This window comes from Ahaetulla prasina, chromosome 4 (assembly GCF_028640845.1).
Source record: "Ahaetulla prasina isolate Xishuangbanna chromosome 4, ASM2864084v1, whole genome shotgun sequence".
In the NCBI taxonomy this organism is placed as follows: domain Eukaryota; kingdom Metazoa; phylum Chordata; class Lepidosauria; order Squamata; family Colubridae; genus Ahaetulla; species Ahaetulla prasina.
Genome location: NC_080542.1, coordinates 103502507 through 103574595, shown reverse-complemented (window position 1 = coordinate 103574595; position 72089 = coordinate 103502507). Strand labels below are relative to the sequence as shown.

Genomic DNA, 72089 nt, shown 5'->3' with positions numbered 1-72089 from the left:
GTGAGTCGTTGGCCCCCACGGAGAGGGATCGCAATCTGGGCGTCCTCCTGGATGCATGGCTGTCCTTAGAAGAACATATGACGGCCGTCACCAGGAGAGCTTTTTATCAGGTTCGCCTGATACGCCAGTTGCGTCCCTTTCTAGACCAGGTTTCCCTCTGCACGGTCACTCATGCCCTTGTCACATCCCGCCTGGACTACTGCAATGCTCTCTACATGGGGCTCCCCCTGAAGGGCACCTGGAAGCTCCAACTGGTCCAAATGCGGCTGCGCGGGTGATAGAGGAAGCACCTCATGGCTCCCATGTGACACCTTTCCTGCGCAGTCTGCACTGGCTCCCAGTGGTCTTCCGGGTCCATTTCAAGGTGTTGGTCATCACCTTTAAAGTGCTCCATGGCATAGGACCGAGTTACTTATGGGACCGCCTACTGCCACCAGTAGCCTCCCATCGACCTGTGCGCTCCACAGGGAGGGCCTCCTCCGGGTGCCATCGGCCAAACAATGTTTGCTGGCGACCCCCAGGGGGAGGGCTTCTTTGTGGGGGCTCCTGCCCTCTGGAATGAGCTGCCTCCGGGGCTTCGGCAACTCCCCGACCTCCAGACCTTTCGCTGCGAGCTGAAGACGCTTTTGTTCCATCGCGCACGGTTAGCTTAAATGTAGTTTTTAAATGGGGTTTTTAAATGGGTTTTTTAATCTTATTTCAATTTTTAGGCCATATATTGAATTAGTTTTTTATATTGTTTTTAACTTGTATTATGTGTATTTTTATTGGCTGTGAACCGCCGAGTCCTTTGGGAGAAGGGCAGTATACAAATCAAATCAAATCAATCAATCAATCAATCAATCAATAAATAAATATCCTCATAGCTCATGGTTGAATTATTGGATTCTGTATTCTCTGCCCTTGTTTTTATGCAGATGCTTCTTATCAGGCTTCATAAGGTCATTACTGCATGAGAAAGTACAATTTGTTGTTTTTAGTAGCTTGCTTTTCAATCTTGGATGAGTGTGATATATATATATATATATATATATATATTAGATTTTATCAATGCCTTTTTTAAAAAAAAAATTTATTACTTTTTTCCAACAAACAAAAAAGAAAATACATTATTACACCCTTGTGCTATACATAAAAAAAAGGAAAATTTGGGTCTTCGGATATGTCCTCATAATTGCCAAAATCCACGTTCTCGAGGTACAGGTACCGAAGCGTCCAATTTTCCAAGCGCATAGTCCACGAATGGTTTCCAAGTCTTCCAGAAAATATCTTCTTTATACACACCACTTCTAATTTTAATATCACATGTCATTTTATCATTTAAGGCTAATTTCCATATTTCAGAATTCCACTCTTCTATTCTAAAAATCACATCTAATTTCCAATATCTAGCTATTATAATTCTACCTATTATAATCATAATTCTAATCAATTCTTTTTCATATTTTGTTAATTCTATTTCCTTAATTACCAACAATAATATAGTTTCCACTCTCAATATTATTACTTTCCCCATCATTTCAAATATCATTTTCTCCAATTGTTGCCAAAACTTTTAACCTTATCACATTTATACCACATATGTTCATAAGTCCCCAATTCCATCTCACATCTCCAACATTTTTACTAATTTTTTATCCATTTGTGACAATCTTACTGGAGTCAAATACCATTTCAAACAACTTTATAATTATGCTCTTTAATCCTTATAGATAAAGTTCTCATAATTCTACTATTCCAATTCACATTCCAATCTGACTCTGGTATTTCAATATTAAGATCTTTTTCCCAATTTGTCCTCATCACTCTTTGTAATTTTTCATCAGAATTTATAATCTTATAAACCCTACTAACGAGTCCCTTTAGCCCAATTTCATCTTTCATAATCCGAGATACTAAATATTCAAATTCAGTTTCACATCTATTTATCGAATAATTTTCCTTAATTTTTTGTCCATTTTCTATCTGTATTTTTCAAACCAACTTAACCCTAATTTTTCAATAATTTCTTTATTCCTCCTTTCATTTTCCATAACTTTTATCCAATCTCTAATAATTTCTATATTTTCCTCTTTAATCACTTCATTCGTTTTATATTATTTTTAATCGCCAATTTCAATTGTCTCCCCCAAAAAGATTATATCCGGAATTAAAATTTTAACAAATTTATTCCACATTTTACTTAATCCCTTTAACCAATAACTTCTAATTACACATTTTGAGTTTGCTTTATCTAAAAACCACCTTGATCCAAATTTCTCTATATCTCTTAACTCTAAGTCTCTCCAATAGTTATCTTCACCTTTAAATATTTTTACCACTATCCGGATACCATACGCACAGTAATAATTAAATAATTTGGGGATTCCTAATCCACCTTCCTTTTGATTTTGATACCACATTTTCTTCACTAATCTAGGTCTTTTGCCACCATTACAAAATTTGTCCAATTTTTTCTGGTATCCTTCAATATCTTTCTCTGTCAAATTTAGCGGTAGCATCTCGAATAAAAAGTTGAACTTGGGCAACAACATCATCTTACACATTGCAATTCTACCAAACCAAGACAACTTTAACATTTTATATTTGTCTATCTTCTTCTCAATTTCATTAATCACCACATCATAATTAAGTTTTTTCAATTCTTTAACCTTGAGTGAAAGCACTATACCCAAATATTTCAATGTATTTTTAATCCTTATCCCAAATTGCTCTTGCATATTCTCACACTCATTACCATTACTATCCATCAATAATTCTGACTTTGACCAATTTACTTTCAGACCTGTCATTTCCTCAAATTCTTTCAAATGCTTATATATCTTTTTCAGGTCTTTCTCTACATTTTTCAAAATAATTAAAGTATCATCCGCATACAAATTTATCTTATACCCCTTATATCCTTCTAATTCTTCATCTTTTTCTATCATTTTTGTCAAAATTTCCATAGCCAATAAAAATAATGTTGGGGACAAGGGACATCCTTGTCTCGCACCTGCTTCTAATTTTATCTCTTCAGTTAATATTCCATTCACCTTCACTCTTGCACTGCTTTTTTGAACAGACATTGGAACAGACAAGTACATATACTGTCTGGAAGAGACATATTTTCTGTTTAATATTTCTAGTCCTAGATCAGCAGATCTAACATGACACAACCTCTGTGCTGGAAAATATTGTAAATGTATTTATGGGAAGTCACTACAAAGTTCCAATTAAATTAAAATAAAATAATATATATGAATGATTTTGCATTATGAAACATAATTATAAAATTACGTATAAATAATTCTGTCAGCATTCCAAAAAATCCCTTCCTGCAGAAAAGACTCCGAGGCAAACATCTTGGATTTCTCTGTCCAGAGCTATGGACAAATTCTTTATAATCTAAAGGACTGTTGCCATTATCTCAGTGCTATAGAAAAAGAAACACAAGATAACCAAGGCAATAATATTATTGGACCCAAATATATGAGAACTCAGGCTGGATACTCAGAAGTTGTTTAGCAGGTCATCGTGTCTTCTCAACTATGCCAAGCCTGCAGATATTTCAGTCAAACTAGATACTTATCCATAAAGAACTTGATTATGTTACAGATAAGTCATATCAGCAAAGTTTCCAGTTACTAAAAAATATTCCATGACTTAGAAAGTAAACAATGCTTTAACTAGGTTCAGACTAGCTTCATGCTTTATTTCTTTTTTTTTTTTTGAGAATTTTTAAAAATTTTTTTAGAACAAACCACATACAGCAATTTTTTTAAACAAAATATCAATCAGGTACATAGTCAACCCCAATTCCTTTTCCCACCACCCTCAATGTATATTTTATCCAATATATTTCCCCTACCCACTTTAAATTTCATTATTTGCATACCACTAACATAAAATTATTTCTATCCCTCTACCCTGAATTTAACTCTTAAATCAAATCTAGTCCCCCCACTCTTTGTCCCCTTTCATCACGTCTCTCCCTTCAAAAAAAAAACAAAACCATAACAAAAAATAAAAGACAAGGTACTACCAAGTAAAATTCTTTATTTCAAAAAATCTCTTTATATATATATATATATATATATATATATATATATATATATGTCTTTGGTTGTTCGGGTTTTCTCCCGTGTAAAATTGGAAATGTCTTGGCAACGTTTCGACGAAGTCTCATTCGTCATCTTCAGGCTTCAGCTTCGTGCTTCTGGGAAGCACGTCCAGAAGCACGAAGCTGAAGCCTGAAGATGACGAATGAGACTTCGTCGAAACGTTGCCAAGACATTTCCAATTTTACACGGGAGAAAACCCGAACAACCAAAGACCTACATACAAACACCCGTGAAAACCTCAGAAAACAAATATATATATATATGTAGTTTTCTCCTGTGTAAAATTGGAAGTGTCTTCCAATTTTACACGGGAGAAAACCCAAACAACCAAAGACCTACATACAAACACCCGTGAAAACCTCAGAAAACAAATATATATATTTGCTCCCAGAAGCACGAAGCTGAAGCTGAAGATGACGAATGAGACTTCGTCGAAACGTCGCCAAGACACTTCCAATTTTACGCGGGAGAAAACCCGAATAACCAAAGACCTACATATATATATATATATATATATATATATATATATATATATATGTATATGTATATGTATATGTATATGTATATGTATATGTATATGTATATGTATATGTATATGTATATGTATGTATGTCTTTGGTTATTCTTCAGGCTGGTGTTTACAGCTTTGTGCTTCTAGGAGCAATGTGTGATCGCAGCTGTTTCTTCCTTTTAACTGCTAGTGGGGGTTTGAACTGATTGGTTGGGAACTTGGCTGTGTTCTGATTGGGTGGAACTGTGTTCTGATTGGTTGGGGGTTTGGCTGTGCTCTGATTGGATGGTGGGGTTGGCTGTGCTCTGATTGGATGGGGCTGTGTTCTGTTTGGATGGGTGGGGGTTTGGTTATGCTCAGGTTAGTCTGAGTTGCAGGGGGATTTGAGTTGATGAGCTGCATTGCTGTTGTTTGGCTTCGCGTTCATGGTCGTGCTACATCTTCATGGTGGGTGTCAGTCTGCTGCATGTATTGATTGGAGGGGTTTGAAATGGCTAATGATGCAGCTGCGGTCTGGCTTTTGGTCCATGGTCGTGCTTCATCATCGGTGTGGGTTTGAGTCTGCTTTCCACGTGGATGTGTGGTGGTGACATGCTGTGTGGCACTCGTGAGTGTGGGTCTTGTGTCAATCTTCATGTTAGGGACTCGTTTGCTACCAACCTGCCTTCCATTGAGGACCTGTATACTGCATGAATCAAGAAGAGGGCCATGAAAATATTTACAGATCCCTCACATCCAGGACATAAACTGTTTCAACTCCTACCCTCAAAACGACGCTATAGAGCACTGCACACCAGAACAATTAGACACAAGAACAGTTTTTTCCCGAAGGCCATCACTCTGCTAAACGAATAATTCCCTCAACACTGTCAAACTATTTACTAAATCTGCACTACTATTAATCTTCTCATCGTTCCCATTACCAATCTCTTTTCACTTATGATTGTATGACTGTAACTTTGCTGCTGGTAATCCTTATGATTTATATTGATATTGATTGTTCCTGATTGCTTATTTGCACCCTATTCAGGCATCCAGAGGCTCCGGAAGTTCTATTTTGGTCAGCAATGTGCTGGGCGAGGCCTCTGGATGCCCGAATATAGCTTCTGAGAGACAGATCCTCCTCTCAGAAGCTCCATTTCGGCCAGCAACGTGCAGTACAAATTTTGCAAAGCCTCTGCAGTTGTTCATAAGGGTGAACAAACTGCCCTAGTGCTGCAGGATTCATAGTTTTGGGTCTTGTTTGTAAACCCTAGGAGGAACTTTCCCCAATAAATTTGAACGTTCGCTAAGGGAACTGTCATAACCCGGAGATTACCTGTAATTTTTCACTTCTAACGATGGAGCAAAATGGTTCTGCACCATTCTGTTCACTTTTTCTAATATGTTTATTCAGAATTTTGTTTTGCTTAAAGGACGACACTATAACTACTGTGGTGTGATTGGTAAGACTTTTATTGTTCATGTAAAATGACATGGTAAGCAGAAGGGATAGATAAACATAAGGGAAATCAGAATGCTGCTTATTATGAACTCACAATTGGCAGTCAGCATTTCTGGAAATGGAAAAATTTGGCTGTGAAGAGAGATTAGTATTCACTTTCAATGTGGTTTGAGATGCATGGGACCAAGGTCCATCAGCTCTAAGAATTCTTCACCAGGCAACAGTTAAAATCTAGGAAAAATAACTGATTCCTGGTACAAACACAAAGTTATGAGTTAACCTACATTTTATACAAATAAAACCAGCAGTGCCATTATATATTTTTATGCAATGAAAGTACATATTGCATACTTACCTCAAATTTACATTTGAGGTAGGAGAGGTAAAGGGTGTGCATACCTAGTTTGGATTTGTAGATGATTGAGGTTTTTTTGTAACAGGTGGTGGAATGTAAGTTGGTTGAGCAATGAGTGGTTCATCATTGGATGATTGGAGGTTTTGAATGGGTGGTTGAGGATTTGCAGGTTGATCGATGGGTGAATGGGTGTTTCGATTTATAGATAGATGGATGCCTTGTTTGGTGGATTTTTTTTTTTATTTGCATTTATATCCCGCCCTTCTCCGAAGACTCAGGGCGGCTTACACTATGTCAGGCAATAGTCTTCATCCATTTGTATACTATATACAAAGTCAACTTATTGCCCCCCAACAATTTGGGTCCTCATTTTACCTACCTTATAAAGGATGGAAGGCTGAGTCAACCTTGGGCCTGGTGGGACTTGAACCTGCAATATTGTAGGCAGTTGCTGTTAATAACAGGCTGCATTAGCCTGTTGAGCCACCAGAGGCCCATAGTGGATGGTTGAATGATTTGATTGGAGTGTGGTTGAGTGATCGGGGTTTGATTTAAGGATTTTGTTTTTATGCAGTCAGCACGATAGTCAATGTAAAGGTTAGTTTCTCCTTCTTGTCGTCGTTTGAGCTCTGAACAAAGTTCACGGGATCTAATACATTGTAGGAATGATAAGTCTGGTCTAGCTCTAAGTTTGTTGTAGCTGAGGTTGTAGCTCATATTTGTTTGCGAAACATGGCTAAACTCATCCTTCAGTGACTCTATTATTTCTAACAAAGAATACCAAGTCCTTCGATCAGATCGTGAACACCGCAGAGGTGGTGGAGTAGCTATTTTTTACAAAAAATCACTGAACTTAAAAAATATTCAAGTTGCACACAAACTCTCTCTATCTGAAACTATTGTATGTGACCTGTCCACCAACACCACACTTAGATTCATATTATGCTACAGAGCCCCTGACTACGACATCGCTCATGCAAATATGTTAACCTCACTACTAACATGGGCTACCTCTTGACCATATCCTCTCATCTTTCTGGGAGACCTAAATCTACCTTCTATAAACTGGATAACAAATGAATGTACAACTGAGATACTACACTATACAACACAGTTACAAACCTAGGTCTTGAACATCTAGTAACTAACAATACTAGACTTATGAACTGCCTTGACCTCATCTTTTGTAATAATGCGAACTCAATTTATGGACTACAAGTAAAAGAACCTTTTCCAACAGTGACCACTGCATGATAGACTTTTATCTAAACATACGCCTTCACATAAATCATCACAACAATAGTACTCCAAACTACAATTTAAAAAAAGCCAACTATGACCTTATAAACAATGAGCTCTCATTTATTGACTGGCAAAATCTATTCTCAACCTATATCACTGTAGAAGACTACTATAAAGTATTCCTACTTGAAATCAATAAAATCATTAAACTATACGTACCACAAATCACCACCAAAATAAAAAAGAAAAGCAAATTACCCATATCAATAAAAAAGCTGCAATCCCAAAAATATCCCTCTAGAAAAAAAACAAAAAGGGTTATGTAGCAAACTTCAAAAATCGCTACAAGAATATTTGCAACCAAATAAAAACAGAATTTAACACTTACCACACCAAACAAGAAGAAGACCTTCTACGCACTAATTCCAATCGTGCTTTCTATAATTTTGTGAACAATAAACTTAAAGAAACAAGATCCATCCCACCACTAAAAGAACCTAACGGCAAAGAATGTACTGACGAAACAGTTAAAGCAAACCTCTTTAACACATTCTTCGGCTCAGTCTTTGTAAACAGTGATGGCTCATATCCAACATTCCCCAATCGTACCAAAAATATTATCAACGACTTAACTCATATAAACATCACAGAAGAAAACAATGACCTAACACATATAGACTTCACAGAAGATTATGTTGAAAAAGCCCTTCGCAACCTGAAACTATCATTATCTATTGGACCAGATGGACTATGTGCATACTTTTTAAAAAAACTTTCAATTAATATAGCTGAACCCTTAAGCATAATCTTTAATAAAGCCTTCAAAACTAGTTCCCTTCCAAAACTCTGGTCTCTAGCCACAGTCATCCCTTTCTTCAAAAAAGGAGATCCAAGCCTAGTGGAAAATTACAGACCTATCTGTCTATGCTGTGTCTCATGCAAAGTAATGAAATCTATCGTAAACCAATCCATTACACTCCACCTTGAAACAAACAACCTTCTCTCTAATAAATAATTTGGTTTCAGAAAAAAATTGTCTTGTAACTTACAACTTCTTCATTGCAAAAACATATGGACTACCAACCTTGATGAAGGTAAAACAATAGATGCAATCTACATAGATTTCTGCAAAGCTTTTGATTCAGTAGTACATGATAAACTACTTCTCAAATTAAAATCCTATGGCATTTCAGGACCTCTTCACAATTGGATAAATGCCTTTCTGTCAAACAGACAACAAGTGGTCAAAATTGGCAACACTATATCAAATCCTGTTCCTGTCAAAAGTGGCGTTCCCCAAGGTAGTGTTCTTGGTCCAACGCTCTTCATACTATACATAAATGATCTCTGTGACCTCATCTCAAATTATTGTGTTCTCTTTGCTGATGATGTCAAACTATTTAATACCACTAACAATACTTCTACCCTTCAAGAAGACTCGACTTAGTTTCCGATTGGTCTAAAACCTGGCAACTCCAAATCTCTACAAGCAAATGCTCAGTCTTACATATTGGAAAAAAGAATCCTACCAACAAGTACAAACTTGATGGTCATTACCTTACTGATGACCCTCACCCTGTCAAAGATCTTGGAGTTCTCATATCAAATGACCTAAATGCCAAAGCCCACTGCAACAACATAGCAAAAAAGGCTCTAAAAGTAGTAAACCTAATTTTAAGTAGCTTCTTTTCCAAAAACTCTACACTACTAACTAGAGCATACAAAACATTTGCCAGACCTATTCTTGAATACAGCTCATCAGTCTGGAACCCACACCACATCTCTGACATAAATACAATAGAACGCGTCCAGAAATATTTTACTAGAAGAGTTCTTCACTCCTCCGAAAACAACAAAATATCTTATACCACCAGGCTTGAAATCCTGGGATTAGAAAATTTACAACTCCGTCGACTTCGACATGACCTGTGTTTAACACACAAAATCATCTATTGCAATATCCTTCCTGTAAATGACTACTTCAGCTTCAATTGCAATATTACAAGAGCAAAAAATAGATTCAAGCTTAATGTCAACCGCTTCAAACTTGATTGCAGAAAATATGACTTCTGCAACAAAGTTGTTAATGCTTGGAACTCATTACCTGACTCCATAGTCTCTACTCAAAATCCCAAAATCTTCAACCAAAAGCTGTATACTATTGACCTCACCCCATTCCTAAGAGGACTATAAGGGGCATGCATAAGAGCACAAAAGTGCCTACCGTTCCTGTCCTATTGTTCCCTTTATTATATCAAATTAATATAGCTAATGCATATTCTTTACATATATATATATATTTGTTTTCTGAGGTTTTCGCGAGGTTCCCAGAAGCATGAAGCTGAAGCCTGAAGATGACGAATGAGACTTTGTCGAAACATCACCAAGACACTTCCAATTTTACGCGGGAGAAAACCCGAATAACCAAAGACCTACACACACACACACACACACACACACACACACACATATATATATATATATATATAGGTCTTTGGTTGTTCGGGTTTTCTCCCGTGTAAAATTGGAAGTGTCTTGGCGACGTTTCGACGAAGTCTCATTCGTCATCTTCAGGCTTCAGCTGCTTCTGGGAGCAATGTGATCGCAGCTGTTTCTTCCTTTTAACTGCTAGTGGGGTTTGAACTGATTGGGTGGGAGCTTGGCTGTGCTCTGATTGGATGGGGTTTTTCTGTGCTCTGATTGGCTGGGGTGTGTCCTGTGTTGGTGGGGCTTGGTTGTGCTCAGTCTAATCTGTGCTGCAGGGGGATTTGAGCTGGTGAGCTGCACTGCTGCTGTTTGGCTTCGTGTTCGTGGTCGTGCTACATCTTCGTAGTGGGTGTCAGTCTGCTGCATGTATGGATTGGAGGGGTTTGAAGTGGCTAATGTTGCAGCTGCGGTCTGGCTTCTGGTCCTTGGTCGTGCTTCCTGATCAGTGTGGGTTTGGGTGTGCTTTCTGGGTGGATGTGTGGTGGTGACATCCTGTGTGGACCTCGTGAGTGTGGGTCTGGTGTCATTCCTCGTGTTAGGGACACGTTTGTCAATAAGGGCAGGTTTCCAAATGGCTGGTAGGCGGAAGGTATCATCTCGTTTGTTCATGCTGTGTGGGCGTTTTTCTATCTCGATGGCTTCTCTGATTATTCTGTTGTTAAAGTGTTCAGTTTTGGCGATAGTTCTGGTCTTTTTAAAGTCAATATCGTGTCCTGTGACTTTAAAGTGTTGGACCAGGGAAGAAGTTGGTTCCTCTTTTTTGAATGAGTTCTTGTGTTCTTCAATGCGTGCACTTATTCTTCTGTTGGTTTGTCCAATGTATGTGGTGGGGCAGGCGGTGCATGGGATTTCATATACTCCTTGATTTTCTAACTCAATTTTGTCTTTGGGGTTTCTTAGGATGGTGGATATTTTTTGGTTTGTGCAGAATGCTGTCTTGATGTTATGTTTGTGGAGGATCTTGCTGATTCTGTCTGTGGTGCCTTTTATATATGGAATAATCAGAATAATCAGAGAAGCCATCGAGATAGAAAAACGCCCACACAGCATGAACAAACGAGATGATACCTCCCGCCTACCAGCCATTTGGAAACCTGCCCTTATTGACAAACGTGTCCCTAACAGTTAAAAGGAAGAAACAGCTGCGATCACATCTAGCTGAAGCCTGAAGATGACGAATGAGACTTCGTCGAAACGTCGCCAAGACACTTCCAATTTTACACGGGAGAAAACCCGAACAACCAAAGACCTATATATATATATATATATATTCTGAGGTTTTCGCGGGTGTTTGTATGTAGGTCTTTGGTTATTCGGGTTTTCTCCCGCGTAAAATTGGAAGTGTCTTGGCGTTTCGATAAAGTCTCATTCGTCATCTTCAGGCTTCAGCTTTTCTTCTGGGAGCAATGTGTGATTGCAGCTGTTTCTTCCTTTTTAACTGCTAGTGGGGGTTTGAACTGATTGGGTGGGAGCTTGGCTGTGCTCTGATTGGATGGGGGTTTTTTTGTGCTTTGATTGGCTGGGGGTGTGTCCTGTTTGGGTGGGGGCTTGGTTGTGCTCAGATTAGTCTGAGTTGCAGGGGGATTTGAGCTGGTCAAATCTGGTCATCCAGATGCCCTAAGCTCTACGGCCTCCCCAAGATACACAAAGAAGGAACCCCACTCAGACCCATAGTCAGCTCCATAGGCTCACCTCTACAAAACCTAGCCAAATTTCTCGCCAAACAACTACAGCCCTATGCAGAATCCATCGGCTCACACGCATTCCAGTTCATAGATATCATAAAGAAACAAAACTTACAGCCCAGCGACCTACTCATGAGCTTTGATGTCATATCCCTCTTCACCCAAGTGCCAATCAAAGAAGCCCTGACAGCTATCCAAAACAAATATAACCCCCCCAAGCACATCCTAGATCTGACCAACCACTGCCTATCCAACACATACTTCATCTATAACGGACAAAAATACAAACAAATAGAAGGCGCACCCATGGGATCACCCCTCTCACCTGTCATTGCCAACCTCTACATGGAACACTTTGAAACTCAAGCACTAGAAAAATCTGATCACAAACCCAAACTCTGGCTCAGATACGTAGACGACACCTTCATAATCTGGCCACACGGGAAAGAAAAACTTGACAACTTCCTCACACACCTCAATAGCCTACACCCCAAAATACAGTTCACCATGGAAACAGAAGTTAACAACCAACTTCCCTTCCTAGATGTCTTAGTCTACAAGAAACCCAATGGCTCCCTAGGACACACCATCTACCAGAAGAAAACACACACAAACCGCTATCTGCACTCTCACACCACCACCCAGCACAGATCAACTCTGTAGCCAAGACACTCATCTCTAGAACAAAATGCTTAGCTGACGAACAACACCTAAAAACCGAACTACACACTCTCACAAACGTACTAACATCCAATGGATTCCAGAGAAATAAGATTACCAAACTAATCCAAAAAGAACCCCCCACTAAAACACAAGACAGAGAACAAGAAAACGGCACAGCCCTCCTCCCATATATAAAGGCACCACAGACAGAATCAGCAAGATCCTCCACAAACGCAACATCAAGACAGCATTCTGCACAAACCAAAAAATATCCACCATCCTAAGAAACCCCAAAGACAAAACTGAGTTAGAAAATCAAGGAGTATATGAAATCCCATACACCGCCCCCCACCACATACATCGGACAAACCAACAGAAGAATAAGTGCACGCATTGAAGAACACAAGAACTCAGTCAAAAAAGAGGAACCAACTTCTTCCCTGGTCCAACACCTTAAAGCCACAGGACACGATATTGACTTTAAAAAGACCAGAACTATCGCCAAAACTGAACACTTTAACAACAGAATAATCAGAGAAGTCATCGAGATAGAAAAACGCCCACACAGCATGAACAAATGAGATGATACCTCCCGCCTACCAGCCATTTGGAAACCTGCCCTTATTGACAAACAAGTCCTTAACACGAGGAATGACACCAGACCCACACTCACGAGGTCCACACAGGATGTCACCACCACACATCCACCCAGAAAGCAGACCCAAACCCACACTGATTAGGAAGCACGACCAAGGACCAGAAGCCAGACTGCAGCTGCAACATTAGCCATTTCAAACCCCTCCAATCCATACATGCAGCAGACTGACACCCACTACGAAGATGTAGCACAACCACAAAGCCAAACAACAGCTATGCAGCTCACCAGCTCAAATCCCCTGCAACTCAGACTAATCTGAGCACAACCAAGCCCCCACCAACACAGGACACACCCCAGCCAATCAGAGCACAGAAAACCCCATCCAATCAGAGCACAGCCAAGCTCCCACCCAATCAGTTCAAACCCCACTAGCAGTTAAAAGGAAGAAACAGCTGCGATCACATTGCTCCCAGAAGCACGAAGCTGAAGCCTGAAGATGACGAATGAGACTTCGTCGAAACGTCGCCAAGACACTTCCAATTTTACACGGGAGAAAACCCGAACAACCAAAGACCTATATATATATATATATATTCTGAGGTTTTCGCGGGTGTTTGTATGTAGGTCTTTGGTTATTCGGGTTTTCTCCCGCGTAAAATTGGAAGTGTCTTGGCGACGTTTCGATGAAGTCTCATTCGTCATCTTCAGGCTTCAGCTTCGTGCTTCTGGGAGCAATGTGTGATTGCAGCTGTTTCTTCCTTTTTAACTGCTAGTGGGGGTTTGAACTGATTGGGTGGGAGCTTGGCTGTGCTCTGATTGGATGGGGGTTTTTTTGTGCTTTGATTGGCTGGGGGTGTGTCCTGTTTGGGTGGGGGCTTGGTTGTGCTCAGATTAGTCTGAGTTGCAGGGGGATTTGAGCTGGTCAAATCTGGTCATCCAGATGTCCTAAGCTCTACGGCCTCCCCAAGATACACAAAGAAGGAACCCCACTCAGACCCATAGTCAGCTCCATAGGCTCACCTCTACAAAACCTAGCCAAATTTCTCGCCAAACAACTACAGCCCTATGCAGAATCCATCGGCTCACACGCATTCCAGTTCATAGATATCATAAAGAAACAAAACTTACAGCCCAGCGACCTACTCATGAGCTTTGATGTCATATCCTCTTCACCCAAGTGCCAATCAAAGAAGCCTGACAGCTATCCAAAACAAATATAACCCCCAAGCACATCCTAGACCTGACCAACCACTGCCTATCCAACACATACTTCATCTATAACGGACAAAAATACAAACAAATAGAAGGCGCACCCATGGGATCACCCCTCTCACCTGTCATTGCCAACCTCTACATGGAACACTTTGAAACTCAAGCACTAGAAAAATCTGATCACAAACCCAAACTCTGGCTCAGATACGTAGACGACACCTTCATAATCTGGCCACACGGGAAAGAAAAACTTGACAACTTCCTCACACACCTCAATAGCCTACACCCCAAAATACAGTTCACCATGGAAACAGAAGTTAACAACCAACTTCCCTTCCTAGATGTCTTAGTCTACAAGAAACCCAATGGCTCCCTAGGACACACCATCTACCAGAAGAAAACACACACAAACCGCTATCTGCACGCACTCTCACACCACCACCCAGCACAGATCAACTCTGTAGCCAAGACACTCATCTCTAGAACAAAACGCTTAGCTGACGAACAACACCTAAAAACCGAACTACACACTCTCACAAACGTACTAACATCCAATGGATTCCAGAGAAATAAGATTACCAAACTAATCCAAAAAGAACCCCCCACTAAAACACAAGACAGAGAACAAGAAAACGGCACAGCCCTCCTCCCATATATAAAAGGCACCACAGACAGAATCAGCAAGATCCTCCACAAACATAACATCAAGACAGCATTCTGCACAAACCAAAAAATATCCACCATCCTAAGAAACCCCATAGACAAAATTGAGTTAGAAAATCAAGGAGTACATGAAATCCCATGCACCGCCTGCCCCACCACATACATCGGACAAACCAACAGAAGAATAAGTGCACGCATTGAAGAACACAAGAACTCAGTCAAAAAAGAGGAACCAACTTCTTCCCTGGTCCAACACCTTAAAGCCACAGGACACGATATTGACTTTAAAAAGACCAAAACTATCGCCAAAACTGAACACTTTAACAATAGAATAATCAGAGAAGCCATCGATAGAAAAACGCCCACACAACATGAACAAACGAGATGATACCTACCGCCTACCAGCCATTTGGAAACCCGCCCTTATTGACAAACAAGTCCTTAACACGAGGAATGACACCAGACCCACACTTACGAGGTCCACACAGAATGTCACCACCACACATCCACCCAGAAAGCAGACCCAAACCCACACTGATCAGGAAGCACGACCAAGGACCAGAAGCCAGACCGCAGCTGCAACATTAGCCATTTCAAACCCCTCCAATCCATACATGCAGCAGACTGACACCCACTACGAAGATGTAGCACGACCACGACCACGAAGCCAAACAGCAGCAGTGCAGCTCACCAGCTCAAATCCCCCTGCAACTCAGACTAATCTGAGCACAACCAAGCCCCCACCCAAACAGGACACACCCCCAGCCAATCAGAGCACAAAAAAACCCCCATCCAATCAGAGCACAGCCAAGCTCCCACCCAATCAGTTCAAACCCCCACTAGCAGTTAAAAAGGAAGAAACAGCTGCAATCACACATTGCTCCCAGAAGCACGAAGCTGAAGCCTGAAGATGACGAATGAGACTTCGTCGAAACGTCGCCAAGACACTTCCAATTTTACATGGGAGAAAACCCGAATAACCAAAGACCTACATACAAACACCCGCGAAAACCTCAGAAAACATATATATATATATATATATATATATATATATATATATATATATATATATATATATATATATATATATATATATATATATATATTTTCTTCATGATATGTTTTTTTACTTATGACAATGTTTATGTATACTGTTATGACAAAATTAAATAAAAAAAAATATTGAACCTAAAATGGATCTGAGGAATCAAAAGATTTAGATCTCTTGACTTTGAGACTAGAAGTGTGAATTTGACTAAAAATTAATAGGGGATTTGACTAGCCTGGAATACTAAGATGGAATTGGTCTTATCTCTTTATTCAGTAAAGATACTTTCATTAAGCTGGCTGTACATGTTTTACAAGCAAATTAAATATTGGAAGAAATATCCATCAGGGTTCAGTTCCAAGTGGGAAGAAAGACACTGGAAACATGGAGGCTGACTGGAAATATGGTCTAATGATGGACAGGAGGACATGGTTTGAGATCCTGGGCACTAGAGCACATGGGTGTGAGAGAGAAGCCCTTTCTTGGGCTTTGAACTTGCTTTCTGTTCCTGTGAAAGAAATATATTCTGATTGGTTGTCAGACTCCCGTGGCAGGGGTAACTCTGTAGGTTGTCTTGAGTCCCAGGCTTAGCTGAATCTTGCTGGGTGATGTAATGAAGGGGCTTTGGGCAATTCCTATTATGGCTTTAATGGCTTTGTCCTGGTTTGGATTTTGAATGAGGGCTAATCCTATCACCCTGGCGCTGAATGTCTTTTGTCTTGTAGATAAGCCGGCACCAAAATATCTGCTGGAGCTGAGTTTCTGTGTCCCTTAAGATTTCTATTTCTCTTTTAGGGGAAATATTCTGCCTTTTTAGTATTTCCTAGAATATTTCATTCTTCTAGGACAGGGCTGGGCGCTAACTTTCTACAATATTATACTCTGCAAAAAGGCCCTGATTCCAGTATCTTTTATGAGCTTTATGACACTAGCAAGACAGAATGGTCCTAAGGAATGCTTTTTCCAGAGAATATGGCATAAGTGGGCTAACTTGACTCCCAAGCCATTTTTCTTACAAATTTACATATAAAGATTTCAGATGAATTGGACTTCGTTTCACGGATTAATGGCACCTCTAATAGTGTACTAACGCGTCTTTTGGAATAGAGGCCCATCAATTCCGGCACGAGGTAGCATAAAGTTGATTGGTTAGGAATACGCCGTCCCCAAATCATTGTCACCCGCGTGCAGAAACTTCAACTCCCAGAATCCCAGGCAGCGGTAACAAAAGATGCCCTAAATTCTCTGTTGTTCTTAACACAGTAAAGTGGATGGTTTGGCAATAAATCATCAGGAGAATACGCTCCCTAAATAGCTTTCTTCCACGGCACCGTGTGGCTTAAAAGGGTACTGGGCGTCCCTATCTCTTTCTTACCTCCGGTTCCCAGGAGGGCAAAAGATCTGAAAGGAGCAGCGTTGTGAAAAAAGGGCGGGCAGTGGGGTGGTGCTCAGCCAATGTTTTAAAAATCAATACGTAAAGCAATGAATACTAAACTCTAGGAACCGGCTAGGAACCGGTGGAAGAGAGGGATGCACCAGGGCATCCCCTCATGCTTTACGCCACCACTTTCGACACCCTGGGCTCCTCCAATCAGCCACCAGCTCCTATCACCAACCTTGGGCACTTTTCCAGGCCTTTTTCCTCGACTCACCTTAGCGCAAACGCGGGCGATGACGAAACCTCGGCAACTCCGCCTCTTGCCGGCGATCACGTGCATGCAAAGTCCTTATCCACGCCAGGATTCGGTCAGCTGTTGCTGCATTTGTCGGCTTTGTGGTGGCGCGCAAGGAGCTCGAGACTCGTGCTGGTTGTTGCTTTTTGCCTGCGGAGCCGCTGTAGTCCGGTAAGTAATTTGAAACTGGAAAGAGAGGAAGGGCGAAAAGATGCGAAGGTGTAACAGAAACGTGGTGGGAGTCGCCTTTCCTATATCGAGGTTGCCCTTGCTGGCACCACGGTTAGATTCCTTTACTGCAGCTGTCTTCCAAAAGGGCTAGACTTCAAACCCCATTATCCCCAGACAGCGCTGGGTGAGAATTGTGAAATCCCAAACCCTTTCAGGAAGGCAACCGGTTCAGAGAGAGGAAACTGCTATTTTGAACCGCCAGTCTCTGAATGGATAGAGACCCTGCGCTCTTTCTTCCAGGCATGAAGTCATTCCTCCGTATTTTTAAATTTGATTTAATTCCGGCGCTTCACTCTGATTGCGCTTTGATAGTCATTTGGCATCATCAAAGTGGTTTAATAGAGGAATTTCCGTTCCATCGTTACCTTTGCCGCCCTGAAAGATTCGCTGGGAAAGTACCGCGCATAGAACGCTTGTCAAATAAGCACTGAAACTCGAACTGGTCCAAAATTAAACCTTGTACTATAGTTTTATTTCCTGGTGTCTGATGCTTATGCCCAGGGTGAAAAGATTAGTCAAAGAGAATAATGATTATAATAACAGGGAGCAGTATGATTTCCTCTGCTCCTCTTGGCTGCATCTCTTTGGAAGGACGTCACTATGATTCATTCCTCCTATATTATTACAGTCCTGAGTTTAAGAAATAAGGAGGCAAATTTATCAAAGCAGGGATAGACTTAGACATTATTGTCTCACCCCCCCCCCCCCGAATTTCGCATTCGTGAAAAATATACTGGAAACTATACAAAAATGCTATCCTGGGAGTCTGATGCGTTTAATTTTTACTGAATAAGTTTAACCTCAATGCTGCAAGACAAACCACCTTTCTACCACCTTTCATTTAAATTTGTGTAAAATATAGGCAAATTTATTCTGTGGTGTGATCAAAACTAAAAAGCCCATTGGAAGTATTCATCTTTTAAAATGTGTTGTTAAAAAAAAAGAAAAGGGTAATCTGATATAAATAAATATACAGATTTAAAACCCTTTCAATTGTTAAGAGAGATGTTGGGTTTGCAGAACCAGTTTAAATTAATCTTTTTGAGTGTATAGAAATAAGTTTGTACTATTTGGAGATAAAATTGCCTTTCTCAAAATATGAACTAGGCAAGGAACAGAAATCAAGTAATAAGAAAATTGCTGAAGACAATGGGATGACCTGCTTATTGTATATATTCAAACTTGGAACCTGGGCTGCCCAGCAGACCTAAACTCCTTGCTTATATCTTTGATCTCTGATTTCTATGTGTATAGCTAATTTCTAGCATGAGTGTAACATGTTTATTTGAAATCAGAATAGACTAGAGCAGAGCAGAGCTGGAAGGGACCTTGGAGATCTAGTCCATTTAAGAAGATTTTATATACATACGTACATACATACGAAGGAACACTCAATCCTTAGCTAAATTCTCCAGAACTCTTCATTATGTAAGTGATTTGGATAACTTGTACATTATTAAAATCACTTTAAAAAAAAACACACACCACTATATTTAAAATATTAAAATTGTTCCTAATGTTCCATGGTTGTGAAGGATTTTTGTATTTTTTTACATTAAATTAATATATGAATTGTCTTCCACTCCCCAGTATTGTGTATTTTGTATTAATGCTTTCAGTGCTTGTGAGAAGAACTCACCACAATTCCTTTGTGCCTTTGTGTCATTGTCAATTCCTGAAGAGTCCAGCATTAGTCCCTGCTGTTTTCCTCACTAGAATTTGGAAGGGGTTTCCTTTGCTTGCTTCCTAGATTGAAAGAGTGTGAGTGGCCCAAGGTTACCTCATTGGCATTGTGCCTCAGGTGGGATTAGTATTTATGATCACCAGATTTGTGGCCCAGAACCTTAACTGCTACACCAAACATGCTCAGAATTATTTCAGGCAAGCTGGTAGAAATGTATGCGTATAAATTAATATACATTCTTATACATCTGCGGCTGCTTGTATTATATAAATATGAGAGATTCATATTTAATAACTATTTTAATCATAATTGAAAAGCATTGTTGCTACTGCCATTCAATCACAATCTTACCTAATGATAAGTGTCAGTCCTGTGTGGTAGGTAAGAGATTCTTAGAGTGCTCTTTATTGTTGTAAGGTAGAGTAACAGAATCTTGAATCAGAATCCTTTTTTAGAGTTTATCTCTGCTCCATCTTAAACAAATACTTATCTTCATTTTGTTGAGTATAAGTTTCTTTCTCCCATTTTGCTTTTTCTCAAGACACGGTAATCTCTTCAGAGATAACCCTATTAATAGTTCACTAATTCCTTTTCCATTCCCAATGGAACTGGGTATTTGGAAACTAGATAAAGGGTCTGAAGAAAAGAAGCTAAGGCAGGAGAACAAAAAGTGCGGTCTATTGGCACCCTGTTTGATGCCCCCAAATCCTTCCTATACCTTAAAAATTGCAGAAGTTTAAAATGCCCATTTGATCCATTAAAATACCAGCTGAACCCCACCCTATAAAAATGAACTTTCCTTTTGAAAAGGGCCCTTAATATGCTGTGCAATCTGTTGTGTCCTCAAGGCAACCTGACTTAAAATATGTGATTAGGTTTAATACAGATATTCCGCTGCAAACACCTAGATTCCTCTTATGCTATGACAGTTTGAGGTAAATTCAACAGAGAGGCCAAATACCATTTGATGTACTTAGCAATAAACTAAGGTTCTGTTTCTAGATACAAGGGATTGTTCAAAGGTTAAGCAAAGCAATTTTAGCATCTTGTGTAACTGAACATTCCTTACTGAGGAATGTTTACAAAGGAATATTAATATAGGCGATAAGTACAATACTACTTGTTAGTGTTACTTTCTTACTTGACAATAGAGTACATTTGGTCTAGTGGTTAAGGCAGCAAGGTAGAAACCAGGAGACTAAGTTCTAGTACCACTTTAGTCACAAAAACCAGCTGCGTGACTTTTGGCCGTTTACCTTCTGTCAACCCAACCCATCTCACAGTGTTTTGTTGTGTGGAAAATAGGAGGAGGAAGGAGTATTAGATATGTTTAGCATCTTGAGTTATTTATAAAAATAATATAGATGGGATAATAAATTACATCCTACTCACTTATATCCAACTGATATCTTTTACATTACATCTCTTCAATTTCAAAAAAACAAAAAACAAAACAGCTAGTAAATAATCTTTCAACAATTTCACTGCCTACTTCAACTGTGAAGCCAGTGTGTACAGTGTGTACTTAACCTCAGGAATAAAACTAGAAAAATAATATTTTTGAAGTTTTTCAGGAAAAAAAGGTTTTTCAAAATTCTCCACTAGTTTTTTTGGACAGAAAAATTGAGTAGATAATGTTTCTATATTTCCTGAGAGGAAGGAAACATTCTCCAACAATTTCTCAAGTAGTATTGCTATTGAAGGAGCTCAGGAAGAAGACTTTTTCTTTGGAATTGATTGAAGCGTTGGAAACTAGAGAAACTTCAAGTTGCTGAAGAGATGATTATATGAAGAAAGCTAAGACTTCCACATTCACCTATCTGCCATCTTGATATGAAGTAGGGTAGTTTGTTTATTAATCAAATTTATATGACTGTCCATCTCATTGAAAGTATGTACCATATATCAGTCAAGTAAAACAGTAAATAAATAAAACAATCATTATCTAAAATCATAATAAAACAATTATTAAAAGAGCATTAAAAGCTATAAAAGCAGAACTAGAGTAAGAAAAGAAAATGATAGATGCAGAGATGTTAATAACAGCCATTTCATGAGTTCATGAGACTCCTGAAATCCCCTGGCTTGCTTCCATAATCAAATCTTGAGCGACATTCAAAAGCTCAGAAGTGATGCGGCCAACCTTATCTCTGTGGGGAGAAGATTCTACAGCCCAGGCAGTGTTGAGCTCAACGGTCCTGAGCAGAAAAGGTCTGACCCTGGGGCCTGCCAAATGTAGCTATGATTGGTGGTAAGTCAAGGACTACCTGTAGCAAATTTCTTTTCATCAGATCAGATAAATCATAAAAAGCAGTGCAGGATGTTTTTCCTGCCTGGCATTACAAAAAAGTAAGATTAGTTCAAATGTTCTAAAGAGATGAAACTATTGCTGTAGGATTGGTTATTTAATTTGTGGAATTTTTATTCTGTTTCTTGATACAGGGGCTAGTGATGGAAGGATTTTCTATGATACAGTATGTGCTACTAACTTCTATTCTATATATGTTTGTACTGTAGCTTTTATTTTTATATACTTTGCTTTAAACTATACTTTACCTTGCTCAGTATACATCAAAGCATCAAAATGCCTTGGGTCATGGCTGCCAATGCATCCCATAATTAAAAAAACACTCAGTATCTCCATATCACAGGACCACAAATTACAATTTGCTAGTCTACAATTAGCAAATTGTAATTCAGCATACATAGGGAGTGACAGGTTGTGGGGAAACAGTATTGATAATCAAGAGAGATGCAGTTGAGGCATTTATGCTAAATTATAATCTTCTTTATACTGAATGTGTTCAAAGCAGAGACTTGATAACATGTGCCAAAGGAGTTGGAAGTCACATTTTCTATGGCCCCTTTGTACAGTATATGAATTCTGTAAATGTTTCTAACTATTTTTTTCAAGAAAACAGTCTGTGATTAGATTTTGTGAAGCATGTTAGGCTAAAGTAGTTTATATAGTTCATTGTTTAGTGTATGATAAAATCCAGATATTGACTTAGCATGTTGTGAAGACTTCTGTGGGCATAATGTGTCATGTTAATACAGGTATCAGGTTCTAATAATTCAGATTTAAGGATTAGGATAATCTGTAAACCAAGCATATCTATGTTATAGGGGAGAATTCAGGGTTGGTGTCTGTTTAGTGGCATTCTGAGTTTGTAATTGTTAAATATTTTATGGATTTATTCTATCCTATTAATAAGACAAAAAAGGCCTCTTATGTTGAGGGTTAATACTTGATTCCTATTTCATTAGGCAATGTACAAATTTTTCATCCTTTATCATTTTATCCTTATCAAAAATCCACAACATAAAAATAAAAAATACATTATTAATGCAATATTTTAGCAGACAATTAAAATGTAAAAAACACTCTTCAAGTTTCTGAATTTCCTAAGAGTGGTTTGTTTCTCCTGAAAGGTAGACTTGAATCCAAAATTCTTTTGTGTTATTTTGACATTATAATCACTATTTAACATTAGCTCTCCTAGCTCAGAAAAACTGTAGTTGCATGCCTCTCCCATTTCAATCATTGAAATAAATCAGTTCCATTGAATGGTTAACTAAGTGAATCAACATTCATATGAAATTGTCAAGCTCATCTATACATGCTTTGTTTGATTAGTTTGTTATTTTCTGAACTTAGGTTTAAAAAGAATAAACTTTCTTTTGTATTTACATTACTATTTATTTTGTTCTCAAGATCTGTTTCACATGTGACATCACAGATTTTCCTGGATGTTTATCATTTTCACCTTGAAAATTGGCACGTATCTTAATCATTGGATGTAAATATGTTCCATTTGGTTATCCAAATATGTGACGTAACTTGTCCCTGTGTTTCCTCTCTCCCTGAAAGTTCACTGTATTCCCTGATTTGTCCATCTGTGTTGGACTAGAGCTTTTTGCAACAAATGTGACAGCTTGAGAAAGATTGGCTCATAGACAACTCATATAGAGTTGTGAGCAGTTTGACAGTGAAAGCAAGGTGACTCAAGCTGACCTTGGTTCCATATTAGAGACCTTAAGTTCTGCCACTTAAATCTCTTTGAAATAAGTGGGATTTTAGACAATATAAATTGTCTTGTAAATAGTACTTGAATCTGAGAGAGGGAAAGGCAAGGCTTCAGTGAAACTCATAAGCTTCTATCTTAATTCCTCTCAATTCTTTCCAAATCATTATTTTGGCCTCTAAATACTATGTCAAAGGAGGCATTAAAAAAAAAGAGAACACATATCTACTTTAGCTCCTCTTCTCCTATCATTTGTTTACACAGGTATAACATTTCAGTGTAGATGGAGACTAGATTATTTTACTCAGGTGGGCAAGTAGCTTTACAGTGGAGTTAGCCCTGCATGAATGTATGTAATGAGCCAATTTATAGCCCCTTTCAGGAGCTTTCTAAAACTGGCAGGAGATAATGAGGCCATTACAAACATCTGACAGATTGATTCTCCTGAATTTTTTGCAATTTTAGTGCTGAAACTATATAGAAATATGGCTAAATAATGTCATATTATTGCACTTTACAGATTCTATTTTTTTCACAGTTTTGTAACAGTAGTATAGTTTTATTCATATAGCATGTACAGCCTTAATCTTTTACACTATTGCAATAGTGGATTTGTTATTTTATTTATTAGATTTCAGTGCTACCCGCCCCCCCATCCCAAATGAATCCAAATGTCATACTGTATTTAAAAGAATACATAATTCAAGAGTCATCATTGTCTGGATGAAATTATATAAATGATATGGTAACAACAGATCTGAGAACAGACCTAAGTCTTTCTTAAGAGCTTCCTGGAACATTTGGAGAATGGGAATCATTCATGTCTCTGGACGGATGCTGTTTGAGAGTGCAGGCATGAAGGGATTGAGACTAAACTGATTTTGAACTTAATAACAGCAGCAAGACTGTTGATTGGACAATACTGGAAGAAAGAAGAGATACCTACAATAGAAGAATGGATATTGAAAGTTATTAACTTGGCTGAGATGGCTAAAATCTCAGCGTTTTTAAAAGACAATACGCAGGAAAGATATTTAATTGAATGGAAAAAATGGATTGATTATCTACAAAACAGATATCAGATTAAGAAATATCAGATTGCCTTTGAATAATTAGAAAGTTATTTTATGTAATGGGGAGGGGGTTGGGAGACGAAAAGCTTTGGATGTGGTTATTTGGATTGGACTTTACCTTGTGATTGACCCGGGAAGCCGGGGTGGGGAGGGGGATGTTTTGTTTTTTTTTTTTTTGGGAGGGAGGGGGAAAAAAGGGGGAAAATGTTTTTGTTTTTTTTAAAACTCTTTCAATAAAAAAAAAAAAAAAAAAAAAAAAAGAGAGTGCAGGCATGGAAAAGAGTCAAGATGGCACAGAAAAGCCAACTGTAGGCCGTAAGACTCTGTCCTATTAGCAGGCACTATTTTTGAAGCAGTTGCAAGGAATTAATTGTAGCTGCTCCGACAATTGGAGCTGCTGCCACCTTGAAACCATGTGGTCTGGGGATGGAACTGTTTCTGACTACCTGCAGGGATGCTGAGGGGTGAAGCAGCCTTGCTTCCTTCTCCAACACAAGTTCTGGGGATCTTCCAAAGATAAGTGCAAGATGGGGGTAGGGAGAAGAGTGTAGAGCCCAATGGAATGGGAAACACACCTAAGACCTTCAGTGACCTAATGTGTATATGTGTGTCTATGGGTGGGAGGGAAAAACAGGCTTAAGGATTGCAAAGACCCTGAGGTTTAGGAAGAGAAGCCCAGATTGCCTCAGGGAGTGGGCAAGATCCGTGGCAGGTAAGCCTGGCCAGAGGTAGGCATTCTAGAGTGTCCCTATCCCACAGATACCCTATGTTCTACTTAACAACCTACATGGTTGCTTAAGTAGGAAAAGCTGAAAATTCTGCTTACATTCAGCACAGGTTTCTAAATTCAAGTATGCTAAAAAGAAATATCGCCCTGACTTCTTACATTGCATGAAGTTGACATGTGATCTTTTTGGTTTTGGCTTCTTATGTTTTGCAGACTCAACCACTTTGGTTTGTAAATAGTGTTTGTGGCTTAGCATATGGTGTGTGATCCCAGGTAGTATGATGTCTGCTTGAGATGAGATAAGAAAATGCAAGGTCAAATAGAAAAAGCTTTTTGAATTGGGTATAGAGTATAGGTGAAAAATGTAGGTGAAGAGTTCTACTCAAAACAAGGCATTCACCTACTGATTTGAATTCCCCACAGACAAACAGCAGAGAGGTCTATAGTAAATAACTGACAGGTGTCTTCTTTTCTTTAATGATTCTCAGATTTCACATTTGGCAACCTGGTTAAAAATGAAATAGGATCTGAATAACAATATTTTATTATTTTGGTTTGTTATACCGTAAGACAATCATACTGGATTTGGCATGTTAGTTCGCCTATGAGTTCCTACCAAGGACCTGGGATAGGCAGATGTGGATATATTAAGGATATTGTTGCAGGATGTAAGCTATTCTGAGTAAAGCTGACTCTAGCAATTGCACCCACATGCACCTTACTATTGATACAGTTAGTCCTCGACTTACAAGCACAATTGAGCCCAAAATTTCTGTCACTAAGCAAGACAGTTGTTAAGTGAGTTTTACCCCATTTTGTTTTTTCTTGCCACAGTTGTTTAAGTGAATCTCTGTTGTACATACCATGTTTCCCCAAAAATAAGACAGGGTCTTATTCTCTTTTAGGCTTGAAAATAAGCACTCGGGCTTATTTTTGGGAAGGTCTTATTTGTTTTTTCCATGTACCGGGAGATGCGGGGGGGCAAGCTGCCTTCATGCCTTGTGCGGACTTTTTTTCAATACCGTTGTAACTTCAAATGGTCACTAAATAAACTGATGTAAGTCAAGGACTACCTATACTACTTTGCTTCCTTTGTCTTTCTATTTCTATTTTGTTATCTTCTCCAGTTCTTTCTCTCCTATTCTTCTGTCTCCAGGTATTGTTATGTCTACTATCCAGTTTTTTGATAGTTCTTTTCAGTTTTTTCTCACTGACATTTGTTAAATCTGAGGTGTTATGTGGCAGGTGCCTGTCTGTTTGATTTCTAAAGTCTCAGAGCATTTCGGGTTCTTCATTTTCTATTACTTTCTCCATTTTATGGTCCTATCAGTTCTTGCTTTCCAGCAAATGCAGATCTTTCCATGCACCATTGTTGCTACTTTGTCATGCCATTGTTTCTATTAATTTTTTTTGGTAGCAGCTAGCAGTCTATTATTATTAAATTTATTTGCTGCCCATTTTGTGCTTTGAGGTGAATTTGAAGCAATATCGGCTTTTATTGTAAAGTTTGTTTGCCTTGTAGTATTTTCATTTCTTAGTACTGATTTCTCCCTTCAACTTTTTCTTAGCCTAATGTCTTTGAAATCTATATGGGAATAAGAAGATCAAAGTAGTGATTGGCTACACCACAGCACTTTCCTTGGCAACATCTCCACCTATCCCCCTCAACATGCATGCAGACACACATGGCAAGTCATAGCAAGCTTATAGATATGGAAACTCACATATTATGCATTTAGTGGAAAGTAAACTGAGGAGGGCACTCCCTAGTGCCTCTAGGGTGAGGCTCTAGAGGCACTAGGGCATGCCTTCATCAGTTTACTCTCCACTAAATGCATACTATGTGACTTGTCATATCTATAAGTTTGATAACTTGATAAACTTTGCCAGGGAACAAATACCTCAAAGCACCTACATAGTCTCAATTTTTCAAATATGCTACAAACCAGAATTTGGCTAAAGGCCATAATGCATCGGCAATAGTCTCAGTTCTCACCAATAGATTTATTGATAAAAACTTTTTTGCAATTGATACACTTATATTTAGTTTGCAATGTGACATTCATATCTGGTCGATCCGGGGGGAACTGGAACTCTGTGTTCATAGAAATCAAGAACAGATTTAGAAAAAAAATACTTAGAAAAAATCGCTGTAAGAGTTCAATGTAGATTAAGTCAATGGAGTCCCTCTCCCTCATAAATCAGTGCAAATTCACAGCCTAGAGGTATTACTACGTTGATCCATAATGTATCATTTTAATGGAATGGAATGGAACAATTTATTTGGCCAAGTGTGATTAGACACAGGGAGTTTATCTCCAGTGTAGAAGCTGGCAGTGTATGTGCAAAGCAATAGAGTAACCATCATCGTAATAATATCAATAAGAAGGGATAGTAAAGTCGATGAGGAGGATATAATAATGTTATAGCCATACAGCATGGGTAAATCAACATAGACATTAGACAGTACTGTGAGAATTAGGTATTCAGTGCTGTGATGGGATGGGGGAAGAAACTGTCCCTATGTTTAGTTTTGGCATGCAATGCCCTATAGCAGCATCTTGAGGGGAGGAGTTGAAGCAGTTTATATCACGGATTGAGGGATCTGTAGATATTTTTTCAACCCCAAAATATCTCTTAATTATAAATACCTCTTTATCTTTAGCATTGTCCAACCATCGGAAATCATTTTTAAAAAGCAAACAGGGATTGCAAAGTAACATAATTAAGATATTTCTCACCTTGCTGTAAGTATTTCATACATTGCACAATGAGGTACACACTCATCTGAAAGATAGCTGAGTGCATGGCTAGCACGTGTCTACCTGCTTGCATTTCTGTTAGTTTACCAAAGATTGTTTTGGTATTTATTTTCTGCTTTATGAATTATGAAATGGCTAATTATGAGTGGATATAGAAATACAGCAATTCTATATAACTTAGGTAAAGGTTCCCCTCTCACATATGTGCTAGTCGTTCCTGACTCTAGTGGCCGTTTCAAAGCCGAAGAGCCTGCACTGTCCAAAGATGTCTCCGTGGTCATGTGGCCGGCATGACTAAACACCAAAGGCACACAGAACGCTGTTATCTTCCCACCAAAGGTGGTCCCTATTTTTTCTACTTGCATTTTTTACGTGCTTTCGAACTGCTAGGTTGGCAGAAACTGCTAGGTTGGCAGAAGCTCACCCCATTATGCGGCACTAGGGATTCGAACCGCTGAGCTGCCGACCTTCCTGATTGACAAGCTTGGCATCTTAACCACTGAGCCACCACATCCCTAGTTCGATATAACTTACCTACTTAAAAATGTTTTATTTGCTCTTTGAAGCTTATTTTGTATTGAAATTCTACTTCCTTAGTCCTTGCATAAGCACAACACAAATTAGTGTTTCTCTGGCTAACTACCAAAAGAATGTGAAAATGCAGTTTGGTGTTGTCACGTGAATGTATGATGTGAATTATGTCAACATCATTCTTTTGTTACCTCTTGGATAGAATGGATAGAATCTAATGAGAGAGTAAATAACTTTCATCCATAAATATTTTTATACTTCCAAAATAATGTCTAAAAATGTTTTAACAATAGCTTGCCTAACAAAAAGAAATTCATAGTATTTTTAGTCCTAATCACCACATTGCACGAGTATATCCTTTTTGAATATTTTCCAAATAGGAAGTACGGAATTCATTTGGGATAGCTCTGCTTACTGAAATATATTCATTACTTACTTATTCAATAGCATAAACTAAGAATGAAAACTAAAAAAAATATAAAGGAAAAATGAGAAGCATATAAAATAATTTGTATAAATTAACTTATAATTGTTTAAAAAACACTAGAATTACGATTGATTTAAGATAATTCAACTTGAAACTCACTGGGCAGTGTATAGTTAAAATCAACATTATTTCTCAAAACAATGGAATTTTTCCTTTTATGCCTTTTTACTTGGGACCTAAAAGAGCCACATCGGGTCCTCTGCTTTATACATTGGAACATTGTTTCTCAACCTTGTCAGCTTTTAGATGCATGGACTTCAAATTCGCCCTGCTAGCTGGGTAAGTCTGGGAGTTGAAGTCCATCATCTAAAAACTGCCAAGTTTGGGAAACTCCGTAGGGCCAGAGATTAGATCAAGGTGAGGGCTAATTTTTTATAATAGTTAAGACACCTGACTAAAAATTGGGAGACAATGAGTTACACAACAGTCCTCCCTTAGACACAAAGACTGCTATGTGACCTTGGACCAGTCTCCCAGTCTCAGTCTTAGGAGACAATGGCAAACGACTTCTGAAGATATGACCAGAAAATGGTAGAGACCAGTCCAGGCACTTTCCAGGAGTCAAAAATTGACTTGAAGAAGAAGAGGAAGAAAAAAAAAAGATTTTGAAAAAAAAAGTTAAGGGATATTATTTGGCCCATATCAATTTCTTGGTTAGTTTTGTGACTGAGAGAAATGTGAATATTTTATTATAGTGTTTCTCTGTCACAATATCAGTGTCAACTATTTCTATAATCTTCTACACAGTAACAAATATACTTTTCATGTCCTGTTGCTTTTTGTTCTGAGAGAACTGTAGTTTACATCTTCCCTACCTTTTCTTGTGTCCATTTTTCTACAGAGAGTGTCCTATGAAAAACTTCAGGTAAAATCATTTCTGTCTAGTAGAATTTTACAAGGTTTGTACTGCTTAATTCTTTTATTCTAAATTGAGTCCCCTAGGATTCCACATAGACACACCACACTAGAAAGTGGTTTCACAGGGGTTGCCATTCATCTGTGTGTGGATGCTTAATTTAGATTTAGAATGGAAAACCAGGAAACAAAAACACTAAAAGGAGATGCCAGGATGGTAATAAACCTTTTAAAAGGTTTATTAAGAATTTTCTCTTAAATATACAGGTAGTGGTGCAAAGAGCCGTGGTGGCACAGTAGCTAGAATGCAGTATTGCAGACTGATTCTGCTAACTGCCAGCAGTCTGGCAGTTCGAATCTCACCAGGCTCAAAGTCAACTCAGCCTTCCATCCTTCCGAGGTCCGTAAAATGAGGAGCCAGATTGTTGGTGTCAATAAATATGCTGACTCTATAAGCTGCTTTGAGAGGGCTGTAAAGCACATTGAAGTGGTATATAAGTCTAAGTGCTATTGCTATTCAATGCTAGTTATGTTTGATGTCAGTCATAATAAGGACTGGGAAATTTGTCTCTAAGCAGCCCAATCATTAAGCAAGATGTCAGGTCACTGCAACTTACAACCTTCCATGCTGACTTGTTGATTTCGTTTGCTGACTAGAAAGGTCACGAGTGGCAATTCTGTGATGTGGGATGCCATTATTGCCAAATGCCCAAATCAGATCATGTGACCATGGGGGCACAGATGAAGTTAGTACAAGAATCACCTTTAAATAGTGTTTTTCAGAGCTACAGTAACTTTGAATGGTTATTAAACAAATAATTATAAGCCAAGGATTATCTGTATTTACAGCACCAGAAAAATATGACTCCAGTCAACTGAGTGAACCCCAAACAGTAAGGTAAGCCCTAAACTGGGAAAGGTTTTTGAAACAGTCACAAGAAGTTGGGGAAAAGGTAACTCTTGTAGCCTCCCCCACCACACAAACATTTTTTCCTGCCCTTCAAAATCCTAACCCCAATGCTGGAATAATTATCAAATGGAAATTAATGTTTATATTTAAACTCATTGGAGAGGTGGATATTGCAAGAAGTAAGAAAGCACACAATGGGAACTATACATTGAAAGGAATGTGCTAGCACCAGCTGTTTACCTAATAAAAGGCAAACAAAAGCCTTTAGGATAAAACTGATAAGAGTATTATTGTCGGTTTCGCATAGTAGGTGTGAATGGGCCAAACTTTCTAATCATAAAAGTTAAGGAACTAGCTGATTTTGTTAACTTGCAGCTTTTTAGGAATCAGTTCTGAGGGGAAAGAAAGATATGTTTAGGCAATCTCTCCACTCTGGGAGGAGGCAAAAGAGGGGGATAAAAAATAGGTCATACAGAAATACAGTAGCTGTCTAACCAATATAAAAGCTAATTTTACCATTCAGCATTAAACTATTATCCTGAATATTGCTCCTGTTCATGAGATCTGTTGTGGTTGAATGTAGCATTATATGAGAATTGGGAAGTCATGTTAAGATTGTAAGTAAAGACAAAGTAAAGACAGTATGTTTCATGGTTTGTTTTTGACTTTTTCTGTTCTGGCCATGCTTTTGCCATGATATGTGGACCAAAATTAAGACCCAACTTAAGCTGTTTTGTGGCAAGTTCAGTTTTCCATCTCATGGGTATAAACATGGGTTTCTTTATAGGCCCATGGGCTGTTAGGAACCAGGCCACACAGCTGGAGGAGGCAAGCCTGTGAAACTAAAATTCCTGTTCCGCAGAAAAATTGTCTTCCAGGAAACTGATCCCTGGTGCCAAAAAGGGACTGTTGCTTTATAGAATCAAACAAGCTCGAGGTAAAATACGCTTTCCACACCTATTTGATGATACAAGAACCTACTTTGGCCCTCATGCAATTACTCCCCACCCCCCATGGAACAAAGTAGTAAATGCTGGCTGGATAGCTATCATGAAATGGATAAGATATCAGAATATCTTGGAGGGGGACTAGCAACAATTTTCCAAGTTAGCTTGTGCAGTACTCATGATAAATACTTAGTGTGTCACAAGATATGATGAATAAGTCCAGCAGGCTCGTGTCTCATAATCATTATTGTACCATCCTGCTGGAAACTTCATGTACAATGGCATTAGTAATTTTTGCTTTATGCTCATAAAGCATTTCTTGTTCTAGTACCTGTGTTTTATTTTAAAACTCTGCTTGCTTATGCTCTTAATTCAGTTCCTGAACATTTTGTTTACTTCTGCACTCAGCTGAAAACTGGCTGGGATGTGTTTTTAATCCTTTCAGTACTAAGGACTAAGCAAACATAATTAAGCTGCATTTGCAGAGAATGTGATTGAACACTTCTGCAAAAAGCTCTTGCTTTCACTAAGTATAGAAGACGTGGTCAGAATGTACTTTCCATGTACAAGATGCTATGTTTGACACTGGCATTTTCAGGAGGGCTACAAAAAACACGGTTTGGAAGAGCCATTCTGATAGATAGGCCAAGGATCAGTCTAGATATACAATGTTACCCAGGGGCGGGTTCCAAATCCCATCACTACCAGTTCGCTCATGCGTGTGTGCTCATGTGGCAGAAGTGTCCGGGTGGATGGGAAGAGCCTCCCGCCGCCGCTACTGATTCGCCTGATCTGGTGCGAACCGGTAGCAACCCACCACTGATGCCACCTAGATAGAAAGTACCCAGCTATTGAAAAACAGCAAGTCAGTATTTTTGTGCAATCTTCAGAAAGCTTAAATCACTCAGATTTGATTAGTGCTGAGATTGTACTTGGTTAGGACATATAAAAAAAGATGTGATGTCTTGTAGGTATATGCTCAACTGGTGAAGAAAGCAGGTCTGTTATACTCACTGTACCATTTTGAAGCTGTTTTAGCTAGTCACAGTATAGGTCATTACAAAGTGACCTGGAAGTTTCCATAGCTTCTTCACCATAGATAAGGGAGCAACAACTGCTTAAAGGGCATTCTGGACCAGTGTTTCTCAAACTTGAGCAATTTTAAGATGTGTGGACTTAACCCCCAGAATTTCTTAGCCAGCATGTGGTTTAATTGAAGCATGAAGTGAAGTTTGGGTAGAAATTTGGGCCAATGAAATAATAAACATGCCATTATTTTCTGGTGTTTGCAAATGTTGGGTAACCAACATTTGTTGTCTCCTGTCCAAGGGCAGATATCTTCGATTGCACAAAGAGGGGGGCATAGCATACCTCTTTCTTTTTTATTGCCCACAATTAATGTAATTTTTGATTCATTTTGATGTATTACGGTACTTCCCACCATGATTTGGAGACAACCTAGTGTGCATGGTAGAGCATGTAAATTCAGCCTCATATCTCAAGAAAACCATGTAAGCATGTGGGTGTTTTTATCTGTGTTCCCTGATTTTTCCCAGTGCAAAGAAAGGGAAATGTTAAGGGAAACTACATTCCTGTTTGCTCTAATAGAAGTTGACTGTACACTATATATTTGGACTGCAAGAAAGAGAGAAGGATCTCATTTTTGAATAAGGGCCACAAAAGTATCATATTCATTTAAAGCCTGTCTTTTTAATATATTTTTCTCTGCCTATGAATTATGCACCAGTTTTTGTACAATTTGATCGGGGTGAAATGCTCCTGGATCGGACTAGATCGTGCGATCCAGTAGGGATTGTGGCCGGTAGTTCGGCAATCCAGTAGCGATGGCAGAGTGAAGCTCTGCCCACCTGCCCTGGTGTCATTACTTCCAAGAAGTAATGTGTTTTTTTACTTTCTGCATATGTGCAGAAGGTTTTGCGCATGTGCAGAAGGTCTGTGTGCGCATGTGAGGCACACACGAGCAAAGTGAGCGTGTGCAGCACGTGTACTTCTGAATCGGTATGGAAAGTAAGTAGATTTCACCCCTGAATTAGATGTATGCTAAAAATATATTTTTTCCCTTGGCATTTAGGAGTTCATAATAGTATTTTTGAGCTATCTTCAGAAAATGTCATATCATTTGTATGACATTCTATTATATTCTATTGTTTTACATGTTTTATTATTTCATTTTGTTGAGTTTTTTTTTTCTTGTACTCTGTCCAGGTGTGCATTGCATGATATATGGCAGGGAGATATTTTAAATACCTAATAATCCAGCACTGGAGTAACAGTGCTTTTAATTTTTGTTTATTAATTTTTCTCCAAAATGTTTTGGGCAGTGCTGCATCTTTCCAATAACCATATGAAATAGGAGAAAGGTAACTGGGCCAAAGCCATTTAGAGAGAGCTTCATGGCAACATGGGATTCAACAGCGTATCTTTCCATTTTAATTCTCTAACCAGTCCAGAGTACAGAATTGGCAAAATATTCTTCTTGATGGTAGCGTATTTCTGAAGAGAGAGTTAGTTTGATATAGTAGCTAGAACACCAGGCTACAAATTAGTAAACCCTGAGTTCTAGTTCCACTTTAGACACAAAGCCAGCTTGGTGACCTTGTGCCAGTCAATCTTTCTCAGCTCCAAGAAGCAGCCAATGACAAACTACTTCCAAAATCATGCCAAGAAAACTGCAAACATTTAAAAAGTGATCCAATTCCTTCAGTTGTGTTTAACCAGGATTTACTACTTTTTATGTTTTAGATTGATTTACATACGGCTTTGAAGATGACCCCAAAGCATGAAAAACAGGTAAGCGGTGCAATGTTACATTTTAAAAACACAACACTAAACTGGTTTTTGTTTCAGTGAAAGTGGAAATGTGCCCAACTGCTATGAATGAACCGTGCAACTCAATTTCCCCTTTTCAGATATTTTTGGTAGCATCTTAGGACATGAAGAAGATTGTGTAACTGCTATTCTGAAGAAATGGTAAAAAGCCCTTTTCACTGAATATGAAATGCTTAGAGCCACAGCTTTTGAAAATATGGTTGCAACCAGAGGAAACTTCACTGACACTTTCTGTTTCTTAAGGTTTGAAAGCAAAGAAAAGCTAGAGACCTCTGGCACATATATTTCTTTAAAATATACTTTTTAAACTTTCTTAAAGTAAGTTTTCCCAAAGAGAAATTTCTGACCTAATTGTGAATAGACAGGTTAGAGAGGTTTGGCCAAAATGTCAGTTTCCGTCAGTGGGCCCTGACAATTTTACTTGGCAGCAGGGACAATACTAGTTTACTAAGACAAGCATCTCATTTTAATTTCCCACAGGATCCTGGTAGGTTATAACGAAATATTTTTCTCGTAGGTGAACAATTATAGTGTTTTTGCCCTGTTGCTATTACTTTTCTTAGCCATTCTTCCCCTTAACAAACTTAGCTTCTATTTGTACAACTGTGTTTTCAATATTAAATAACTTTGCTAAATATATATACACAAACACAATCACCTCTTCCTTCTTTTATAACCATATAGTAAGAACTAAAATAAAGGGGTCTATTCACCGAGTGGATATTGTAATATTCATAGTTTGACAACCATGAACATTACAAAGACTTGGTTATGAATCGGAACAGGGATGATATTTCTTGGGTATTGTGCTTAGTGCAGTAAATATATGAATGAACTTTATTGAGACTGTCTCTCTTTTGGGGAATTTTTGTAACCCAGATTTCTGTCTTTCCTTCATGGTAAACCAGATTCAAAAAACAATACAGGTACATCAGTACTACTATTATTATTATAAAATCTTGCAAATATGAATGTGCATTCAAGCCAGAGCTTATTTTGCCGGTCCACTGATTGCCATTCTCCTGGTACTTGAAGGCAAAAGTAGTGGTGGAAATGGCAAAAGGAAGTGGTTGCCTTGAGTGAAGACAAGGTGGGAGGTGAAAAGCAGAGCACGAAATGCATTAGGACATGAAGGGTGCCTTGAGGGACCCAAGGCAGAACCAGATCTAGGCCACCCATTGCTTCTCCTTGGGACAAAGTTTCTCTTTTCTGCTTAACTCATACATTTGTTTAATGACTGCATTGGGGAAAGCAGAAATGGAGATCATTAAGTGAGACAATCACATGAGTGCTTCACTTAACAACCATCTGACTTCAGTCAGTATAGGGAGAGGGACTCCATAGCACCCATAGGTCGAGAAATAATGTCCCTGTAAAATTAAAATATCTAAACATTTAAATGTATATTCTATAAATCTTAAGAACTAATTTATTTTGACTTTTTGTTTTCCTTTCACCAGCATTAGTCTTACCTAAAGGTTTCTTAGAGAACCATTTTGGTACAGTGGTTAAGGCATCAATGTAGCATGAAGCCAGTTAGGTGAACCTGGGCTAGTCACTTTCTGTCAGTCATTGGGAGGAGACAATGGCAAACCACTTCTGAAAAATCTTGCCAAGAAAACTGCAGGAACCTGTTGTCCAGGCAGTCTCTGAGAGTCAGACATGATTGAACAGAATGAAAAAAAAATACTACAGAACTTGCAGGAATCAAATGGCAAATAATGAATATGATTTCAGGAAGAAAACTGCTGAATTGTCAACATGTTTTGTAACTAACTGACATTTTTTCCATTGTTGCTTCCCCTCCCCTCTTTAGAGGTCTACTTCCCTTTGGCATCCTGGTTAGACTGCTTCTTTCTTCAGCCTGTCCATTAATTCTTGGAGAGAGAGGAAAGACTGCTTAACTGAGAGACCCAAAGCTGCAAGGCTACAGAATCTACCTTGGCTTAGATACTAATTAGAGATACATGCACATTCTCCTATTTGGGTTTGCACTCTGGCTCATCACTTGATGGCATTTTCTGGACTTATTCCATGCCCACATTAGACCTTGTTGTGCCGACAGTAATTTTTTTCTGTGCGCTACATTTATTGGTTATACTGCAATTTGCTATACATTAAACAATTAATATACAAGAGTTAGACTTAAGACTTTGGAATTGAACTTTTAAACAAATACCTTTTTAATCAGTAGTTTAAACATTGTTTTTCAACATCAGCAAAGGTATTTAGTATTTCTGGGTATTATGACAAGTTATCTGTAAAAAAATAACGACATTTGTTTCCATTTGTTCAGCAGCAATTATTGCCTGAAGGAGACTAACTAAAAATTACAAAACTTTTATTTGTAAGAAATACATTTCCTGGTTGGAAATACACAGCATTATCTAACTTAGAATTTCCCCCTTGGCTAGTTGACAAGAAATTTCCCAGACTAACAGAGATGAGTCATTACTTTTCAAAGTAGTTGATTGGTGTTTCATTTGTCTGAATTGTTTTTCCTCTTTCAGAATTATTACTAATACATATAATCTACAGGGACAAAAATATTTCCAGTCAGTGAAGAGGAGAGCTTCGTTAAGTTTCTTTATCTATTAATTGCTTTATTATGCTCTTGCAGGAATTTGTAACAGTATTGGTGCGAGATCCCAGGTTACAGAAGGAAGATTTTTGGCATTCCTTTATAGATTATGAAATCTTCATTCATGTAAGTTGTTGCACTCTTCTGTGAAAATGGTTTTTAAGGCATTTCTAATTTCTGAACTATATATGTGATAACTATTTGGAGGGTGGTCATGAACCACTAGCCATCCCAATTGTGGAATTTTGAAATCTGATCTATACTTTTCTTAAAGTCTACAGTTTAGGAAAGGCTGTCTTAGAAAATTAATTGGAAGTTGGAACCTTTAGAGTGGTAAAGGGCAAAACAGCAGCTCTCTAGTTTAATTTTTTTTATTTTTTATTTATTTATTGAATTTATATTGCCGCCTATCATTCCTGGCCAGCATATAAAAAGCTGACATTACTTTTCAAGGACGGAATCCTAAGTGCATCTTTGGTTTAAAATATTAAGAGGATTAGTGCTTTTTATTTTATTTATTTTATTGTCATTTCTTGTTTGATTTTTGTGAGCCGCCTAGAGTTTAGTTTCATACAAGTTTAATAAATGATTATTCATTTCTGTGTTTTCCTTTCTTTTTTTGCCTTACTGAATTATATTCTTGATTAGATTATGTTCTAATAACTCTAATAAAGAGTTCTATTACTCTTCACACTGAAGTCAACATCTTTGCTCTTATTACAGGAATATCCTGCTTTAGTAACAAAACCTTGCAAATCCTGAATTGCCTTCAGGCCAGCCACTTGTTTTTGTCTGTTCCACTCTCTGCTGTTCCCCAGTGCTTGAGGTCAAAGGCAGCAGTGGAAATGGCAAAAGTGAATGGTTGGCTTGAGTGCAGAGAAGGCAAAGTATGTGGCAAGAAGCAGAGCATAAAATGCCTTAGGGCATGGGGGAGGCCTTGAGAGACACCAAAAAGTCTTATAATATATTTAGATCTAGATCTAGAAATAGAAATAGATTTAGTGCCATGGAAAGGCTGGGAAATTTTGTGTGCTAAATATTTATATTGAATATTTTAACATTTTTGCTAATATATATTTTGGATTGAGAGTTATCCTTTGTCAAATGTAAGAACCCTCTCACTGGCAGAGGAATGGATAGAGATGGAATGAGAAAGAACAGTGGAAATTTTCTGCCGGTCTTTTACCCTTTACAACTCTCAGTTCCGTTAGTAAAAAAATACTAAATAGGAAGAAAAGTTAGAAAAGAACACTACTCTGTTGCCTTTCTCCAAATACTTAAGATAATTGAGAAATTAAATATGTATTTCAGGAGTATATATTTAAGCCATATTTTTAGCTTCAATCCTTTAATCCTCCCCACTTTCATGAAACATTTTTTTGTTTGTTAGTGGGGGACAGAATATTTTTCTTAAGAAACAGAATCAGTTTAGGAAATGAAGGTATGGAACATTCATTAGCTAACCATTCAGATTGTCAAGATCTTGCATTGTCAGATTATTAGTTCTGGGAAAATACTGTGTCACTAAATTCAAGTAATGTATCAAACACATTCTGTATTTCTGTAGACAAATAGCATGTGTTTTACAAGAAAAACATCTTGTGTCCGACGCCGTTTTCGAGAATTTGTGTGGCTCAGACAGAAACTTCAAAGCAATGCTGTATTAATGTAAGTAATTTACAAAACACTAAAATAACTCAAGATTTATATAGCCGTACTCACCCATGATAATCCTAACTGTAATCTCGCACATTTCATTGAATGGGTAGAATCTGTAAAATCCACAAGATCTTTTAGATTTTATATAATTTGCATAGCATGTAGTTTGATCCTTAGAAATTTCATCCCTTTGCATTTTTCCGGTCACTGATCTTTATCTATCTGTATGTCTTCTTTGACATATTAATTCAATAGTACAGAACTCTAATCTAAATATTTAGGCAATCCATAGATTAATTTTGAGTTTCAGTTTATTATTTGCATTACCAACAAAGGAAAGGAAAAATTAGAGAACTAACATAATGAACAAATACAACTTATGGCTTATCTTTCACTATACACTGTACATCCCTAGCACCATCTTGAAATTAGAAAATTAAATTTGGCAACATTGCATATTAAAAATCTCAAAGTCCAACTCCATGTCCTTGTTGTAAGAGGTGATAACAGGATCAAGTAAGAGATTGCCAGGATTGCTGAAGTATGGTGTGGCCTGGTGCCACAGGACTATTATGGTAGCCATGCAGGGCATCTTGGGTCAGTCTGAAATGGCCTGGCTAAAGGACTCTGATGAAGTTGTGACAGATCCTGCAAGCCGGCAATGGATATTATAAAAACTACACAAATCCACATGTGATACAAGTGGACTGATCCAATGAGAAATGATTGTGGCAATGTCAAAAGATCAAGAGATAGGACAGCAAAATACAAAATGGGAACCTTGAATATGACCAGCATGGAAAATAAAACAGAAATTTTGGAAAGAATGGAAAGTAGATAATGGATTAAGATAATGGGACTAGGTGATATAAGACACAAAGGACATGGTAGTAATAAAATTAATAAATAATATTATCTACTTAGGAGGGGACACAGCAAAAAATAGAGCGGGCTTCTGTGTTAATTCAGACATAGCAAAATGCATACTACTGTATACATTAACACCTATTCGGACAGAATATCATAATTAGCATTTTAGCCATTGTGTATCCACCGCAGGATGAAGGCCTATTCTGCATGTTTCCAACCAATATGGTCCTGAGTTTCTTTTGCCAATTGGGCCTGCAACATTTGCTAATGTTGTCGATCTGTCTTGTTTTAAGTCTTTTTTTAGGGAGTTTTTTATCAAGTGGGATCCATTCTATGACTGCCTTGGTCAACCTGCCATCAGTTCTTCTTGCTGAGCCCATTTTCATTTCTATTCTTTTATTCTCTTTTACTCTCTTGATATCGTATACTTTTGCTTTTTCTATAATCCATGTGCAGGCATTTCTATCTTGTCTTGTAATGCCAAGTATATTTTCATGGCTCTGTGTACCACTTGTAGCCTTTGCATCAATTGTGAGGTTAGGTGTCCATGTTTCACCAGCATATGTTAGAGCAGGTAGCAACACTGATCAAAAACTTCTCTCTTCAGTCATGGGGGGAGATTGTTTTTGAAAATTATGCTTAGCTTGCTGAATGCCCGCCAACCACATTTAACACACCATTCCATCTCCTTTATTGTATCACCTTCCAGTCAGATCCATCGGCCAAGGTATATGTAGTGTTCGACTGCACCCAGTTCTTCTCCAGTTATAAAAAGAAATTCTTTCTTTAGTGAATTTATTAAACATTACCTGGCTCTTTTTCAGGTATTTTAAGCCAAATGATTCTCCTGCTTTGTGCAGCTTTTGTATGTGTCTTTGTAGCTCTTCTGGGTCTTGTGAGAAGAAAACAACATCATCTGCAAATCTTAAGAGATTTAAATAGGTAACATTAATTTTTATTCTATCTTTTGTCCAGTCTAGTTTACAAAATACTTCTTCAAGGCAGGCTGAGAAAAGGATAGATGGTATTATATTGCCTTGTTGTATACCTCATTTTATGTTGATTTTCATTTTAAGATCATTAAGATAAATGGTTGCCATTGTTTTTTCATAACTGATTGTAGTAAGTTTATGTAAGTAGTGTATGCCTTGGTTGACCAATTAAACATTGCTTGATGGAATACTGGGTCAAATTATTTACTACAAATTTATTTTGTAGTCAATAAAAGCCTTGCACGGAGCATGGTGTATTCATTGTGCCTGCCAATGACTTACTGAATAACCTGGATGTAATCCACTGTTCTGTAGCCACTTCTGAACTCTGTCTGCTCATTTGGCTGTGCATCATTTAATGTTCTTAATATTCTTGTTGCTATTCTCTCTTGTAGGTGACTGAAAGAATGGTTATTGGGTGCTAGTTCATTAAATCATCTTGGCCCCTTTCTTGTGTATAAGAATCACTCTAGCATTTTTCCATGCAGCAGGTATATTTTCTTCTCTTAAGCATCTTGAGTATATTTTTACTAGATTCTTGTGTAAACTGTGGCCACCAGGTTTTAGCATTTCAACTGTAACACAGTCATTTCCTGAAGCTTTCCCATTTTTCATTGATTTTATGGCACTTGATACTTTTCCTTTTTCTTGAGTGTTGTTACTTTTGAGCGCACTTGATCTCTGTGTAGCTCTGAATAAAATTTTCCAATTATTTCTAACATTTCCTGTCTTGTTCTACACACAGAACCATCTTCATGTTTTAATGCACAGATCTTCTTTCTTCTTTATGTAAGCTTGCATTTTCTTCTATTAATCCCTTTGTTTTCTTCAGTTGCCTTTTTCACAATCTTCATATTAAACTGACATGTTTCTTCTTGACAGAATAATAATACTGAAAATCAAAACAGGAGAGCAAATTGAAACATGTACAATTATATGCCCCATGTAGTGATAATTACACAAAAGGATGAATTCTTTGATGAACCACTAAGGAAATAGAGAAAATGGAAGCTAACAGTGTATTGTACGTAATAGGAGATTTCAGTGCTAGAGTAGGTAGTAATAGAATGGAGACAGAGCAGTTCATTGGCCCATGTGTTGCTAAGAACATTATGAAAGAAATGAGAATGGGCAAAAGGTAATGGATTTATGCAGCCAACATCATCTTTTTATTACTAATACTTTTTTTGAACATTGAGACTCATGACATATATAAATGGAATGAGATCACTATTAAAAGTCAGGTCAATTACACATTAACAAAAGTAAAAAGAAGGTACAGAACACTTGATGCAAAAGCAATTTTTTAAAAAAGATACAGAATACTCAAGGCAAAAGTAATCCCCAGTGGACTATGTGATACCAATCACATTGTCTAATAACTAGAGATTAGCACTAAGATTGTAGTCTTAGCAAAAATTAGGTTTAACAAAAAGTTACAAAATACCAAATAAAAAGGGGAAATAATTACGACAGTAAAATTTAAACAACAAGAAGTAGTAGAACAGTTACAAAAAAAGACAGAGACAACATTTAGGCAACTGTCACCAGAAGTGGGAAATATGGAGGATGAATGGAAATAATACAGAACTACCCTGCTTAACATCACAGAAGAACTATGTGGAAAAAGCAGAAAAGGTGGAATGGGATAAGCACCCTGCAAGGTGGTATGAAGAGGCTAAAGAAGCAGTAAAGTTGAAAAAAGAGTAAGTGTCCTCGACTTACAACAGTTCAGTTAGTGACCAACAGCACTGGAAAAGGTGATTTATGACCTTTTTTCACAGTCACATGTGATCACATGTGATCAAAATTCAGATGCTTGCCAACTGTTTCATACTGATGACTGTTGCAACATCCCAGGGTCATGTGATCTCCCTTTTGCAACTTTCTGACAAGTAAAGTCAATGGAGAAACCAGATTCATATAACAACCAAGTTACTAACTTACCAGCTGCAGTGATTCACTTCACAACTTTGGCAAGAGATGTCATAAAGCAGGGCAAAATTAATTTATAAATGTCTCACTCAACAACATACATTTTGGGCTCAGTTGTGGTCCAACTTGAGAACTCCCTGTATAAATGTTGATAAAATCAGAGGCAGAAGATTATATAAACTGTAGATTATAATGCAGAGATACCAACAGGATGATTAAGAAAGCAAAACAAGAATCACAGGAATGCTTGGGAAAATCTTTAGCAGACAATGAGATAACAACCTACAAAATGTTTTACAAAGTAGTCATAAGTATATGGAAAAGGGAGGAGAATTATAACCCCACAAAAATAATTAATGATAAGAACAGAAGGCCATTAATAAAACCATCAAAATAATAGAAAGGTGCAGAGAATGTTTCAAAGAACTACTCAATCCCTTAGGAAAGTATCATGAAGAAACCACACAAGACTACAGTATAATAGCACTAGAACCAGAATTATTGATTGAACACGTAGTAAGAGTTGTCAAAGAGTCACATAAATATAATCCACCAGAATGGGCTACTAACAGAAATAATTCCAGCATCTGGGGAAAATAACATCAGATGGCTACATAGAATCTTTAATGCAGCATGGACACAACTAACTGCTTTTACTTATTGGCAACAAGCAATATGGAAAAAGAAAGGGAGCAAATGAGAATGCACGCAATAATGAGGCATCTCATCCTTGACCCATGCAGAGAAAATGTATGCCAATATAATAAAAATGAGGTTAAAATCAATTATAGAACCACAATTAGCAGAAGAACAGGTAGACTTTAGGAGACACAGAAGCTGTACAGATACAGCTAATATAATTAATATAGCACACAATAAAAATCTCTTTATCACATTTGTAGACCAAAAAAAAAAAAAGCATTTATAGAGTTGATAGGTAATTACTATGGCAAACAATGACCATTTTGGAGTAAATGATCATCTGTTAGATTATATACAAGCTTACATAGTGATTGCAGAAGTGTAATTTGGAACAAATCAAGCTACATAAGAACCCTTCATAATAACATCTGGAGTAAAACGTGGTTGCATCTTATCACCACAATTATTTATTTTACATTGACAGCATAAGCAAAGAAGCCAAGCCCAGAGAAGAAAATAATATCAAAGAACTATTCTTTGCAGATGATCAGGCATTAATAGCAAGTACAGCTAAAGACAATTCATATCCATGAATCAAGAATGTAAGACAAATAATACGAGAATTAATAAACAAAAAACAGAAGTGATGGTAATCAGAAGATTACACATAGTAATACAGGGAACAAGCATAAAACAAGTATCAGAGTTCAAATATTTAGAAACAAGATTTACTGAAGATGGAAAAATAGATGCAGAGATTAACATGCAATTCAGTAAGGCAAACCACAAACCAAGTATTGAGGCAGTTAGCTCCAGTCCTACAACATAAGGCAGTACTCATTAGTACTAACTACTAAGGAGCATCTCATATAAAGCATATTCATGTTACCTCAGACCTAGAATGACCCTTTCCTTGCAGGGAATGTCATTTTCTTGGGATAGAATAGAATAACTTTAATCCAATAACATATCCAATAAATAATACTTCTGGACCAAAGAGATAATGCAATAGATCATATGCAATAAATAGCAGTATTCCTGGATTTCATGAACACCAGGAGCCCATCCAATCTTTTTTTTATTTTGCAGCTCCTAGACATTTTAGAGGTTTTGACAGAAATTGTAAAACATGGATGTGTCACTACTTTACAGATAAAAGGTGTTTAAAAAGCTTATAATATTTAGGGAATTTAAAAAAATGAAATACAGGCCATCTTCGACTTACAACAGTTCATTTAGTGACCATTCAAAGTTACCCCAGCACTGAAAAAAGTGATTTGTGATGTTTTTCACACTTATGACCATTGCAACACCTTCATGGTCACATGATCAAAATTCAGATGGATGGCAAGTATCTCATGTTAATGCTGATTGCAGTGTCCCAGGGCCATGTGATCACCTATTATGAACTTCTGATGAGCAGTCAATGGGGAAGTGAAATTCACTTAACAACCGTGTAACTAACTTAACAACTGTGGCAAGAAAGTTTGTAAAATGGAGTAAAATTCACTTAACAACTTTCTCACTTAGCAAAATAAATGTTGGGCTCAATTATGATTGTAAGTCAAGGACTACTTGTACACAAATCTCAATTCTGTCAACCATTATAAAGTAACCAGTTTTCCGCTGGCATCCTTGGGTTGTAAAAAGTAGTTGTCTTTACTGGAGTCTGTGAAACTCATTTATATTTAACTATAGCCCAAGACCACTTTTGACAGCAAATGAACAGAGTTGACATTTGAATTGACTCATAGTAATCATGAATCAATTTTTTCTCTTTTTTCCATTTCTCTTTTTGATAAGAAACCAGTATTTCTTTTGTAAAGTAATTTAAGTTATATTTTCATTTGGAACATTAATTATTATTTTCTTTTTTTAAAGACAATTACCAGACCTTCCACCTAAAACTCCCTTTTTTAATTCAAATAATTCTCAACATGTGGACCAGCGTCGCCAAGGTTTGCAAGAATTTCTCCAAAAGTGAGTAGATTGGCTTTGAGAATTGTTTGTTGCTTACTGACTTTAATGAAGTTGTTAAATTTCCTATACCTGCAATACCAGTTCATCTCTTGTGCACGGCAGCCACCTTGTGGCCACAATTATGAATTTGCACTTCTAATCTATGGAGGAAGATTACATAGCACACGTGCTTTCTTTACTCTTGCTTTTGAATTTTTTTGGTTTCCTTTTTTGAGCCAACAATTTGTTAAGTAGTATAGTGTTATTATTGAATTTGAAAACCAAGTTGTTTTAAAATACTGCTTTTTAGCAGTGTGAAGAAAAGCAATATAATTTAATTAAACCTGAAGTCCATACAAGGCAAAGATATGTTCCATAATCAGTCATGTGGAGGTAAATAAAGAACCAGTATTCTCTCTGATGTTTTTTTTTAAATGGCAGTAAAGCTTTCAATAGTTGAATATTAGGCATTCACCATATTAGGTAAAGCAGGACATGCCATTGGCCACATGACTCTTTTTCTGTGGTTCTTGGAGAATTTAAAGATTGATATTTATTGACATTAATGTTAACACTAGCTTTATATTTTCTTTCTAAAAAAAGTGACTTAGGTTTTTGCTTTTAGAAAGCTGCTTTGGAGTATAAGGAAAATGACTTTGATGACCTATACAATATCCAATTACTTAGGCAAAATGGTCTGAAACTAACTTACTTACTTACTTTTTCTTTCTTTCTTTCTTTCTTTCTTTCTTTCTTTCTTTCTTTCTTTCTTTCTTTCTCTCTCTCTCTCTCTCTCTCTCTCTCTCTCTCTCTCTCTCTCTCTCTCTCTCTCTCCCCTTTCTTTCTTGTACACTGAGAGCATATGCACCAAAGATAAATTCCTTCTGTGTCCAATCACATTTGGCCAATAAAGAACTCTATTCTATTCTATTCTATTCTATTCTATTCTATTCTATTCTATTCTACTCTACTCTACTCTGTTCTGTTCTGTTCTGTTCTGTTCTGTTCTGTTCTGTTCTGTTCTGTTCTGTTCTATTCTATTCTAATTGGTGTCAACTTCTTTAGGTAGACCAGGTCAGGAAATCATCTCCACATGAAGGCTTAAAATACAAAAGACTTTGAGATACTTCCTAAATTACAAAGAGAAAACTAAATTAGTTTTTGATGCCAAACATATCCATGGTATATTGATAATTTGGAGCATGTGATAGATTATATGGAAACAGGAGTCCTATAATTAGCTTGGCTGTAAACTATGTAAAGTAGCATCATCAGTATCTTAATTTAGATTTGAAAGACAATTGGCAACCAATGAACTATTTCAACATGGAGATAATCAAGGATCTCAAGAAGGCTTCATTATTAGCCATTCTGCCCTGGTTGGACCTAGCTACATTCTTTTCACATTTCAAGGACCTCCTAGGAAGAGCACAATAAAACAGTTCAGGCTTGAGGTTATTAGCTGAATATAACCAGCACATTGATGACATCAGACAGATGGTTATAAGACATGTAATTTTGCCCCAAATGACACTGAGCTTGGAATAAATCCAAGTGAACTTGTTTGCTAAAGACCACCCAGTTGCTCATAACACCTCAGATGGCATTAGGGCATCAGCCAAATGTTTGGGAAGTTTGATTTTCCACCTGGCAGCTAGAAGAACACTATTAAAATATGGATTCACCTAGAGAGAATATGGATTCACCTAGAGAGAAGCTCCACTGCTTCTTCCTTCTACTTAATTACTGCAGCATAAACCTCCCAATAAAAGCTATGATATGTTTGGTCAGATTTGTTCCTGAACCTGTAACAAAATTGCTCTAGTTCGCTATCCTCATAATTTATATATATTGTATTTATATCTTCTATTCTCGTGATGGTGAACCTTTGACGTACCTGCGTACTGGCCTGCGTGCCGGAAGTGGCATGCAAAACCATCCCACAAGGTATGCGCGGCCCTGCTGGCCTTTGCGTGCGCGCGAGCACCGATACCAGGAAGAGTGGCAGTCCATCATGCATGCGTGAGCCGACACCCAAACACCCGGATACTAGCTGGAAGCGTGTCCAATGAAAAGCTGGCCAATGCCACTCTTCTGGGTTCCACCACTCCTGCGCGCGCGATGGCCAGCTGAGTGGCATGCGTGTAATCACAGGAATGTGGAATAGGAGCCAGCGAGGCTGCACATTCTTCATGGGATGGTTTCACATGCCACTTCTGGCACGTGTGCTATAGGTTCACTAACACTGTTCTATTCTGTACCGTGATGGGATATGCTATCTTGTCAAGGTATAGAAGTATCACAAATTCAAATACTTGAACTTGAGTAATACTGAGCTCACATATCTAACTTTTTCTGTAATAGCTTATCCTATTTTATTTTTCAAGCATTGAGCAGCCACTTATAACTAGAATCAAAGTTGTCTTGGAATCTTCTTTAACAAGATTTATGCAGAAAGAAGAGTTATAGATTACTCTTGATAACTGGATAACTGATATATTTATTTTAATACCCAGTTTATCTCTTAAATTCTTTAGGATAGAATTTCTTGAACCTCTTGCTAATCACTTATGATATAAGTGGTCAGCTCACCTTCGTGATAGATTGTGCTTATAATAATATCAAATTATCATTTTTTCAAGTTTGGAGAAATCATTATATGATTTCTATTACCTCCTCCCCATATCAGATTCCAGATGAAAAGTGGCAATAGCAATAGCAATAGCACTTAGACTTAGCACTTCATAGTGCTTTGCAGCCCTTTCTAAGTGTTTTACAGAACCAGCATATTACCCCCCAACAATCTTGGTCTTCATTTTACTGGCCTCGGAAGGGTGAAAGGTTGAGTCCGTCTTGAACTTTGTCCTTGTCACTTCTTGAAGACTCACCAGTGGTGGCTCACTACTACTGATAGGTTTCTAATTCCTGGAAGCTATCAGATCTGGAGTAGAATTGATTTCTTCTTGCACGGTGCCGCAATGCTATCTTGCATGGGTACTCAAGTATGAAATACATGAAAAGGAAAGAACCAAGGATACCATAGATGCCAACTGACTTCCAGACAACAGTGGTTCTGGTGTTGCTTATATCCCAAATGGCTTCCGATCTAGGATGTTGCATTTAACTTACCTTGTGTCCCAATTCGTCCTTTCAGTAGTTTATAGAAGGAGAAATTAACTTCATTAATTTGCTGTTATTTGCTAACATTCTCTGCAAGTTTCCATGGTTAAACAAGTACAGGTAGTCCTCAGCTTACTATCACCATTGCCCCCAAATTTCTGTTATTAATGAGACATTTGTTAAGTGAGTTTAGCCCCATTTTACAACATTTCTTGCCACAGTTGAATCACTGAGGTGAATCACTGCAGTGATAAGTTAGTAGCCTGGTTGTTAAGTGAATCTGACTTTCCCATTGACTTTGTCAGAAAGTTGCAAAAGGGATCACATGATCCTGGGACATTGCAACCGTCATAAATATGAAAGTTACCAACATCTTAATTTTGATCATGTCAGCATCGGGATGCTGCAAAGATAGTAACTGTGAAAAATGGTCATAAGTCACTTTTTTCTGTGCCATTGTAACTTTGAATGGTCATTGAATTGTTGTAAGTTGAGGATTATCTGTAAAATAAATCAGAGTAGAAGAAAAGTTGTAACACTTAAAACAGCCGTTTCAAGCTCAGAATGTTTACTTTTGTTTCTCTCCATTTAAATACAATAAAAATTTGTTTCTGGAGTTTTTTTCCCTATTCAAGAAAATAGTAAGTTACTGAGGAGCAGGAGTAGTTATTTTCCAACTCCATGGGCAAAATGGATGTAATTTTTTTCCATTTGGTTTCATTGAGCCTATTTTAAACAGTCTATTTAAGATTAATTAACTGTGTTTTCAACCTTTAAGACTCAGAATTTGCTTTCTTTTTAAAAGGAAAGAAGGGGCAGCCTCATCTACTGTAGGCTGAATTTTTCATGAATTTCTTTTGAAATCTCATCTGTGTACGCATTCAATAGAGGGCACCAAAACACAGGCTGTGTTTGCTTATTTCTATAGATTAGATTTCTCACGAACATTTCTCTCAGAATCAAGAAATGAAGTAAATTTGTTGAAAACAAATTGGTGTTTTAGCTTTTGGCACACATACAAGCATGCACTTGTCACTATATTAGGCTACGTAAGATACAAAAAAAGTTTTAGTTAGAATAGGTTATGGTCCATTTCAGCTATGTTCTCTTCTAACAGAATAGTTTACAACATATATAATATATATAATAAAACACAATCTGCCCCCTCCGCTTTTGTCCAAACAAAGCAACTGCTCATTTGGTTTGCATTTTAAAAATACGGTTTTAGTTTTTAAACATCCAGACTTCATGTAGAAGCTCTAAATAAACAAAACTCTTGAAGACTGCCTTTTGCACAATTCGTTTATTTTAATCTCTGGAATTCCGTTCTTAATATATTTTAAGTTCTCTAGGCTGAGTATAATGGAAATAGAAGAAGTGGATCCAACTAAGGAAATACAGGCTTGTTTTCCACTCTCCCAACTTGGGTGGCTTTTAGAATTGGAGTTTAACAATATGTAGATCAATACTGAACACTAGCATGCACAAACATTTAATATTTTCCAATACTTTGTGTATATATCTATCTCAGTAATATCTGAGTTTGATACAAAGTAATTGATACCACCTTAAATTAAACTCCTGTAATTTAAGATGCATGATTGAAAGATTCATAGTAGTTTTAATATTTAATACTTTCAGTTATCTTGTCTTAGTACTGTACTGTAAAGGTAAAGGTTCCCATCACACATACATGCTAGTCGTTCCCAACTCTAGGGGGTGGTGGCTCATCTCCGTTTCAAAGCCGAAGAGCCAGCGCTGTCCGAAGATGTCTCCGTGGTCATGTGGCTGGCATGACTCAATGCCAGAGGCGCATGGAACGCTGTTACCTTCCCACCAAAGGTGGTCCCTATTTTTTCTACTTGCATTTTTACGTGCTTTCGAAACTGCTAGGTTGACAGAAGCTGGGACAAGTAACAGGAGCTCACCCCACTACACGGCAGCATTAGGGATTCGAACCGCTGAGCTGCCAACCTTTCGATTGACAAGTTCAACGTCCTAGCCCCTGAGCCCCTGTGTCCCTCTGTACTATAGACCTGTTCAAACACTTTCAGTTTAGTGCTTATCTGTTCCCGCTTTCTTTCCCTGTTTTTCCCCACAGATGCGTGTATTTGAACAAGGTTTTAATTAACCTCCCCGAAATCTGAATCTTGTCAGAATTTTAGCCCAGAAAGTTCATCAGTCACACAACAGTACTGCCTCAAGCAATTTGAGACTGATAGGACTTATGGACCTAATATTTGTGATACCTTTGACAATTATTCTGCGTTTTTTCTTTCATACATCATAAGCTAGACCAATTTGCTGGCCTCGTGTGAATACGAGTCTATGTGTATGACAGTAAGCCAACTAGTCTCCCTGGACAGGAAGACGGGGTTGGGGCGTATTCATTTAAAATAAATAAATAAATAAATGATTGATTGAATGTATGATTGATTGATTGATTGAATGAAATGTGTAAATAAATAAATAAAAAAAATAAATGGTAGCTACTCCACACATATTGTTATCTCGGAGATAGATTTGAGGCTGAAAGTGCATTTGGAGGATATGGTAAGGCTCATTTCATAAATAGTTGCCCACTCACAAAATGCTTGACATAAATGCCAAATCATCTATTTACTGGAAGAATAAATTAACTGCTGAGGACAATGTCAACCATTCCAGTGTGGTCTTAATCTACCATCACAATAATATATTATACTAGTTCTTTTTTAGTAGTAAGCCAGTTTCTTATTTAAACCACAAGAATCATTAAAAAGTGGTCAAGACATAGAATCTATAGAAAGGAGATACTTAATGGCCACGGAGACATTTCTTACTCAGTGGTGCTAAAAAACTTCCCTTCATTTAAAGTCAATATTTTCAGCCTATCATATTCTCAACAATTTTTATTGTCCATCCTGGTGATTATTAACTGCCTTTTTAAAAAAAAGAAAATGCTGCTTTCCAGCCACATCCCTTCTAGGCCTTTTGCGCTTTAAGCAGTTCTGTTTTAAAGGTTTCTTTGCACTGATTTCTCCATCCTGTCATTGTTTCTGGCTACAGTTTGCCCCCCCCCCCCCAGTTTGTTTGCATTTCTCTCCATCACTATAGCCACAATGACTTTTGCTTCTTTCAGCAAACAGAGTTTGTAAGTATTCCAACTTGTCTCAACAGTTGAAATGTTTGTGAACATTCTAGAACATTTGTATCAACTAAGCCAATTGCTGTTGAAGGCTTCATTGTCATCTGCGATTACTCAGATTAAAATGGAAGATCAAATAATTCTTTAAAGCATATAGAAGCCAATTATGAATAGAACTAAAACTGTGTTTTATTCACCATACAGTATATGCAGTTACCTAACCTAATTGGAATTAATATATTTCAAACATAGCTATTTCTGCCCAACAGAGGGCTGCAAACGATGCTTTCAAGATCTCAACTGATTAGATGAAACCAAGTTTCTCTTGGCAGCCCTCTGCAATCTAATTAACTTTTCTGATAACTGGAAACAAGGGCCAGATCAAATCTCAAGCTGACAAGTTGTGATGCATGAACTCCAGAAGAAATGGCTGCATACATAACATCTTCTATGCTTAACAAAAAATTTAAAAAAAACCCTATTAGGGTAATGCATTTGAATTACTAAGGCTGATGTACAGGAAGATGACAATTGGGATTGGGATTTTTGTTGGTAAGTGATACTGTTGTTAAGTGGGTCATTAAGTAAGTACCTAGTCACACTCTCCTGCTAGCTTCTCACAACCAAAGTCAATGGGGAAACTAGAAGGAAATCGCAAATCCCAGGTTGTTTACAAGCAGACCTGCAGGCAAGTTAGTGGCTGCTGCCAAATGGGAGAGGTTGATGAGCAGTGAGGGAGGTGCTGTGCAGAGGTCAGGGGTGGTTTCTCTGCCAGCTTCCCCATTGACTTGTGGGAAGCTGGCAGGAAAGGCTGCAAATTGAAATTGTGTGATGTACAATGTGCAACTGTTATAAGTGCGAGTTGGTTGCGAAGTGTCCAAATTGAGATCACATGACTGCGGGTGCTGGCTTACTGGGACAGGATTAACCATCATTTATTTGGTTACTGTCGTAACTTTGAATTGTTGTTGAATGAACGGTTGTGATTCAAGTACTGTCTGTAAGCTACATATCAGATAGTGCCATAACATTCCACAGTATGGTAAAATATATCTAATATTAGAGAATTTTTTCAAACAAATGACAACTGTGAGATTCAGATATATAATGATCATCTATATGTTATGATTTATGCTAAACCAAACCCAGACTAGCCACAGCTTAGCACAGCCAGATAGGTGAGATGGATATAGAAATAGACAACTTGTATTCAGATTGGGGTTTATCATGTAGATTTGGTTTCCCATGTCTCTATTTAAAGAGATGTGGAAAGAAGAAATAGACTTTATTTATTACCTTCTCCTGTGATGCATAAAACAGGTTTAAGCACTGTTTACAAGCAAGTAAACTAGAAGCCAAGTATATAAGGCAAGACAGGGTAAAAGGCATAATAGGTAAAAGGGATAATAGCTGATCAAACCAGGATTTAAACAACTCCACTGCCTCCCTTTTCAATCCAAATCTGGATCATGAATGCCAAGGAAAAATATTAAATATCGTTCTTCTTAAGAAAACAGAAAGAAAATATATGGGAATATAAAACCAACTTTGCGGATACAGAAGGAAGGAACAAACTGTTAAGGGAGACTTAAGGAAAAGATTATAGAGTTTTGAGATAGAGGGAAACTTGAGAGAAAAGGGCCTCCAAACAATCCCATATTGATTTTATTTAAGATGGGATAGAAACAGCATTGCAATAAGATTCTGTTATTCTACTTTGTTGCAGTATAAAAAGCATTTCTGGAATTCCTGCCCTACTCTTTTTCTTGACCAGTTTACCTCAAAAGACTGACAGGCATTACTGATCTTTCAATACATGTCTTTTCACACTTGGCATTTCTAGGATACCCTATCTGTTTTTAATTTATTATCTTTGAACCGATAAATTTTTTAAGCCTCCAGATGGCACTATTAAGCAGAAAAAAGAATGACTGTAAAGTAATGAATCCAGTGAAAAATAAAAGTGGAAATTGAATTGTAGTGGCAGGGAAGGGCTAATAGTAGCCTTGATGTGCTTAGATCAACCTGTACTCTTATCACTTTTGTTTGCTGTTCCCATATGTTAGGTTACCAGCAAGTTAATAACAGTGCTTTGGCAGTTCAAGGCTTAACAAAATTGCACTGGACATGAAATAAAGCTAAAATGAATTTCTGTCCAATATCATTGACATTAGTGTTCATTATTTTTGCGGTGCAATGCCTCAAACCATCAAAAATCAATTTTAAAGATTACCCATTATTTTACAAAGAAACTAAAATGCATTTCAAACAGTAACAAAGAAGTAAGTGTGGTGTAATTGTATCAACAGTTACTTAGGTTTCAGTTTGGTGACACAATCATACTTCTAAAGCAGCCACTGAAAATATCTATTGAGAATTAAATTGTATGTATGATCCAGATATATGAATAAAGTAAAATAATACCAAGTTGGATTATCAGTAATATTATTGCCAGTAATATTATTATTATTATTTCTATCATTATGTGCATACTTTAAACAGTGTCTGGTTATGACATTCTGTTAGGAAATTGATAGGATTTTTCTGAGGCATGAGAAAAATCCTATCAGGGATGAGAAGATTAATGCTTAGTTTGTTTGGGATTTCTTATATAACACGATTCAACCTGAAATGGAATTTAAAGAAAAGTTGTCTAAATTTTTCAGATCAAAGTCACACTTAAACCTTTCAATGGTAGAGATAGAGGGTATGCTACTGGAAACAAAACACCTTTGGGAAGAAATAAGACATTTAAAAATTAGTTTTGATTTGATATCACATTTTAATTTAATGTACATTTTAAAGATATCATGATTGCTTTCCACATATTTACCATTTTCTCCTGTTATATTAAAATTACAATTTGCTTCGGCTGTTACTGAAAGTAAAGCTGAGATTATGTACCATTTGTTTAAAGCCATGGACGTTACTGCTGTTCTCCATTCATATTTGGTCACAATTCAATTGAGGTCCAACTGATTTATATGAATTCCAGAAGATAGTAATTTTTCCCAGTAAGCTGATTATTTTTTACTATATTGTGCCTTTCCTTATGAACAATGTCCAATATCTTACATTGATATAGTATTGGAGCTGAAAAGGGCAATTTATACTTGATAAAAATGATATAAGCATTATATATTTTAGAATAATTGAATAGCTCTATGATTAAGATAAAATAATACCAAGTTAGATTATCAGTGATATTTTTGTCCCCTCTTTACCTCCATCATTGTGGTCTGAGAAGTATGACATATGCAGCATCTTTAATGACCATCGCAATTAGCAGAATCCACTAGACTTGACAAATATCTGAGCTTCCTGCATAATGCTTATGTTAATGTGCATGCAATTAGATAATATATCGGAGCATTCTTGTCTGCATGTATGAATTATATCTGAATAAAACCTTGAAGGAACCCTTTGATTTGATTGTGGCTTGGGCAAAGCATTCTCTGCATACAGCTCTTCATTGCTTGCTTTCATGTATTGTATTGGAGCTGCTGCATGACAAATTGGTCACTCCATAATGTTCAGTATTCTGCACATACATATGCAGAATATATTTTCACAGCAGAAAGAAATCGAGATCTAAAGGTATAAGAACCTGTTTTTTTATATCAAGGTGCCACCTTGCCCTCCACTGGAGGTTGAGATGATTCAGACAGGAGTGCTACTTCACATACTGATAAATTCTGTATTATCCAAGATGTCCTTGTTTTAAAGACTAAATTAGAAACTTGGAGGAAGGAAGTGAATAGGCTAGTTTTGATTTTAAGGGAGGAACAGTTTTAAGGGTTGGTATGCTTCCTGTTTATTTCTTTTATATTTCACTTTATTTCCTCAAAGTCTCAAAGTAACATGTATAATTCCCTCTCCCCCTATTTTATTTTCATAACAACTTTGTAAAGTGGGTTAGATTTAAGTGGGCTTGGATAGACTGAAAAAAAATCCAAGGGCCTTTCTGGGTAAGTGGGGACTAAATTCAGGGAACAAATGATTATGGATGTTCATTCTGGGGACAAATGATGAAACAGGCATCATATACGTACCATTTCCCTTATATGTGCATCATGACATTGCACATACTTAATGGAATAATCAGAATTTCAGTACTAATTTCATTTTTCTCTTGCCTAGCTATTAAAGAGATTAAATATCTGCAAACTTCCTAAAAGATATATATATATTTGCTTAGATGTGTAAGATGGCTATCTAGGTCAAAAGAGATGCCTTCATGATTCTTTTCTAGCACACATAATTGAGGCTGGTCTAAACCTCATTTTATTTCTCTCTATTATCCCAATTTTGAAATGGTTTAATTTTTGTCTTCCTTCCATTGAAAAATATTTTGCAGCCAGCATATTACATAGCCTGCAATAAATAGTTCAAACCCTATTTTTCTATTCTATTGATCTGATGAGTCATTAAAATATTCTTCACAGTATCAGACTTCCCTAATCTGACATCCTTGAAATGTTTTAGATTACAGATCCCATTGTTTTGATGACAAATAATGTAGGCTCTAATTTCATAGTATCTATAAGGCACCAGGTTAGGAAGGCTGCATAATGTCCATTGATTCTTTCACAGTAATCTTTAATAGAATTAATCCAAATGTGCTTTCTCTAAAATAGGATGATGAGATATTTTGAGATTATCCTTGTACATTATTCATATTAAAATAATGAATTTTCTGGTAGAATATTAACCTGTTTGCCAATTATAAACTGGAGTCCTGAAATTGTTTATTTTGACTATCCCCAGTTAGATTTCAGAATTGCGATTAAGAGAACCTTTAATGATAAAAGTAATTAACTGACATCAACAAAGATTAGGTAAAAAAGCAAGGGATCTAAACATCCACAATTTTAATATAGAAGTAAACTTTTTTTGGGGGTTGTATTTGCTGGACTAAATAAACCAATAGAAATGTATTTTAATGTTGAATAAAACTAGATTGAAAAAAATTGATTTTATGACACAATGTGGTGGAAGTAAGACCATTCTATTGTTAATAAAAATATAGTTGGCTATATTTAATGTTGTCCTAAATTGTTTTAAGTATTTACTGAATTGAGAATTTAATTTAAGATTATATGTTGGAGTCAAAACACTTTTAAAAATTAACTGAAGTAAGATTAATTTTCCAGTTCATTTGAAATAGTTTTATCAGCCTTTTTGAAGGTAACATACATAGTGGTTGCATATATGTGTGTGTGTGTGTGTATGTATATGCAAAATACATCTTTGTTTTACATAGGCATCTAATTTCTGTAAATTCTATAATGCCCTTCTTTTAAGGTAATAGTTTTATTACATATTCAGAATTACTGATTATGCATCATTTCCCATGTTAGTTCTCCCACACATGGAGGCACACATTCTTCCCCCCCAGCCAAACTAGTAATCGATTCACATGGTAGCAACAGATGGGGAAATAAAAAAAAAGTCCTTGAAAATTACTTATATAACAGATGTTCATAACTATTAGCTTCATGTTATTTTACTCACCTAAAATCCCAAATACTTTAATAAAGGTAAGTATCACTTACTCAAACATTCTAACATTTATACTGTGTTCAAACTGCAATAGGTACGAAGTTAAAAGTAACTTTGAGGCAAAAAATATTGAATAAATGTTCTTGGAAGGCAGATGAATTTTTGTTTTTGTTTTTTTTGTTTTTTTTGAAAGGGTACTCCAGAATCCAGTTTTGCTTTCAGACAGTAGACTTCATCTATTCGTACAAACACAGCTGAGTCCTGAAGACATTGAGGCCTGTGTATCTGGAAATACGAAATATTCTGTGGCTGAAGCAATCCATGACTTTGCTTCTTTGAAACGACGATTTCCTGTAGAACATGAAGAGAAGAAAAAAGAAAATTATGCCGATTCAGATTCTGAGAGGTTACTTCCTTACATTCTGCTAAACATGCACACATGAAAATAAAAACACTTCAGCATTTTTGTTGTTGATGCAATGCTAAGATAATGAAAAAATTAATTGACTGAGATTTTATTGAGCTGTGACAGCTCATCATAGAAGTCTTTGCATACACCTCCACATTGAATTAATGAATGCAGTAGAAATTCAATTATCTGCATTCTGATTATGTGAATTTCATTTAGTCAGACTTGAATTATTCGCGTTTAAATTATCTCGCTAAAAAAAATATCCAACTGAACTCCAAATGACTAATTAAAAGTCCAAATTTCCTGTCTCTCTTTTGTGACTGGGGATAATTAAAGTTCTCCTCTGTTACTCAGGCTTTGAGTGTGTTGTGAAAACCAATTTTCTCTCTTCCCTCCCCCTTCCCCCCTCCCTCTGCAGTTCATCCTCTGGGCTTGAACACAGTTGCGATGATAGCAATTCACACAGACATAAAGCAAGCAGAGCTCCGGAAGAACCCTGAAATATTATTTGCACTCTGCTGTTCCTGGAATGACAGGCCTAACTTGAAAGTTGTGTGTGACCTTTCCAACTACTTTGCAAAGCACGTGCTTTCTGTTTTCAAACCAGTTTTGAAAAATATACAGTATATGCAGTAGAGGTCATATGGACTGGGAATTATAGAGATAATAGTTCAAGTTATTTTGCAGGCCAAGCAGGAGAAACCTGATTTATGTTGTTGAACAGTTATGAATTACATCTGTACAGACACCTTCAGTATCTTAGATTCCCTGGTGTAATCCTTTGGGGGTCATTATAAGGGAGAGCAGAGAAAATCTCTGAATGATTTTGAAATATGTTGGAATATCTGACCTCAAAATGTACAAATTATATTTTCATTTGGCGTTTTAAATGGCCACATAATTCTATCATATTGTACAAACTTAACAGTTCTAAATCATAGGTAAAATGTAATTAAGAAAAACAACTCAGTTTTTAATGAGAAGTATTGCCAGGTAAGTATGGATATGTGCTCAGCAATACAGGAATAAATGACCAAATTAGTTTTAAATAAACATTCTAAAATATTAGTTTTGTCTCAATAAATACTTGAACCCTGTGTAATCAAAATTACAGCGTATCAAGTGCTTCAGTCAGTATGCTTAGTTGAAGCTTGCCTAACAATTGTCACAGGTCATGTAAATATGTTTCAGACCCATAATCCCATTGGGATTGAAGTATGTGCATTTGAGGGTATCAGGTGAAAGGAACCTAGTATGCCTTGCTTTTTGATGCAATGAAGAAACAATGTCATATATAAAACCCTCTGCATTATAAAAGAATTATGCTATATTTTCAAATTTCTAGACGTGACTGAAGGAACTGGATTTTGGAGGAGCAGGAAATAACAAAAGATCATTTAATTTTTTAGGGATATGTATGTTTAAAGTATTTAGCTGGACAACTTTGTAAACTCAATTCATTCTGTAAATCTTTAACTGGTTACCCAATCTAAAAATATATTTATTATGGAACTAGTTTTCATATTCTATTCATATTAAGTAATGCTTTTTGAAGGTCATGGAACATGTTTTGGAAGGGGGAGAAGAAGTGGTAAATATTTAGAGGCAACAATCGTTTTGCTATTGTGGTTGAACATAAAATAATCTTGCAGATTATTTTATTAAATTGGATAAAACTGTTTAGGCCTAATTACAAAAGAGTGCTAGTTACATATGTTTAGGTAACTGCTTGAACATGCAAATAAAATCACCAGTGCAATGTTTGCTACTGTTACAGTAAAATGAACAAAAGGCATCCAACTGAGGAAAGGAAAAAAGAGACCAAATAAAATGGAATAAGGTATTGTTGCTTACTAAAATTACAGAAATCTAGAGTGAAGCAATTTGAAGCAATGTGTATGCTATAAATTAAGTGATTGCCTATTTTAGTATTTGATGTCTAAAGACTTATGTGATCTCATTTAATTGATGCCTGCTGGAGGATAAACAATTATTTCAGTCTTAAGTCTAGCAAATAGAAGGCTTGGGAACCACTGTTACATTCAAATTCCACCATGAATTGCTGGATTTGATGCAGTTTGTCATTTGGTTTATCTGTACGGTGCATATTAATCATGTTGCTTCAGTATTACTATATTCCTACTTTTCATACAGCAAAGCTCTACATGCTTACCATGATGTAAATCCATTTAAATTGTTTACTCTGGAGTGTATTTGATTGCAATTCGACCCTTGAAATATTTTCTGTCTATCAAGTGTCTATTAGTAAAATACTTAATCGCACATGTGTGGACTTAAAATGTTTAGAAAATGCTTCTATTTTGCTACATTTTCAAAATAAAACATTTTCTATGTCGACTTATTTTTGTCTTTGATTTTGAAAATTGCAAGATTTTATATAAAGGACTTTATATACTATATATACACACAAAATGACATATTTTAAGAAAGCACGAATAAAACAAGTTAATTTTCTAAAAGAATAATCCCATGAATTTTCGAAGTCACATGTCCCATTTTGGGATTTAGTTTGTCCTCCCTCAGGTTTAAATTGTCTTTCATTTTATGCAATATAAAGACAAGGAAAAGGAATTTGTTTTCTAAGTTTACATATTTTTCATAGTCTGTCAGCCATACTTTTGTTATTGTTCAATATATATGATAAGACAAATTTTATGATTTACATACATTTTAGGTAATTCCCACACCTTCATTTCTGAAGACTGAAGACTTTTGTAACAACTAGCTATTTACAAAGCTTTGCAAATAAATTCACATTTATTTGTACAGCTTATTTTATAAATTAAATCTGGAAAATGTTCATGTAAAGCAGGCAAAAATATCTAGAAGAGTATGAAGCCTATTTTCTTAATAATTACAAGCAGTAGTGCATTAATTCAATATTTTCCCTAATGTTTTTCCTTTTTAAAATTGTTTTTGTTTTTGCAGTGATACTTTTGATTTTGTTTAAATTTTTTAAAAGTTTTTGTTCCAGCTTCTTTTTAGCAAAGCCCTTATAAAATATGGATTTGACAGCCTTTTCTTTAGTATATCACATTTTACAAGATTTAAAGTGGAATTTTTTTTGTAATTATTCGAAAATGCTTAGGTTTCCTGCGAATACAATACTCTCTCATCCTCATAATTTTATGCCGATTAGAAATAATTTGGGAAAATAATTGTTTTTGCCTATAGTTATCCATCAAATACGAAAAATTGGTTAGCTCTCGAGTTTAACCTCACGTAAAATGAAAAAAACAGAGAATAATAATTTGCAAAAGGCCAAGGGGGTAAGAATCAATGGACACGGGGTGACACATCTTAACTTTTCCGCTTTTCAATGTAACCCTTTCCTTGCTGGCCGCCTCTGGTTTGCGAACACAGTCGCTTCCGACGAGCCAACTGATTAGAATTGCGCCATCATACCGCTTCTTCAAACTCAAAAACTTTCCCTTTCATTGGTTAATTGTTACGCTGGGAAGGATTTTTTTATTTTAAAGGTTCAGCGATACCTCCGTTCCCGGCTACCGGCTTGGTTTTTGGGATCGTCTGCAGCTTCCCGTCTCCTTCCCTTGGTTGCTATCTCTCTCCCTGCACGAAGCAAAAAATAAATCCATCCGTAAGCCATCTGGCTTCATTTTAGGAAAAGCGAAATAGGTATGCTTGGACATCAGTTATAGCCATTAGTGTTCCTCTCTCTCCAAAGCTGGTTTCTTGAGCCAGTTTTGCACCTTCGACCTGGCATGGAGTATAGTAGTTCGCCGGTTTCTTACTTCAAGGCCTTGATCCACTTTTTTCTTCCACCCGCCCCCCTGTTTTCAACCCCGCATGCTAGACATTTTCCCCCTGCAGCTGCAAACGCCGCACGCGGAACCGCCGGCGCGCGCAGGGCGCTGGCTCAGCAGCAAGCAAGCAAGCAAGCAGCAGCAGTTCGCTTGCTCGCTCGCTTTCCCCCTCCCGCCCAGGGAATGTGTGTTCCAGGCGCCCTCCATGTGCCTGAGCTTTGCTGGGGGCTGTTTGTCGCGGGGGTGGGGGGAGAGAGAGAGAGAGAGAAGGCTGTCTCCGGCCGTAATCCCGTAACCCATAGCAACGGCCCAAATCAAGGGAGCAGTAGCCCGCTGCTCCAAAAGGCCCATAGAGAATACGTCAACGCGCACCTCTCCCTCCTCCCAGAAACCGATGCGGTCGCCCTGGAACATCAATGCAGAGTCGGGGTTGCTAACGACAAAGGATTTTCAAGGCATCGCTCTCCTTGCAAATACTTCATTGCTTCATCCTCCTCCCCTCCCCCCATTCGCCTTTTTGGATGAATGTATGAAATGACAGACAGAGGAGGCTGGAAAATGAGAGGCAAATATGCTGTGGGGGCGGCCGCGGGGGGGAAGACAGGGAAGGAGGGCGAGGGGTGACGACGACATTCCCAGGCGTCGTCTGGATGGCGGCCTTTTGTTATGCAAACGGCTAGGCAGCCGGCTGTCGTTCTCTGTGCAAGGGACCGAGGTAGTCGGATGACTCCTTGAAATAAAGGTCAGCGGAGCTGGTGAGGGAGGGCGGACAGCAGAAGCGGGTTATTGTTTTCTCAACGCTCTGTGGTGATGCAGGAGCTTAAACGCTGGGAAAGAAAAGCAGGATGTGGTGCCTGATTGGATTCCTTTTAAAAACGAGAAAGACTGCATGGTTTTAAAATACCCAAACCTAGGACACCTGTTCTAAAGAAGAGACAGTAAGACTTTTCCATGCTCAGTAGGCCATGCATTTTTTAGAATAAGGCATAGTCTAGTAATTTCTCAAGCTGCTCTTGAAATAAAAAATCTCCATATATCAATCACATGGCCATGCAACATGCTAAGCTATGATTGGCTTTAACATGATGTACTGAAGGAATCACAGCTGGAGAGTTCACATAGTTTATTAACTATAAACTCAGGCTTATGAGGCCACTGGTTGGCATTAGCATCACACATTATCTAAACTAATAATAGGCAAACTACAGTTTGACTTCATCTGTGACTCTTGAAAATGACTTACTACATATTTGTCATGTTGCTGGAGTTCAGTTTCCATCATATAAGCAGTAGGGTAGTTTGGTACTCTGTCTGGCTCAATATATTTATGAACTCAGTCAATGTGGTTACAGTAGTTTATGTTTTAATGTGTTTCTGCTTATCATCCGTGATGATAACTAGCACCATCAAATAACATGTGCCTATTCCAAATCCTTGGGAAGGACTTGATGGATGGATAAAAATGCCAAATCCAGTCTCAACTTCTGGCTGATCAATAACAGCAGAAATAATGGAGAAAAGGACAAGGAGGATCAAGTATTGACTACTTGCCAATTCATCAGCACCATCTTGGTGAAGATGAACTGTATGGGTTTTGGTATTGAACTGATCTGCACTCACTCATTGCCAAGCAGTTTAGCAACTACCATAAGGAAGTAAAATTTAACATTGGTTAACATTTTGCAAATCCTACCCAATAATGCAATGTCTAGCAAAAGGGACAGTATTGGACAACTACAGGCCAATTATCTGCTTACCAAAAACTTGCTGACTGGAATTGCAGCTGACGCAGTCTAATCGCATTGAAAACAAACTCTTTCCATCTGAGCAAAAAGAAGATCTTTAAAGTCCTACATACAATGGTTCCAGGCTATCTGAGGAATTGTCTCACCTAAATGGGACTGACTTGTCCAAGCAGAAGGGGGCTCTGTTGGTCAAGGAATTTCAGCTGACAGGGTCCCTGCACCTGCCCTTTGAAACATCTTGTCCACTTAGGTAAGATCTGCTCCCACCCTTTAGACTATCCATAAGGGCCTGAAGACCTGGCTCTGCCTGTTGGCTTGGAGACCCAACAATGGTGCATTATGCTGAAGGTGGTTGATGGGTTAAGAGAAAACTCAACCTTCCCCCCTTGTGCAGCCTACTCCCTTCCTTCCCATCTTTTTAATGTAAATGGCCCAGAGTTGCATTGAGATGAGATGAGAGCAAACCAACTAAATCCATCAATCAAAAAACCACCCAAAAAACAAGAGAGCAAACGATCAGGGCCTACCTTTTATTTACTTATGTAATGTACGGCATCGGTCATGCAGTCACTTATATGGAACATTGCATTATATGTACAAACATAAATCCAAATTTAAATCAACAAATACATGTATATAAGGTATGTGGACAATACAATAGATGAGATAAAATATTAAATTAGGGTAAAATCATGATAAAAATCTCATAATTTGTTATCTAAGAAAGCTAATCTAACTGCTTTTGGTTAGATGGCTATAATGAGATCATCCCAGATCATCCCACTAAAATTTCCCTAGGAGGCATTCTCAACCTCAGTGTGTTATTGTTTCTTCTGATGTACCACAGTCATGAGCTCTCAGTCATTACTCAATTAAAGACTTTTGCTTTAGTTTTGGTGTGACCTGTTCTGATTCTATTCAGAATACTCTCTATTTTTATGGAACATAGTTGCAAGAATATAGATCAATAATAAAACTGATCAAAACAGTAAAGGAATTCATCTTCCTGAGCTCTAAAATCAAAGTGGTGACTGCAGACCTGAGATCAGAAAAAATATAGCACTTGGAAGAACTGCAGTGTCTGGCATGAATAACATCTGGAAGAGTAAGGGCATCAGCTGCACAACCAAATACAGATTAGTTAACAATATTTTCCCCCAATTCCTAATTATGTCTATGAAACTTGGATTCTGAAAAGGGCAGATAGGAGAAAAATGGAAGCCTTTGAACTGTGGTATTGGAGGAAACTATTACACATCCCATAGATTGCAAAAATAACAAGTTCTAGAGGAAACCTCACCAAAAAATAGCACTTGAAGCCTAGATCACCAAACAGAGGCTGACTTACTCGAAAAGTCAGTCATGCTGGGCGTTATCAGGAGAAAAAGGAGAAGGGGCTGCTCTGGTATCCACTTGCTGGACACTATAAAGGATGACACCTGGATGACCATGGTGGATCTGAAGGAGGCTATGTGAGACAGAGACTGACAAAATGAATTTGGAAAACTGCAAAAGAAGGAAAACCTTGAATGTAGTTTGGACTAATTACAAGAAGGCATTTGACTTCTTGACACATGACTGGATAATCAAGTATCTAGAATTAACAGTAACAGTAGAAACATCACAAGATTTGTGCAAAGATCAGTACCATTATGGTGATAGATTGGGACAGGTTAACATCAAGAAAGGAATCTTTCAAGGAGACTAGCTATCACTACTACTGTTTATCATTGCATTGATTCCTCTGTCAACAAAACTGAACAAGTCAGGCTATGGCTATCAAGCATCAAACTCATCTGCCAGGCTATTCCACCTTCTTTAGATGGACAGTCTGAAACTACAGATAACCCTCAACTTACAGCCATTTGTTTAGTGGCACTAAAAAAAGGGACTTGTGACTGGTTTTCATATTTATGACCATTGCAGCATCCCCATGGTCACAGAATCAAAATTTGGTAAATAGCTTTTATTTATTATGATTATAGTGTGCTGGCATCGTGTAATCCCATTTTGTGAAGGGAAGGCAGATTCACTTAACAACCGTGTTGCTAATTTAACAACTGCAGCAATTCACTTAATAACTGTGATAAAAAAGATTAAATGGGGCAAAACTAGTTTAAGAAATAGCTCACTTAGCAACATAAATTTTGGGCTCAATTGTGTCATATGTTGAGGGCTACCTGTAATGGAAAAACACCATCTGAAATGGAATCGCTGCTCAACACTGTCCATAGCCAAGATATTGCAGTGGAGTTTGGACTGGATAAATATGCCACCCTTTCTATGAAGGGTGGGGGGGGATGAAAATTGAAATCACATGTCCCATGGAAATAATAAAAGTCTGGATAAAGATAAAGATCTCTACAAATATCCAGGCTTCCTTCAGGGTGACAACATAAAGCACACTGAAATCAAGAAGATTAGTACTTAATACGTCATAAGAATGAAAAAGATCTAAAAGTTCAAATTTAGTGGTAGAAATATCATCAAGGTGAATAATACCTGGCCAATTCCAGGGATCAGATATGCAGCTGAAAAATAGGATCAGGAAAATAATGTCAGTGAATCACACCCTTCATCCACATAGTGATGTTGACAGACTCTGTTTACCGAGGAAAATAAGTGGCATGGAATATTGCAAGTATACCAGACAGTTAAAGAAGAAAAAAGGGCACTGGAAGAATATCTGAAGGACATTATATAAGATGCGTCAAGGCTTGTATACCGTGAAGGTTTATTGAATACCAAAGACAACAAACTGGCCTATAATAAAAACCAAATGAAGAATAGAAAAGGGGCAAGACAAAGTATTACATGGTTAATACAGGTAGTCCTTGATTTACAACCGTTAGCTTATGACAGATCCACCATTAAAGCTACTTATGATCCAGGTTCAAAATGACAGCTGTTGCATCATTCATTCAGTTCATAGCAACCTCAAGTGCTATTCTTGTGACAGGGCTCCATTTTTTTGGGGAGGCTCTATTTCTTTATGGAATTGTGGAGCCTTCTTAAAAAGGGAGGCCTCTACAGTTTGTGAAAATAACATTTTTGTCACAAGTTTGGCTTTGTAAAGTTTGATTTAGACTTAACTACAGTGCATACCTGTGTTGCAAAGTGGTTGATGAGTAGGCTTAGGTTTCATGTGATTGTGCACTGGCTGACCTTGTACACCTTTTTTTTATTATTTGCATTTATATCCCACCCTTCTCCGAAGACTCAGGGCGGCTTACACTATGTTAGCAATAGTCTTCATCCTATTTGTATATTTATATACAAAGTCAACTTATTGCCCCCAACAATCTGGGTCCTCATTTTACCTACCTTATAAAGGATGGAAGGCTGAGTCAACCTTGGGCCTGGTGGGACTAGAACCTGCAGTAATTGCAAGCAGCTGTGTTAATAACAGACTGCATTAGTCTGTTGAGCCACAAGAGACCTTCCAAATATCAACTACACCTTGTGTGGAGATGCACATTCTGGCTGCTGTTTGACTAATCCAACTTCCATTTCCTGCTGTCTTCTATGTTTTCTGTATTTTGTTTGAGTGCCTTCTTGCCAGAATGTTAACATTCGCAGATGTATAAATGCAACAGCTATGTAACCATTTCTGAATGTCAAATTTCTTGACCTGCAGTGACACAGAAGTTTAACTCCACCTCAAGAAAGCTGATCCTATCTCAGGCTGGGTGCTTCTCTCAGAACCTGAAAATAAAATGCTGGACCCTGGAGCAGACCATGTCCTGCAAGTTGTAAGGCAGCTGAGGGCTTGAAAGCTGTAGGTCCACAGCTGATTTCCCCTTGGTTGGGGAAGGTCTCCTTGGAGGTTTGCAAGCTACAAATGGCCTGATCTAAAACACTGATTTATTGAATTAACTGCCTGGATTCATGTAATACTAAGTTATAATTTGTGGTTTATAGATCACGGCAATTGGAGTCATGAAATAAACTACCGTATATACTCGAATATAAGCCGATCCGAGTATAAGCCGAGGTCCCCAATTTTACCCCAAAAACTGGGGTAAACTGGGGACTCGAGTATAAGCCGAGGGTGGGAAATGAGGCACCTACCGGTCGGCGAAACCCTCCCTCCCTCGGCCGAGAAGGCTGGCGGCTCCCCCGCCCCGCCCTCTCACTGCACCGGCAGGGCTTCCCCGCGCTAAAGCAAAAGCCCGCCAAGTTCGCGCCGGCCGGTATAATGTGAAAAAAAGAAAAAAAAAAAAACTCGAGTATAAGCCGTATATACTCGAGTATAAGCCGAGGGGACGTTTTTCAGCACAAAAAACGTGCTGAAAAACTCGGCTTATACTCGAGTATATACGGTAATCCAAAATCAGGCAAAATACATGCAAGTACACCTTCATTATACTGGATGGAAGTTGTAGAGGAGATGGGAAATCCTGACTGGGAATAGCTGATTAGAGTTCAGTACTATAATCCTTAAATTGCATCCTCTTAACATCTGATATTTAACTACATTATGTTATTCCTGATCCTATTTTATTATTTACTGTTGGCCTTTTTATTTAAATATTTTTATTCATTAAGACATGGCTTTGAAGGAATATTAGATATTGAACACTTCTTACAATGAAAGACCTGAGAAAAGGATTGAAATTTGTATTGAAATTTGCAGTTTTTTATAGGAAAATAAAGACTCAGGACCTTTAAGTGCTGCAGATGATACTGATATTGAATTTCAATTTACTGTCCACCTTTTTAGTCAGAATCTAGTATGGTGTAAATTGTTAGACTAGAAGTAGCAAGATCTAGTCTTCTAGTCCACCCTTAATATAGAAGCTCTGCAAATGATTTTGGGCCAGTTACACACAGGCCAACTTGTTTCACAGACAGGATGAACAGTTTACATTCCTGTACAAAATGTGATGGAATATAAATCCAATAAACAAATACTTAACAAATAAGACAAATTTAATAGGGAAAAGCATGATGTCATTGATAAAATCTATGTAACCCCCCCTCAAGTTTATGTGTAAATGAAAGTAATAGGTGTGCTACTATTGGTGCATCATCAAAAATATAAGGATATATGGATGAAATGACATTAACATTTTCTAGTATGCAAAATTTCATTTTATTTTTCTATCCAAGTGCAGTCATTATGCAGCGTTAATATCCATGTGTTCTATTGTCACCAGTGGTCATTAATGAATAATTTTAAATTCTAGAAACGTATTCATCGTGCATTCTTATTTTTAACTGGCATATAGTCAGCCGGAAAAGTTTCAAATCCAATTCCTATAATTTTAGCAGTATGGTAGTAACTGGCAGTCAAGTGGAAGGAGTGAACTATTACATTAGCCACAGTGTGATCAGGATGATTTTTGCACAAATTATACTTTATAATTTGTATAATTTATACTTTACCCTCCTATATTTTAAACCACAGAAATGCCCAGGAAATGTGCATCTCACGAGATGAAAAAGAACATTTCATAGGTTTTATTGCAGTAAAGTGTTCTTGGAGATATTTTAATTTATCCAAAATTGAAATCATGTATAATTGTATAAGAGTTCTGTAAAAGGTATTATAAGAGTTCTATAGCATGCTATCCAACAGTTTTTTTCTAATCTAATGCTCTTCTAGTGGGAATTTTAGGTATTACAGTCAAAGACCTTTGGATGATGGAAGTTGAGCTATTAAAAAATTTACACTGTCAATAAAAAAAAGATGCTGCAAGACTACAGATAGTAAATGCAAATGTGAATTTTCCAATTGTTCCATTCTATAGTCTCATATAAGATTCCTACATTCATCTTTTAAAAGAACATGAATGTATTAAAGGTAGTATGGGAATAATCAGGAAAAGTATACTGAATATTGAAACTATAGTTGTAAATTTAGATCTTACCACAAGGGGGCATGAACAGATGAAAGGTTTTGCAAAAAATGCAATAATCTGGTGTAGATAGAGAATAATAAAGGTACAGTGTGTTATCATTGGCTACAGGATAATCTAAATCAAGAGCAAACACTACACATTTGATCACAATACCTGAGGCTATTTTTTAAAAATATATTGTTCAGATTAAAATTGCTTTAACTAGTGAAAACCTATATGGAAAATATAGTTGGCTTTAGGAAACCCATTCACATTCATTGAGTTACTTTCACAGTAACAAGAATTTGCAAGGTCTCCTCCATGTCCTCTCCTTCCTGAAAGCATTACTGTGCTAAAGCTTTTAATTTAATTTTTTTTAAAACAAAAGCAATTACAGAAAAGTGCAAATCCAGTGCATGACATTTAACACTTCTTGGTGGCAGCCAAGCTGAGCTTAAATGAGGGGCTTTTTCGTCCAGAACAACAAGAGCCAAAAGGCCTTGTGTCATGGAGTAATGTAAGACACAATCTTGCTTGAAAATGCACAATGAATTGGGAAGGATTTATGTAATTAATTGACCAGTCTTAACCTGTTATCGTGATGTAAGGAATTTGGAACTCATTAATTTGGGTGCTGACAGATTTCATATTAGAGCTGGCAAATATGGATTGAGCTTCTTATTCATGTAGCAGCTGGAATTTCTATGACAGTGAGGATTAGTGAAGAAGACCTATTGCTGGAGTCAAACTGCCTCTTTGTAATCAGCAGCCCTGCTCTGCATTAAACGAATAATGGGAAAAATACAGCTGGGCGGTGGTGGGGTGGGTGGGGGGAACTTACCCTGACGCAGAGGAAAGGATGGCAGTTTTGCTCGCTCGGCTAATATTTATACTGAACACCACCTTTTGCAGTAGAATGGAAATATTAATTGCAATCATAAAGTGAAGGAAACACATTTTGGAGAAAAGAAAACAGAGAAAACCCCTCAAAGCCTCATCTTATTGCCAAGTTATTTTATTTTCATTATTTTAAAATAGGTTTTGAAGTTGTCTTTTTCAAAGAAGATATAGCCATGGAAAACCAAAGAAATGTTAACCCCAAACCACTCAATACAAGCTGTGGGTATAATTGTAATATATAAAGTATATTTTATATATTTCATATTAAGTATATTAAAATATACGATAGGCTTTCGCTGACTATAAATAAGGGCTCACTTGCTCTTTTACCTCACTTGGCTGAGGGTTACAAAACCATGCTATGGGAAAAAGTGGGAAGAGAGATAAAATCTTTACCTCAAATTCATTTAAAAACATTAGAATTAAACAGCCTTAAGAGTTGAATATTGCAACTCTTGAATAGCACTGACAAAAAATTATAGAGCTGAGCAAATCTAATACACTGAATAGTTCCAGGCCCCACAAATGGGCACTAGGGGAAGCACTGTTGTACATTTCCTGTGGGTTGCCAATACTGATACGTGATTGTGGTAGTATGGAAATTATTTTGTGGAAAATACCGTGAGATCATTGCCACCATAATTTAAAAACTATTTGCCAGTTCCATTTCCCCCCTCTTTCTTATCCATGTTCACTCCTGATCCTTCAGCTGTTTCAAATAGTGTGTTTCCTATGAATGTACATTTTGTGCTCTTATACCATTCAGAGTATGAATGGCATCATATTTATGTCCTTTCTACTTGTAAAACCAGTAGAAGGCAATTAGAAAATGGAACCTTAGACCTCATTGAGGAAATGGATTTAAAGCAGATTCACAGCTCAGAACACATCAGTTCACCAGTCAGTAGGATAATCTATGTTATGACTATTCATGCTTGTTTTTGAATAGAAATCAGTTTCTTTCAAACTAATCCTACTCTTGGGTTGAGTAAATTATAGATGACATGGAGAGAACCATGTATGCTACAATTTAGAAGAAAATCAGAATTTAAATGTACTAAGCAAATAAAACAAAAACACATGTTGGATTCTGCCTCACTGCTTTTGCATATCTGTTTGTATACATGCAAATCATATTAAAAATCAAACGTGCATAGAGCTTAAAAATAGTTTTCTTAATAACTAGGTTCATACATTTTGCTAGCCATATTGAGATAGGTTTGATTCTAACTGCTATGTGAACTTAGACATTGTAGTTTATTATCCATGGAGTATAGTTTAGCCAGTTGTGTAAATCCAATCAATCTACGTAAGTATAGTAACAAACAATGTGGCAAGTGTGAATCTTAGGAAAGTACAATAAAGATACAACTAGAGATCAGTGAAATCTGGCTCAAAAAAAGTAACTATAAGAGGAATCTTGGGGTCCTAGTAGATGACCACTTAAATATGAGCCAGCAGTATGTGGCAGCAGCGGAAAAAAAAAGTTAATGCAGTCCTTGGTTGCATAAACAGTCCTTGGTTGCATAAACAGGCACAGAGTAAAGATCTACGTACCACTTTATGAAACTAGTTATATCTTTATTGTACTTTCCTAAGATTCACACTTGCCACATTGTTCGTTACTATACTTAGATAAGATATTGAGACTTCAGAAAAAGTGCAGAGAATAACAACTAAGTTGATTAAGGGCATGGAGACTTAAACACATGAATTATTGCAGGAATAGAATATGACTAGTCTAGGATTTGGGGTGACATTATAGCATTATTGCAGTATTTGAGTATTTGCCACAAAGAAGAGAGGTCAACTTATTTTCCATAGCACCAGTAAGCAAAACAAGAAATGATGGAAGCTAACCAAGGGAGAAGCAACCTAGAATTAAGGAGAAACTTTCTAATAGTGGGAACAATTAACCAGTAGAACAGCTTGCCTGTTGAAGTTGTAAGTGCTTTATCACTGGAGGTTTTTAAGAAGACTCTGGACAGCCGCTTGTCTGAAATGGTACAGGGTCTCCTGTGTGAGTAGGAGGTTGGACTAGAAGACCTCCAAAGTCCTTCCAACTCTATTCTGTAACTAACTAGCAAGTAGAGTTTTTTGAAGAGAGAAAAAAAGAAAAGTGAGTTGAAAATAACAGAAAATGGTGGAATCCTAGATATATCAACTCAATAAATTTATTGAAATCAGTTGGACATACTTCAGAAAAGTGGGTGTGGGAACTCAAGTAGGAAAAATGTTTTCTTAAGAATTT

General features: G+C 37.3%; 1 protein-coding gene across 6 annotated transcripts; it reads left to right on the top strand.

Moving 5' to 3' along the window:
- Positions 1 to 17739: 17739 nt before the first annotated feature.
- SNX10 (sorting nexin 10) lies at positions 17740 to 59918 on the top strand. 6 transcript variants are annotated; one of them, XM_058183111.1, is made up of 10 exons: positions 17740 to 17855; positions 30046 to 30069; positions 30909 to 30957; positions 31757 to 31906; positions 34680 to 34727; positions 37387 to 37473; positions 38915 to 39015; positions 45327 to 45425; positions 57347 to 57559; positions 57984 to 59918. In XM_058183111.1, exons 5-10 carry the CDS (start codon positions 34704 to 34706, stop codon positions 58063 to 58065), a joined length of 606 nt encoding a protein of 201 aa, XP_058039094.1. In that variant the 5' UTR covers positions 17740 to 17855; positions 30046 to 30069; positions 30909 to 30957; positions 31757 to 31906; positions 34680 to 34703; the 3' UTR covers positions 58066 to 59918. The 6 variants fall into 6 exon arrangements, with proteins under 6 accessions (XP_058039094.1, XP_058039091.1, XP_058039096.1 ...); XM_058183108.1 differs by lacking the exon at positions 31757 to 31906; XM_058183113.1 differs by lacking the exon at positions 30046 to 30069 and having other exon boundaries at positions 17743 to 17855.
- Positions 59919 to 72089: the final 12171 nt, after the last annotated feature.

Excerpts from the sequence above, each read along its gene's own strand:
- SNX10 (XM_058183108.1), top strand. The coding sequence starts at position 34,704 with ATGACCCCAAAGCATGAAAAACAG. Across the intron at positions 45,426-57,346 it reads TTGCAAGAATTTCTCCAAAA|GGTACTCCAGAATCCAGTTT; the intron begins GTGAGTAGATTG and ends TTTTTTTGAAAG. Across the intron at positions 57,560-57,983 it reads GCCGATTCAGATTCTGAGAG|TTCATCCTCTGGGCTTGAAC; the intron begins GTTACTTCCTTA and ends CTCCCTCTGCAG.